The 70,454-nt window shown below is 33.2% G+C and overlaps 7 protein-coding genes and 1 pseudogene across 8 annotated transcripts; 4 read left to right on the top strand and 4 right to left on the bottom strand.

The window, feature by feature from the left end:
* Nucleotides 1-951: 951 nt before the first annotated feature.
* Nucleotides 952-2,330, bottom strand: LOC139884905 (dirigent protein 8-like; the record flags this gene model as incomplete). Its single annotated transcript, XM_071868871.1, has 4 exons — nt 2,078-2,330; nt 1,663-1,680; nt 1,189-1,324; nt 952-1,142 (listed from the first exon to the last, which is right to left on the bottom strand). Coding segments are annotated over exons 1-4 (598 nt in total), but the record flags the coding sequence as incomplete, so codon positions are not given.
* Nucleotides 2,331-10,741: 8,411 nt separating this feature from the next.
* LOC139884904 (damage-control phosphatase At2g17340-like) lies at nt 10,742-20,061 on the bottom strand. The gene is made up of 7 exons (XM_071868870.1): nt 19,888-20,061; nt 19,661-19,747; nt 19,318-19,390; nt 11,261-11,340; nt 11,057-11,134; nt 10,902-10,964; nt 10,742-10,816 (listed from the first exon to the last, which is right to left on the bottom strand). The coding sequence occupies exons 1-7, from the start codon at nt 20,059-20,061 to the stop codon at nt 10,742-10,744; spliced, it is 630 nt and encodes a 209-aa protein (XP_071724971.1).
* Nucleotides 20,062-25,839: 5,778 nt separating this feature from the next.
* On the top strand, nt 25,840-26,631 carry LOC139884903 (anthranilate synthase beta subunit 1, chloroplastic-like). Its single transcript, XM_071868869.1, is given in 4 exon segments — nt 25,840-25,852; nt 25,979-26,143; nt 26,146-26,558; nt 26,560-26,631. Coding segments are annotated over 4 exon segments (663 nt in total).
* A 12,935-nt stretch (nt 26,632-39,566) lies between these two features.
* Nucleotides 39,567-42,159, bottom strand: LOC139884902 (probable receptor-like protein kinase At1g80640). The gene is made up of 10 exons (XM_071868867.1): nt 41,958-42,159; nt 41,367-41,537; nt 41,022-41,272; nt 40,803-40,935; nt 40,639-40,702; nt 40,441-40,537; nt 40,245-40,344; nt 40,041-40,159; nt 39,855-39,944; nt 39,567-39,710 (listed from the first exon to the last, which is right to left on the bottom strand). The coding sequence occupies exons 1-10, from the start codon at nt 42,157-42,159 to the stop codon at nt 39,567-39,569; spliced, it is 1,371 nt and encodes a 456-aa protein (XP_071724968.1).
* A 12,116-nt stretch (nt 42,160-54,275) lies between these two features.
* On the top strand, nt 54,276-56,006 carry LOC139884901 (uncharacterized). The gene has a single exon (XM_071868866.1). The coding sequence runs from the start codon at nt 54,276-54,278 to the stop codon at nt 56,004-56,006; it is 1,731 nt and encodes a 576-aa protein (XP_071724967.1).
* Nucleotides 56,007-56,599: 593 nt separating this feature from the next.
* On the top strand, nt 56,600-57,535 carry LOC139884900 (polygalacturonase inhibitor-like). Its single transcript, XM_071868865.1, has one exon. It carries the CDS (start codon nt 56,600-56,602, stop codon nt 57,533-57,535), a length of 936 nt encoding a protein of 311 aa, XP_071724966.1.
* Nucleotides 57,536-57,578: 43 nt separating this feature from the next.
* Nucleotides 57,579-58,540, top strand: LOC139884898 (cytosolic sulfotransferase 5-like; annotated as a pseudogene).
* A 4,480-nt stretch (nt 58,541-63,020) lies between these two features.
* LOC139884894 (pectinesterase-like) lies at nt 63,021-65,710 on the bottom strand. 2 transcript variants are annotated; one of them, XM_071868860.1, is made up of 3 exons: nt 65,083-65,710; nt 64,188-64,532; nt 63,021-63,712 (listed from the first exon to the last, which is right to left on the bottom strand). In XM_071868860.1, exons 1-3 carry the CDS (start codon nt 65,708-65,710, stop codon nt 63,021-63,023), a joined length of 1,665 nt encoding a protein of 554 aa, XP_071724961.1. The 2 variants fall into 2 exon arrangements, with proteins under 2 accessions (XP_071724961.1, XP_071724962.1); XM_071868861.1 differs by having other exon boundaries at nt 64,188-64,526.
* Nucleotides 65,711-70,454: the final 4,744 nt, after the last annotated feature.

The following is a 70,454-nucleotide window of genomic DNA, read 5'->3' as shown; positions in this document are numbered from 1 at the left end:
CAAACAGATTTCATTAGAATTTCTATCTTGTTCCTTTGTGTACACTCCGAGAAGCAACAATCGACTAGCCCATTCGATAGCTAACCTTAGATCGAATGGGAGCGGTCGATTGCCACCTTCTCTGTTTTCTGTTGCCGCAATGGATTAATCAATGAAATCTCTTTTTAACATCAAAAAAAAATAGTACACATCTGGTCAACACTATAGTCTATGTAGCATCGAAACGGATACGAATACTGGTACCGGTATAGAAACGGGTATGAAAAACATCAAATCAAATTTTTTTTCGATACAAATACGTTTTATAAATATTATAAAAATTAATTTTTTTTTCTCTCATTGCGTTAATACCGTTGATGTAGCTTAAATTGAGACCTTAAATCGACTAGCTATAGCTCTTTCGCAAAGTAATTGAAATGATGATGGATTATCGTCATTTAATTATATTCTAAATAAACAAAAAGTTAACGAAAATCTTAAGAAGTGCTGAAGATTAAGAATAATCAATACCGTTTAATTAAGGTTAATGTGGAAAATCACCGTGAATAAACTGGAAACATGAGAAAGGAATCGTTTCAAAGAATTATCACTGGAAGCTAGAGCCAAATGGAGTCATGAAAAACTCTTTACAGAAGGGCAACAAGGGTCAAAAGAAAAGATAAAGGACGAATGTAGCAATTCTTCAAAAGTTAAGCAACATTAGTGATCTTCAAATAATTAACGACAACATTAATAATTTTTATTCATATGCTCGACAAACAGTACTGACCATCTTACAGTGACAAACAAATTTAAAATACTTAATACAACAACTCAATCTATATATATATATATATATAAAAGCTTAATTAAGAACTTGATGATTAATTAATTATTAATGATAAATATATAGATCGTAGTTAAGTATATAATAATATGAATCAGGGAATCGTGCGTGATAACTAGTCAAACAATATCCTCTTGCAAACCTGAAAATCCCAGTTCCTCCCACAATTGACAGCTCTCTAACTTTTAAAGATAAATTATTTTGCCCTAAAATAGACAAAGTACTACCGTTAAACTTGCCGTTAGTGAAGATGAAATTCATCGTCATCTTTACACTAATCTCAGTCTGTGAAGAAACGGCTAGAAACCCTTGTGCCCTACCAATTTGTTTCGAGGTAGATTCATTTGTTACGGTTAGAGGACAGTCGTAAACGGTTACCAACCCGAAATGAAACGGCAGGATTTACCGAATTGTTTCCGCCTGTTGCAACCACTGCATCGGTCGCATTGGCTCCTAAGACTTGTTCATGTAAGTAGAAATGTATGTGAGTCAACTTGTGATATTTTCCGTCGATAACGAGAAACGATGATGAGGTGAAAAAAATTATAATAAGAATTGGGAGGAATGTTGCAACTTGGGTTTTTGCCATTTAGATATGCTTGATGGTTTGCTATAGCTATTTGTGCTTGGACTGGATTTGTTTGATTGATGAGCTCTTATTTATAGAGTAAGGGTTAATATTTTAAAGTATTAACCGAAGAGTCCTTTTATTTTTTAAATTCCATTAGGAAATTGATCGAGACACTAAAAAACAAGGATATTTTTCCGATATATGGTGGTTGTTTGAATGCTAGAAATTGGAAAAGGCCAGCCGGTTCATCTTGGAAAATAGCTGGCCGGCCGGTCGGTTTGAAAAGGTTTATGGTTTATTTAGGTGGCCATTCATGACTACGAGAAGTTACTAGCCAAGAATTTTTCCATATGACTACTTGTAAATTTTTTTATAATAGATTATGATTTAAACAACAGAACAGTAGGGCATAACCTCCATCCATACAACACTTGAGAAAAGACAAGTAAAAAATAAATGATCTAAAGATTCATCATACAGACCATAGAACGAACAAACAACATCTTGACATATACCCCATTTAACTAACCTGGTCTTCACAGCCAATCTGTTGTTAATAGTTAGCCACAATATCATGCAATGACATGAAATCAAGTTTTTATTCTACACCAGCCTAGCCCAATTCACCTTCACACTATGAATTCTAATAGCATCATAGTCAGATTTAATAGAGTACTTACCTGATGGAAAAGCCAACCAACAGATAGAGTCCTCCACATTATCTGAGACACACACCTTTTTCACTACCTCCCAAACTTGCAAAACATCACTGGATATTGGAACAGGAAGCTGCCATCTTCCATCAAACCAAAGCTCGTAAATTTTTGTATCTTTTTTAACCTCAGCATCATTAAAATAAATATCAGGAAACAAGTCATGGAAAGCCTTATCATTAATCCAAGGATCAAACCAAAATGATGCTTGAGACCTCATTCCCAATTTATACAAGAAATACGATTTAAACTCAGCTCTCTACTTCAGAAGATTATTCCAAACAGTACTCGTATCAGGAGGTTTACGAGCACCCTAAAAACTCAACTTAGCCAATCTATTTTGAGAAATCCAGATAGCCCACAAAGACGACTTCTCACATAAAATCTTTCATATAAGCTTCCCTACAGCTGTTTTATTCCAACACTCTAATTCCAAGATTTCCAGTCCACCTTCATCTCTCGGTTTGCGTACATTCCTCCATGCCGCTAGACATTTTCTTGAACTTTCCATCCCTGACCAAAAAAATGACCTACATTTACTATCTCTCAGTTTGATAACACCTTTAGGAATTAAGAACGTTAAACACCAGAAAACCTGCATGTTACGAAACACAAATTGGATCAATTATAACCTACCAGCATAAGATATATTATCACTTTTATTTTGACATCTTTATAAAGTAATTTCTTTTATAGTGTTTGAGTGAAAAGTCGTATCTTATAATCGTCATATCTTTTAATTTAAATCAAAAAAATATAACTTGCAACTCTTCAAAATTGGCAAAATTCGAAATTTGTACGATTGGACAGAGGTATCTTGACTGCGGTCGAGCATTAGCTTCCTGCAACGAGCCTCTCTCTCGAAGTATCCTAATTTTTTGTTTGATGCCATTTATGAGTTTCCAAAATTTTATAATCTCATCAATATTTTTATTTATAAGATAAACTATTTAATTTAAAATCAAACTACAAATAAAAAATTCCAACATTATCCTCATTCGTCCATGAATTGCTGCTTCCTGCCATTTCTTCCTTGCTATACTATAGCTAGTTAATTAATTAATATTAAACTGATGGAAAATTGGAGCTCGAGCTCAGTTTTGAGCCGATCTCATGCCGAGCCCAAATTATCCACGAGCTTTTAGACAAAATAATAATATGAAGAGTTTGGGATCAATTGATCAAATTAATAATTTTGACACTACATATTTAGCCATTCATTTTAACCATATTTGATTTAACGGCCAGGATTAATTAGAGTCAAATTAAAGAGATATAAGATCACGTGACTTCCTTAGTCCAAACACCATCTCTCTGCCTTTCCACGTTCCCTCCCCTCTTCTGTCCACACATCTCCCTCTATCTCACGGCAGCCGCCACCGATAATATGTATAGTACCGCCTCCGTCGGTTCCGATTAACACCTTATTGATTCCACTTCAAGATACTGAAACACTCATTGTTTATTTATTTATTATTATTTTTCTCCGTGTTTGCGAGTCTCCAAGTACGAAATGAATACAAATGGGTTTCATTTTGCAGTTAACTCAATACTATTTAATCATGATCACGATGAATGAAAAGACTTCTGATGATAATACATATAAGATGGAGTGAAAACAATTTTACGAACCAATCTAATCTTCTTAGGGTTGAAGGGTTTTATACTGATTGAATTCATTTAGAATATTCCTGAAATCTTAGAGAGAGAGAGAGAGACCTTAAATAAATTTGGAGATGTGGAGGTGGTTTGCTGGGTCGGCGTTTCAGAGGTTGAGGATGGGAGACAGAAACACGATATGTAAAAGACGCAAGACCACGTGAGGTTTTTTATTTTTGAGGTAATTAATTTGATTTAATCATGACCGTTTATTTTACTCAATTTAACCGTGGCAGATGCGATGTCAATCAATTGATCCTAACTCTAATATGAATGACTGATCTCATAAAATTTTTTATTTTATTAATATATGAGGAGGAAAATGTCTTATTGATTAATATTTTATCAATTTTGATATTTATGGGTAAAAAGTTCAGCTCATCGATCCCGACCTAAATTTTCCTGGGATTGTCGTTCAATTGGTCAGAGCACCGCTCTGTCAAGACGAAAGCTCGCCTCATAAACGAGTTTTTTTAAATCTATTTTGACTACATTAATAGTTCTCCATAAATAGTTTAAATCAGATTTATAGGTAGCAAGGACGATCCATAAATAGACATAATTGTCGAAACGGCCGATCCATAAATAGACATAATTATCCATGCTTCCTAACGATCACTAAATCCAGAAAAACATGTAAATATATATGTTAGGAATAGAATTGAAGAAAGCTACACTTATAAGGAAATTCAAACTTAATTTTTTTATCTTATGCATAGAGAAATTTCATATTTATTATTGTCATTGGCTCAAGCGTACGTTATGTAAAAAAAAGGCCAGGTTCTTCATTGTATGCCATAATCCAACTTTGTATCTAATAGTATAGGATTGATGGAGACAAATTATGCCTAAAGGAAAATGAGCTTCTTATATACGCTTTGAAGATGATGCGTACTAATCATCAAATTTCTATATTTTCTAGTTTCAAAGATACATCCACCAAAATATTGCACCAATACTCTCGATTCTCGTGTTTGATAACCTCGAATAAAACCGATATATATTGAGGTGTACGACCCCTCTTACTATAGCAAACCGATATATTCACTAAAGTAGTAATAAGAAAACATGAGTCATTCTGGTGATATAAAAGAGATCGACCCTAATTAATATGAGATATATGTATATATATAATTTAATTTTCGAACTTTAGACCATAAAAAAAAAATTCGAACTTTAATAAGCATAAAACACAATTGACAAAGTGAATAATGTTATGTGAATAACATATATCATATATATATGCGTACATTTATTTTTTAATATAGAGCAAAAAACGTAAGGGTGCACATTCAGTTTCCACCTATCGATATGACAAGTTTCTGTAAGTTGAGACCTAATTATTACTGATCTTCATATCTATCTTATAGACAATAGAGAGACTTTTTTTAATTTGTTCCAATTGCAATTCAATTGCAAATTTTATTGTCAAATCAACATCCGACACATGGCGTTTTAATTAGGAATCAAGTTTGTGTTGAATTAGGATTTAAAAACACAATAAAATAATTAAACAAACTATTATGAATAGAAGACAAATCCAATTCTTAATTAATCTCCCTAATCAAATCCAATTCCTAACTATATTAGAATTTGAAAAACACAATAAAATAATTAAACAAACTATTATGAAACAATTTGGAATAATCCTATTAAATTTAATAATTAAGTAATCACAGTGTAGATAGACGACTATGATTACGTCTTTTTCAAGTATGTATGGTTGTCCAAATCTAATTCCAAATTTTAATTTAAATACAAGGTGGTGGGTGGATACATACAAATTGACTTTCCTACAGTTAATTTGGATAGAAATTTTTCATTCCAAAATAACATCTGCTCGAAACGAATATATATGATTGACCAATAGTTGTAGAAATCGAATCAATTAACAATCAATTAGTTTCATGATAAATATCTTTCATGATGATCCGTAAATTGAAAGTTTAATTTGATGACTAATTAAAACAGAAAGAGATTGGATTAAAAAAAATAGAACATATTTTTATAATAAAATAGGACTTCATTCATTATAATTAACCTTAATTTGTATGGTAGGATATACCAATACAATTAATCCATATCCCTACTACTTAATTAATTATCTCATAACTGTATTCAAATACAAGAATTGTATTGAATACGATCTATAATATTTATCTAGCTATAGTAGTGCAGCTAGCCTTACAATCCTATTCATTCCGATCAATATTAAACTTATTACATATGAATTGGTATTCTTAATCATATGAGATTTTTATGTTTTTGTTCTTTTTGTTTTAGGAGTATATATATATAGCTATATGCAACATACTAAATTCACACCCGTACGAACAAAAATTTTCGGTACGATTTTCTTTTGCTAAGCTAGATTTGTTTTATTTCAAAAAGAAGCTTCGGGTAAGGGTTTTTTTGCTCATCAATACAACTATCAATATAACATTCTATTGTTGTGTAATCAACGAAATTATATTGAATTAATTATCTTTTCAATCATTTGATTATAGATCGTTTTATTGTAGGATGGCGTCAAAATATTCTCAAATCGATGATGTTTGTCCCGGACGTATTGATTGGAAGATTAAGGCTCGCGTCTTAAATATTTGGACAATACCAAATTTCCGTAGCCGTATAGGAGATGGAAGTATAGAGATGATTTGCTTGATGATAATGTTTTTTTATCCTTAGAATATTTATGATGTTTAATTTTTAGAATTTTTGTTTTTTAATGTATCTAATAAATTTATCTTTTATAAAATATATTTTATTGTGTGTAGCATGGCCGTATTCAAGCAACAATAAAAAAAGATCTTCTTGCAACATATAGACAACAAATAAGTGAAGGAGAAGTATATAGCTTCCAAAATTTTTTCGTCTCTGAACCTACCAACAAACTTAAAGCTACTAGAAATCAATACAAATTGTTCTTCTTGAAAAATACCATAGTCAAAAAGATTTCGGATGAAGGGATTTCAAAATTTGCTTTTAATTTTGTGAGCTTTGATTCAATTTTAAATAAGGAGAATGAATCGTTTATGTTTGGTAAGTTTACTTTTAACTTTTATATTTAATTTTCTTTGTTTTTTTTGTTATAATCGTATAAATCTCTCAAAAATACAGATGTTATTGGGCATGTCGTGAAAAATGAAAAAATAAGGAAAATAGTCAAGCCAGACAAGACAATGAAATTGCTTACCTTTGTTCTAGAGGATTTGGAGTAAGTTTTTTTTTTAATCATTATTTATGATATAAATTTAATTATGTCATTGATCTAATTTTGTTTTATTCATTATGGTTTTTTATTTAAATGCTTATTTTTCCCCTATGCTCAAGGAAAAAGAGGATTAATTGCACTTTGTGGGATGCTTTTGCCGAGAAATTAAATGAAGCTATATTGGATGCTACAACTTTAAAGAAATCAATAGTTGTTATTTTACAATCGGCAGTTACGAATACTTTTAATAGTAAGTTCATCAATTTTCTATATTAATTTTTTTTTAAAGCTCATAATATAATGTATACCATAATAAATTTTAAATAATTTTAAATTGCAAAAATTCATGGAATAAGTAATAATTTTCAAGGAACAAAGATCTTCGTCAACCCGAATCTACCTGAAGATGTCGAATATAGCCAAAAGTAATTATTTTATACCATAGATTGATTTTAATTTATACTAGATATTTTTTTTACGATTTTACTTACTGATTTTATGGTGTATTGTAGACTTAATGATTTAAGCTCCTACGCACAAATTATAACTCAACTACCGGGACCAGTTTCAATGTCGGATGAATTCCTCCTTACGAAAAGAATCACACTTAAAGAACTTTCTATATCTCCAGAGGTAATAATAAGTTCATAGTCTTAATTAGTAGTTATTTATTTGGAGAATTTATTATAATCAAACCTATCAAGAAAAGTAAAATATTCAAAATTCTATTGCAGGTGGGACTTTTTACAATGCTTGCACGAATAATCGAAGTCGAGTCCATCGAGAACTGGTATTATGAAGGATGTACCATGTGTAATAAAAAAGTTGAAAAGAATGGGCCAAAATGGCGGTGTCCAAAGTGTCAAGACCTGGTGACCGCTGAGCCAAAGTAAGATATCGAAAATCCATATTCGTAAATTCATCCGTTTATGCTAATAGTAATGTTATTTTTTTAGCCTTATATTTTTTTATGCTTATTTATCCTTATATTATCATGGTTTTTTTTCAGATTTAAAATGCAAGTGAGAGTTCGTGATCGTACTGGAGCAACATCATTAATGCTATTTGATCGGATGGTGAAATTGTTGATCGGCAAATCTGCAACGGACCTTATAAATCCATCAAACAAGGTAGAAAATAAATTGAGTTTATGTCTATGTTTCTATTTAAACGTGTTTGTAAACCACCTTATCTATTTTCTGATCATCATTAGGAAAAATCAAATAAAAACCTCTTAGCTGAATTTGAGGCAATTGCCGACAAGGAGCTGTTGTTCAAATTTGGAATTACCGAGGAGGATCTATTCTCGGATTGGGACGTAACTTATACCGTTAAGCGAATGACATCAGACGAGGGTCTCATTAAACAGTTCAAGGATAAACACTTCACTCGAGTAAACTTTTTCACATTTACCTTACACATATATATAATATTATAGTTGGGGCTCCCTTATTTATCACCCGTATTTTTAACATAAAAGCTTGATTTTTTTTTCCTTCTAGACTTCTGAGAAAGAAGAAGAAGAAGAAGAAGACGTCGATGCGGATTTGGAGGTATAAACACTATCGATTGAATCTTTAGTTATAAGGCGCTTTTTCATTCCTAAAATATACACATATATAGTGAACTTAATTTTTTAAAATTGGTATGGTAGGATACCGATCGAGAAGATAGCGACATGACTCCGACAACTGACAAATCCAACAAAAGAAAAAGAGCAATGTATATTTCATCTGATGACGAGGATGATACGGGGGAAAACCAAGCAAAGTCCGCCCCAGATTGGTTAAAGTTAAAGTTGAGAAAGAAGATTAGCATCGATGAACCAAGCAAACAGTTCTAGATTTCGTTAGGAATTTTTTTTCTTCTAATTAATCTTAAACTTCTAGAAATATTCTCTTTGAATTCAAATTTTAGTTTTCCATTTTTCATTATATATACACAAATAATTCCCATGACAAAAAAATCCATATGAAATTTCAAAAAACTATTATATAAATTATCTTATTTAAGATTCAATTCAACAAATTATTACTCTAAGTGAAAATCATAAACTTTCAAACGAACTAATCTTATACTACATATATAAAACTGTTTAATTAATTAATGATGTGTATTGATAACTAAGCATCCACACATGAGGCGGTACCAAAAATATCTGGGAATATTTTGTGTTCATAAAATATCTAAGGGATAATTAAATTTTACTTATGATTAATAGAGGAATTAAAATAAGTTCTTTAAATTTTGGGGTTGACGACAATTTGTATTTTTCTGTACACTTTTTTGATTCAAGTTAAATCGGTATATTAAGGAATAATTTTTTTTAAAATAGTATTCTCCAATTCAAGTGTCTCATAATGAAAATTACGAAGTTTAAAAAACAATTAGTGATAGCAAATATTATTTGTTTGTCCATCATTTATTATTCATAAGTCCATAAATATTTATTCAAAATAGAATATTAATTGAAATAAATACTAGGGCAATACAGGAAAAAATAGCTCAAATATGCATGAATTTCATAAAACTGACACTTGAAGTGGATCAAACAAAATTTCATTACGAGATACTTGAAGTGGATCGGAAGGAGTATTATTAATGTTAGTTTGATATGTTTATCAAAATCAATTTGTACTGATAATCGAAATCGCTTTGCATTCATCGATAGCAAAAGCATTGAAAAAAGTAGATCCGACCATTAAAATATATATATGAATGCATAAGGGCTCATGCCTCAATCAAACGCCTTTAAATTTTTATTTTATTTTTTGTACAGAGATGGAACAAGGTTAGGCGGATGTGGAGGTCGTGGAAGCAACGACCACGAAGGGAAAGAGTGTTGCACGCAAAAGAAGTACATCCACCCAAGCAGATGTAGGTATGTATCAATCAGTAAGTTTAAGAACTCATGCCTTAATGAACGAATCGGTGTTTTCATTTCAAACACGTATAAATATATATTTTTTTTTTCATGTACAGAGATGGAACAAGATTTGGTGGATGTGGAGGTCGTGGAAGCAACGACTAGGAAGAGAAAGAGAGTTGCACACAAAAGAAGTACAACGACAAGAGCCGTTGAACCTGTTGAACCTGTCAATTTCTAACCAAATAATTTTTTTATTTTATCTTTCAACTAATACATAATTTTATATTAAAAAAAATTAAAAGATTAAAGGGACTCTTTCAACATAACTGATTGAGGCGAGCTTAAGCAAAACACATCGAACTAGATTATAAGCTGAAATCTCTTAAAAATACAGATGTTATTGGGCATGTCGTGGAGAATGAAAAAATAAGGGAAATAGTCAAGCCAGATAAAACAATGAAATTGCTTACCTTTGTTCTAGAGGATTTGGAGTAAGTTTTTTTTTTCATCATTATTTATGATATAAAATTAATTATGTCATTGATCTAATTTTGTTTTATTTATTATGGTTTTTTATTTAAATGCTTATTTTTCCCCAATGCTCAAGGAAAAAGAGGATTAATTGCATTTTGTGGGATGTTTTTGTCAAGAAATTAAATGAAGCTCATCTGGATAGTCTTACTCAAACATTCGTTTTCGTATTTATATTTTGATGATTATCGAACTTCTAAAATATAAGTTATGGTATGATGATTATATATAGCATCCGTTAAAATAGTTTTTGAAGGAAAATGCCCTCCCGTCCAACGGACGGGCCCACTGACTAGTTATATATAGAAGGGATACAAGATTTAGAGTAGGGTTGAGAAATCATTTTTAATGACCCAAATTAAACTTCGTTGTATTTCAAGACGAAATCGTAAAGCCTTCCTCCAAGAAACTGTGCAACTTCGGGATGTTTAACCTGCACAAGAAAGAAGTCCATGGAAGAAATCTGACAGGAAATAGGGAACCAAGAAATAAGGAAATGAAACAGATCGATACGTTACCATTCCAATCTTCATAGAATCACACTTGAATTGAGCATACAAGTTGGTTTCTATTCCAGGACCCTGCCAATGTGAATTACAAGTTAGCTACTGATCTGTGATTACCCAATACGATCAATATGGATTGCTTCTTAAGTTGTTAATGAAAACATTACCATCCCTTCCAAGACAACAAGGTCAGCATCATTTGCCAAGTAGGCAAGCTCCTCTGATACTCGAGTTAGATCGATAACCTATAATTAAGAAGTTCAAGAGCAAAATTAGAGACCAAAAAACACATATACAGCGACGGATCCAATCATATATATGGATCATCCTGTTAATTTTAAAACAGACCTAGATATATTTATCTAACGTACCGGTAAATCAATGCCAGAATTAGCAATTAAAAGATTCGAAGTATCAACACCCATGAGCTGCCCCTTCTCATCCTTCAACTGGAAAATCGGAACATCGTGTGAGTCAACCGATAGGAATATATATGTATATCCACAATTCAAGGTTTATTACTTTTAAATACCTTTGATATAAGGGTGGACTACAGTCATGTGGTTTGAAAACGGAAGGTAAACATAAAATAGGGATATCGAAAACATAGAATTCGATTTTCCTTTTTCATGGGACCCATATATTTTTTTTGTGTTTTGTTTTTATTTGTTAATATATCTTGATCCTTATAAATTGTTTAAATTTATAGTTTGGTCCTTACAAAGTTTTTTCTAGTTTAGATTCTATTGTTAGTAGATGATTATTTAATTTTGATAATTCATTTTGTATGTTATTATTTTTAGAAGACGATGGTTCATCTTCTGTTATGTAATTAATATTATCTCTAATTAATTTCATGCTTGGCCTTCGAAATATTTGTTCTTTTATTATCGTATTATCTATTCTAGGTACTAAACTAATTGGTGTTGTTTTTATTGTTCCTACTTTGGCTGTTATGCCAAATAGATCTTCTAAATATATTTTATCTTTATCTTTGAATTGTATACTATGGTGACTATTAGATAGTGCATATCCTATTTCATAAGTTATTGTAAATGGATAGTCTTCTTTTGCCATTAAATTATCTCTATAAAATTTATATGCTATTATTAATGACCTATCTAGATTTTCTGTGCATAAAGGTATTCCTAGTTGAAGTGATACATTAAATTTTAATTTTGTATATGCTAAATTGCCATTTACTATTCCTATTATTCTATCTCGTGGATCCTGAATTCTATCATCACAGATTGCTAATCTTATTGGTGAATCTATTCCTTCCATGAATGTTGATTTTATTAGGATTTGAATGGGTTGATATATGAATATAACCTATTTTATCTTTTCTGCTTGCTTTATTTTTAATTTATTAATTTTTTCTTTAATTTCACTACCACTTATAATAGGTATACTAGTTTCTCCAGTCGTAGTTGAAATTTCTATAGGATATTCTGCAGTAATTTTTCCAAAGTAAAGAATATTTTTCCTACTTAGAAGATTTCTTAATGAATTTTTTATATCTTGTCCTTCTTTTAGATTTAATTCTTCTTTTTTAATTCTTTTGATTATATTTTTGTTAACTAAAATGTCTCTTTTGAAGGTACCTTTTTCTTCTTGTAGATCTAAGTAGTCTATAGTATTAATTGATGACGATGTAGAAGCTATTTCTTTTTCCATTTTTACCTATTGTAAAGTCTAAGTTGTTCCATAATGATGCAATAAAGATCAATTTTATTAGATATTTCTAGACGCACATCATTTAGGATTCCAATATTTTCTGGATCTAAATTTCTGATAATTATAAGATCATTATGACATTCGGCTATTTTATCTTCGCAATGATTTATTAGACTAATTAGATCTGGACTATTTTTTCTTAAGTGCATAAGATATATTCCTTGTGTTATATTTTCAATATAATTCATTGTTTTCTTTGCTAGCTCTGATACCAGAATTTTATATCGCGGATTAGAATTTGAATAATTGGCTAATTGAAAGAAAATAAATAGATTTTTATTAATAAGATAGGAATACAGACGCTTAATATAATCTAAATAGATTGGTCTGACCAATTTGCTTCTAATTCTTCAGTATCGTAATACATATTAGTTTCGTATAGATATTCTAATTGTATTTCAATATGGGTTAATATATCCATATTTTCTTCTATCTTCTTATATGAGTTATCGATTAATGAAAATAGATATGTCTTATATCTAGTTGCTATTTCTTTTGCTAGATCAGAAGGTAATATTCTTCTGAATGATATTTCTATTTCTTTAACTTTTTCTATATCTACTTTCTGTTTGCAATCGGAAATTATTTCTTCTAGTTGAGTTATTTTTTGATTAATTTCATTTTGTAAAACAAATAATTGTGTAGTACTGGAACTTTCAATTAAAGATAAATCAAGTGTATCAGTTGGTGAATCTATTAAATGTAAATCAAGTGTATTCGTTGGTGAATCCATACCTGAATCCTTCTGCTTTGCTAATGTTTTTGCTGAAGATCTTTGGATTCCTTGATGATAGATTGCTTTGATGCTTGGGTGTTTGATTGTAGTATTTTTATATGATGTTTGAGTATTTGATAGTAAAACAGATTTCCTATAAACGGGAAATCAAAACGTTGGTTTGTTATCAAACAAACAAAGGAGAATTTTATTTCACTCAATAAACTCTGAGTTCTAAGTGAACCAGAGGGTACATATTTATACACATAATAAGTGGACTATATTCCACTTTATACCCTTAGATATTACATTATTGATACATTATTGATGCCCTTAAAGATTTACATCAGGGCTTACGTTTTATTACAAGAAGACACAGATGTCTACATCTTGCTTTAGCTAGTGGATGTAATTATTTCATCATCTTTATTGGATTCTCTTGGCTTTTCTTCTTTGTCTTTTTTTCTCTTTGTTGTCTTCCATTATTATTGAGATAGAATCTGTAGAGTTGTTGTCTTTATTGCTGTGTAGGAGAGTGCATATTATTTCTTTTGTCCTGTAAGGCAGGTATTGTAGTGGTCCAGAGAAATCCGAAAATGGTCCTTCGAAAATCTGAACTGCTCTTAATCCTTCAGCACTTATTTCTTGATTATATTTTGAGTATATCAGAATGTTCTCACTCCTGTAGTTAATAAAATACTTTCATGAGTATCAATTTTCCCGGTGTTTCTTAGTATTCCGGCGAAATACTTGGCATTGAGTTCTTCAACTTCGATCTCTGATAGTTTTCGTCCAGTCGATCCATCTCTTGGTGGATAATTTTTATTTGATATCCCAAGAACCATGACTGAATAACTTGGGACCATTATTTTTTCTTTGTTGAATACTGGAAGAGAACTATATATTTTTATAAATATTTCTCTATCTTTTCCTATTCGGGACATATAGTTTCTTATAGCATGGGCTGGTCCTATAGGGAATTCTGAAAGTAGGTTAGTGCCCCTTAGATAGATAGTATCTATTAAGCCATGAATAAGAAATTTATATAGTGTTAGAGGGTTTGCATCAGGGAGAAATATTGCTTTTGGACTGGAATCTAGTTTGACTGTTGGGTAGAAGTGTTGGCTCATTTCTTTTTCTGAATAGTGACTGAGCATTGAATAACACTCATTAAATGATGAAATTGATGGTTGTTTGGCTTTATATTTTTCTTCTCTAGTGGGGATGTTAAGAATACTAGAGTTGGGAATTTTACCTATTGGGGTCATTTTTCCTGAATGTCTGATCGAGGATGATGGTGTTGAGAGTAGTTTGGTTTTGTAGTAGGGAGTTTCTGTTTGGATTTGTTGAATTTGATATTCTTCATAGGCTTTTTGAACCTCTTCTCTGGTTGTAAATGACTTATGTTGAATATTGGATTGTCCAGTAACAAAGGCAGAAATTTTGTGCCAATGATCGTAGACTCCTTTCATGGGTCCATTAAATATTGCATAGAATTTCGTTTGGGATGACTTTGTAGTATCGTACTGTAATGTTGGGGGAATGTTGTTCGATGAGTTTGAATTAGATGAAGATCCAATTACTGTTGTTGATGTTGATAATGGTAATGGATCCACCACGTTTTTGCTGCATAGCTCTGATGGTTGGATCTTTCCTCCTAGTTGAATAATGGCTGCTTCGAGTTGAGATATTTTCTTCTGTCTTTCTATTATTTCTTTCTGTTTTTCTTCAATTTCTTTTCTATTGATAGCTATTTGTTCTGTCATTCCTTTGATTATTTCTTCCATTCTCTTGTTAGGGTGTCTGCGATGACGTTGTTTTCTGACTTTATGTATTTTATTATTGCTGGAAATTGTCGTAGCTCTAGCTGCCACCTGATTAGTCTTCCTTGATTGAAGTTGCTTCGAATTTTGTATTGAATAAATCCTGTAAGATATTTGCTATCAGTACGAAGTTCAAACTCTTTGGGAAGAAGTTCAATCCTCCATTTTCTCATTGTTTTAAGACAAGCAAGTGTCTCTTTTTCATGTATAGGATATCTTTGCTCAGTTTCTGAGAAAGTTCCTGATATGTATTTGCATAGTCTTTCGACTTGTATATTTTTTGACTTTTCAGTCTGTATATTGATTTTTGCTTTCATACAGCCAGCCCAAGTTTCTTGAGAGGCATCTGTCTCCACAATCAGATAATCATCACTTTGTGGATTGTATAGTTTCGGAAGATATTTACAAGCATTTTTCAGCTTGTCTATAAGTATTGAATCATTATTACTCCAAGTCCATAGGACCTTTGTACTTAATTTCTTTTGTAATAATCTTCTTTCTTTGGCTAAGGACTTAAAAAATCCTTGATCTGAAATGTAATTTAAGGATCCTAAAAACCTCTGTAGTTGTTTCCTATCTTCTATTTTTGAAGGAAAACTATTTAGTTTTTTAATAACGTTATCTTGTAATTTTAATTCTCCATTTCCTGATATAGTTAATCCTAAATAATCTATTTCATTTCTAGCGATTATTGCTTTCTTTTTACTCAGAATTAAACCTTTTTCTTTGACTCTTTCTAAGACTAGTTTTAATTTCTTATAGTGATCTTCTAACGAATTATTTGTATAAATTAATATATCATCTATATATACTAAGCAGAATTCTTCTAATCCTTTTAGATTTTTATCCATAAATCTTTGATAAATTCCTGGTGCTTATTTTAATCCAAATGGTAATACGGTCCATTGGTAATGTTTATGAGGAGGACATGTAAAAGCTGTTAATGGTTTGGTGTTATCATGTAACCTTAATTGCCAAAATCCTGATTTAGCGTCTAAAGTACTAAACCAATGACTTCCTCTAATCTTTTGAAGTATATAATCTTTTCTAGGTAATTTATAAGCATCTCCTATTGTTGCTTCATTCATTTTTGTATAATTAATTACCATTCTTCTTTTTCCTCGTTTTATTTCATTATGATTTTCTACATAAAATGCGGGTGCAGCATGCCTACTAGTTGATTCTTCTAATATTCCTTTTTCTAGAAGTTCAGCACATTCTTTTGTAAATTCTTCTACATCAATTTTTGAATATGGGATTTTATTTTCTACATTTACTTCTTGATTAGGATCTCTTAATTTTATTTCTATTAGTTCCTGATTATTATTTTTATTTTGATCTAGTGGATTATCACTACATACATCTTCTAATAGATTTTCGACTTCTTTTTGTAATTCTATAGGTATACCTAACCTTTCATTTATAACTTTAAGTTTTTGAGTAATTTGTAATTTATTTAACCTTACTAATATTGGTATTTTTATAACTGTACTTTTCTGATTTTTGTAAGATGGTGCAGTTAGCTCTATATGATGCAAGTATTGACAAAATGGCTGATATAATTTTAGAAAATTATTTCCTATTATTATAGGCAATCCTGATTCTTGTTGATATATCGATGGTATTATAAATATATAATTTCTTATTTTTATTTTGTTAAAAAATGATGCTTTCCATATAAGATGTTTACTACCGTCTGCTATCGATATAACTAATGGTTTTTGTAGTTTATTCCATTGAAATGGAATTTTTGCTGAAGCAAAACACAAAGTTGCTCATGTATCTATATATGCATCATAAGGCTTTTCTTTATATTTTATTTCTATGAATGTACAATTAGGATTAGGTTTATTCATTTGAAGATGAATAATCTTCTTCCGAATCATAAGATTGACTACTATCGGATACCAATTCATATATTTCTTCTATTTCAGAATCTGAATCTTCTATTGGTTCTAGATGATTTTCTATTGCTATATTTAATATTTTTAATTTTTCTTTATTTTCAATTTTCTTTTTATTAGGACATTTATTTGCATAATGACCTTCTTCATTACATAGCCAGCATCTACATGTTTTCTTGTTTTCAGGGCAATATTTTTCTTTTTTATATGGTAATCTTCTTTTGAAAAACTTTCTTTTTCGAAAGTTGTTTTTCTTATAGTTGTATTTTCTATATTTATTTCTCGGGAATTTCCTCCATCTATATTTCTTTATGATTTTTCTTTTTTCTTTATTACATCCATAATTACCGGGTACTCTAGGATTATTTTTACAACATAGTTGTCGGATAGGGTGTTTAAGTTGGTTTTTTATAGATCGTTGTAAACATTGTTCAGCTATATAATTTTGAGTTATTTCTATAGCTCCTCCTAATGTATGAGCTATTCTATTGTTTGATACTTCTGCCATATATATATCTTTTATAGTTTTACTTAATGGCCATGGTAATTTATTTAGATATGTTTCTTTATGTGCTTCTCTAGATTCTGTAGGTAATTTATAATAGTATTTTTGAAATTCACATGTATAAGATTCTAGATCACATATATTGCAAATTTGTATATTATTAAGATGCCATAAAGCTTTTTCTGCTTCAGCGGCTTCAGTCGCTTTTTTCTTATCTACATCATCTTTTCCTAGGAATTCTCTATTTATGGTATCTACTAATGTGAAGAAAATTTCTGAGTTTGTTGTTTTTTCTCTTAGTAAGATATCTATTTGTGCTTGTGATAAAGTTTGTAAATAGTTTTTCACGGATCCTGTTACTTTGTAAGTAACAAAAGTCCAAACTAGATTAGGATTAAAATCCTGAAATATTTTTTCTAGTTGAATTAATAATCCTGTATTATTCATCCAGAGAGTCAAAGCTTCTTCTTTATTTTGAACACAGTCTAAATTTAGGATATCTATATTAGTTTTAATTGATGGTGTATATTCATCAGGAAATTTTTTCCATCTGTCATTTTGTCTAGTATAACCTTTTTCATTCATATAATCATTATGATAAAATTCTCTTCTTCTTTTGTGACCTGAAGTTGATTCCGGAATTTCTTCTAGTTTCATTCTAAATGGTAAATCATCTTCTGATTCATATCCATATACTACTTCTTCTTTATCATCATCTATGTTATAATTTTTATGCTCATAAGTTTCTTTTTCTTCTTCGATAATTTTTAGTTGAGATAGAAGTTGCCTAACTTCTGATATTTGATCGGATATATTTTCTTGTTCCATCATACAATTCTACGAGGTAATTCTAAAGTAATTATTCTTTTAGGTTTTGTAATAATAATTTCTTGTTGGATATTTGGGTATTGAATTATAGATTTTCCTTTTTCTGAGTTTAGTTTTTCAAATTTGTATAATTCTTCGTTTAATTTTTCTATAATATCTCCCTCCTCCTGAAAAATTTTTTCATTCTGATTTTCTAATAGATCTTTAATATTCTTAAGACAATTTTTTGAGTCATTAATTTCTTGATATATGTCTTTTGATTTATGTTGATTTATATGTTCATTTATTATAGAAAACGATTCTTCAATAGTTTTCTTATTTTCTATAATCATATTTTCTAGATTATTTAGTTTTTCATTTAATCCATTTTTAATATCTTTTAAATCTTCTTTTATTTTTACTATATCAGATGTTATTGCCATCATGTAGTTTCTAATTGTACTTTTAAAGTTTCTAAAGTTCTCAAATATTTTTTCTCCTTTTTTAATTTTTGTCTAGTATGTTCATATTGATGTATAAGATAACTAGCGTAATGTATTGTTTTCATTTTATGATGTGCTCTTATTAATTCTTGAAAATATTGTATATTGTCTTCATAAATTTCTATCATGCCTTTGGTTATTAGTATTTTTTGTCTTAAATCGATAAGTTGGTCGCGTAAAACAGTATTCATAATAAAAGGACTATTTTATTATTTTGTCAAAACTTAAAAGTATTTTTGTAAATAGGTGAAACAATTAATTAATGAGTTTAATTAAAGAATTGCATAGTCGAGTATATTGTTCTCGACTTTGCTTCTTTCTTCCCGATGATCGAGTTCACTGAATTCGATCTTCATATTTTTGTTTACACTGTCCGCAGACATCAATAATTCCGTTTACGTTTTATGTTTTCTACTTATATTTGTAATTAATTCTTGATATAACCTCAATCAGTTCAGGATATGTAATATCATTAATAGAAGGCAAATCATTAGCTGCCAAAATGACCTGCAGAAAAGAGAGGGGGAGAAAAATTGACAACACAAACCATTAAGGACAAATATTTTTACGGGAAAAATGACAAATAATTAAGAATGGAGGGAGTAGTTGTTTAGTCGGCACGGAAGAGGGAGTTAAGAACAAAATTTAAAACTTGAATAGTACAAAAATAGAGCAAGTTTGTAGCTAGTATATACATGAAAAAATATATATGAAAATTTGAAAATTACCATTCATGATTTAGTTCTCATTGAAATTAATGTTGTTAAAGGCATATACCTTAGTTCCACGACGGAGAAGCTCCCTAGCAAAAGGTAATATACCCAATATCAAATCTGCACCAGAATTGTCAACGAAGATGATGACCTGTCATGACATACAAAGAATCTGGTTAAAATGTGTACGTATTCTAATGATAATAGTACTTATGTACTCTAACATAATAGAAAAGATCGGATATAAGCTAATTAATGTGCAAAAACAATTAAATTTAAAGTTATAGTTACTGACTTGAATGAAGGAATGGCGTTGTAGAAGAGATTAATCCAAGAAATCTCAGTTGGGGTAGCTTTTTTCGGGTTGTCAGATGGGATTCTGTAAGGAATGGTGCATGCTTTGTAGTTTGACTCGATTGGAGTCAATAACAATGGACAGGGAACCATATCTGAGTTGCTCTCCATCGTTTTATTAGTTAGATTGCTTAAAAGTGTTAGCTTATTTCAGAGGAGAGGGAAGAAGATAAGAAAATGTTCGTTGATAATTCGATATATATATATAATTATCCCATACACAACCCCGCGCGTGCTTATAATGAAATAGAATATGTTAGCACATTGACATGAAAAAGTTAGCTATAAAAGAAAAAACACAAAAGATTTTTACTTATTAATATTTTAGAATGATGTTTTGATTTTAAGAAATAAACGATATTGTTTAATTAATTAGATATAATAAAGGTATTTTTATCGAAAAAAATATTTCTTGAATTATACATGATTATTTGTTCAATTTGGAGAAGCTTAAGAATTTATTTTTTTTCACAAAAATATTCTCAATGTAATAATTTTAATCAAAACATCAAGTATTGTGAAACGGATGTAATACGGACATGTGTCTAATAAAAAGTGATATGAGCATATGAGCTTTCTGTATCGAAAAAAGCACATCGCTCTTTGTATCGAAAAAAAAAAAGATTTAGAGAAACTTGTGTCTACTTGATTTTTTGCTTACGTGTCGTCTACGCGGCAAATAAAAATTGAAAACATACGCCTATTCATCTCCACCTCAGATTTAATTTGTCACATGTCACGAACCGGAATTAAAATCAAAATGAATCAAGCAACTAAACCAAACTGATCTAATTTCTTCATTCACGAACATAATAAACAACAATCAAAGAACATAATAAACAACAATCAAAAAACTGTGGGTACAACTTAAAAGAAAGTTTCAGATAATCGATTATAAGATTGATTAAATCGTAACAAGACTTGTACTAACTAGATCGAGACAAAAGGAGATAGAGAGGTAATATTTTGATATCATTATTACAACAAACCAATTGTACTTCCGTGAAGTTTTGCATTCTAGGAGATTGCGACCACATAACACTATTCGTGACACTTTTTTCGTGGTCTGGTATTTTTTCGATTGCTTATGAATATTTATGGTTTCTTTGTAAAACTGTGTAGTTTTTAAATTATGCCCCTCGTGTTTGATGTGATAGTACTCAATGGCCCTTGAACTTTATTTAACTTCATGGGTCCCTACAGCTACTTGACATGCGTGTCACGTGGCTTCTATCTTTCTCTCTCCATCAAAATTATTCCAAAATTTTAAACCTCCATAACTCCCTATACAAGTCAAGTCGTGAAAAGTCTATAAGACCATAAAATGTGGATCTCGATTTTATTTTTCGATTGAGGGTCACCCGATATTTTTCCGATTACGTACAAACATTTTATGATTTTTTTTCCTGACAATTGTACAAATTTTAAATTATAGTCGTTCGTCCCTCTATTTTGTGTTATATTACTCAATAGTACTTACATTTTACTTTTAAATTTATACCTCATGGCTCCATAATTTCCAATAGAAACAAGTGAGAAGATTATTAGGACAAAAGATATTTCAATTTATATTTCGAAGAACCGCCCCATATTTTTCGATTATGTACAAATATTATATAACTTCTTATAACTGAGTCTTGAAAATGCTATTACGGTAAAATTGTATTTTTTTTTCTTTCGAATTGGGATTGTCCAATATTTTTCCTACTACGTACAAAAAATGGTAATTTTAAGTTAAAGTCAGAACGATCCTTATAATTTATGTTATATTATTCAATGATATTTGTATTTTATTTTAAATTAGTGGGTCAAAAATTGAGGCGATTACGGGCTGTTTCCTCTCTTTCGACCAAATAATTCTGAAATTTTATGGCGCCATAATAATATCTGATAGATGTGTAGGCTTGATAATAATAGATTAGTTTTTGCAAAAAATTCACAAATTTTAAATTAAAATCAAAATGATATCTATAGTTTTTTGTTATATTATTCAATGCCTTCACACTTTATTATGAGATAATTAATTAGGTCCAAAAATCGACCCATTACATGTGGCATTCCTTTCTCTATCTCTCTCTACTTCCCGTCAAGATTATTTTGGAACTTCACTGTTTCATAATTTCTGATACAAGCCGAAGCCGAGTAGTGAGAAGGTTTTGAAAAAAAATAAAAATAAATTGTAAAGGTAGTTTACTTTTGTTTCTTTGGTATGAATGGTAGTTTACTTTATTTAGCACGAGACAGAGAGATACTGGACTTTGTAATTATTTATTTATGTTACTATATATATTTTAATGTATGCCTCAATATTTATAATTTTTTTATTCTTCTGAAATACAAATGGAGTCGTGACAGACGAGTACTCTTGACTGAGATTGTTTCGGTTTGGTGAGCTGAAGTGGTAGAAGGATTAGTTTGAATCGAATTAATTAATCAGGCTACATTTGATATCTTACGTACTCTTGAGTTGACTTCCGGAAAACAATCAAGTTTTTTACCATCTCCGTCTTTAATTAATTGTCATATTTTTTATATAAATTGTATATAAAAAATTATAGACGGAGGGAGTAGTTTCTAGTCTATTTCCTACGCAATGAACGATAAATCAAGATTACTGATATCTCCAAAGAGAAAATTAACTTACATACACCGATCTCCATCCATATCTTATCTGTTGTGATCCCTAATGTATGTTTTGGCATGTGCCATTTTTATAAAGTGATGCTTAACACCGATGTTAACAGAGTTAGGGACGTTAAGTTGACGTTATATATCTCCTCTAACACACGTTAACAGTCAACTTGCTAACTCTTCAACTGTTGCTCTGCGTTACTTTTTTTTTTGATTGAAAAGTAAAAGAGTAACAGTTACGATGAAAAGAAGCAAAGATAAAAAGGAAAAACAATGGTAAATAAAGTTCTACCAATTATAATGATACCAATACAATGTATAATTAAGATTATAATTACTACATTCGTATCACAATACGTGATGTTTTGTATTTTTAAATACATCTTAATATATATGTATTTAGTGAAAGTTATTGACTACATATATATAACCGAATGAATCTAAAATTACAAAATATTATGAATTGTGATACGGAGCGAGTAAGATTTAACCATTACAACGCATTTTTAAATTAGAAACCCAAATAGAATACATAGCTCTTTAAAAATGGCAATTGCTATTCCGACTACAAAATTGCTGAATTCACTAAAAACAACCTTACGACGGAATTTTTCTGTCAATAAATATTTTCAATGATAAAAAATCTCATTATAAAATTTTATTTTTAGTGGATTTAACAATTTTTATAGTGGGAATAACATTACCCATCGGATAATAAAAACTTAGGTATTACACATTTTTTTGATAGTCGGTATTACACACATTTATATTTTTAAAAACTTTGATACGTATAAAACACATTGACGTCGCACAAATATAAAAATCAAAATAAATAAAAACATAGACAGAGACATATATTTTGTGAACCACTATACATTCTTCCATTTATTACTAGTAATTGCTTAAAATATGGTTGCAATACATTTGCTTTTATACGAGGCTTCGAGAGGCATCACATCTTTTTCATTCATCGGATTCCTCAAACGCCGCGCTACAAAATAAATAAATAAATACTACTTGTATAATTGAATAAATATCATTTAGCTTTTCATACATAATTTTAACACATAAATCATTTTTATTTTTTCTTTTTATTATTAAATTATTAATTTTATGGACTGACAATTAAAGCGAGTGATTAATTTTTGCTATCGAGTGAAAATATCAGAGACCTAAAAAAATTATTAGTTTTGTGGGGATAGATAGGAAGTGGAAAGCTGAGTGGAGGGAAAAAGGGAAAAACATATGCTGTTTTATGGTCATATTTTCATATTATCTATGTGTATATTGTGATTAAGCATTATTAGTTTTGATCGACGTTAAATTAACAGTGTAACATGAAAAAGTAATTTACTATTCAAAATTGAATTATATTTTAATTAATTAAATTATTTGTTCGCTATTCAGTTTCAGGTTGCTAAGCTAATAAGCCATATGACAGGAATGAAATAATTAATGAGTTCTTTTTGGATTATACCCTAAACATAAAAAGACATATATAATGTGCACGTTGATGAATGTTCTAAACTCAAATTTTTACCGCTCTCTACCCAGAAAAATTTTTTGATGGGAAATTCCGACCAAATTGTACTAAGGAGTTTTTTGTAAGCGAAATAATATTTATCACATTTTCATTATGCAACTCTACGTACAAGAAATTCAATGTTTACTTTCGACGAGATGTGAGAATTATATGCATGCTCAAGATTCAAGGAGTTAGAATAATTATAAATTTGGAGGAGTTTTAAGTCGCGTTATTGTTTGCCCGGTTAAAAAACACGAATGACAAGAAATAACAATATTATTTTTGTTTTCTCATGAAAACGTAAATTAGTTATTGTAAATTTGTAATCTATAATATAATATTTTTTTATGGTCAATGTCCGAAACGAGATTATTAGGAGCAATCTTAAAGTTGTACTTATAGATGAGAAGATAAAAGAGGGTAGACTTAGGTGGTTCGGGCATATGAGACGAAAGCCTATAGATGCTCCGATTAGGAAGTATGAGACAAAGATATAAGAACAGAGAGGAGAGGGAGGGGAGACATAGACTCACATGGGAGAGAATAATTATGAAGGATTTAGAGTTATTAAATATTTCAGAAGACTTAGTAGAGGAGAGAGGGGAGTGGAGACGTAGTATTCATATAGCAAATGCTTTATAGATAATTTAGTTAGGGATGATAGGTCTATTGTTAGGTTTATTTATAGAGTATATATTTTAATTATAAGTTAGTGCTAGTTATATATGTCTTTATGTTCATTAGATGATTTCCTATATATATATATATATCATATTACATGTATTATATATGTTTCGGAACACGGTATGTGAGCTACACATAATCCTTGTGTTTAAAAGTTGAGGATTCATATAGCCGACTCCACACGGTAAAAATTGAGGCTTGTTGTTGTTGGTCAATCTATGATATAATTATGTATCAAATAGTAATCTAATGTTATCGGTGCCGGTATAACGCATGGATAACCACATTAGTATTAATTAAACTAATACAAAATCTTCGCACCTTCTATTACATCGCGTGGATATATATAGATCGTGAAGTGTTAGTAATTGAGCATTACCGTATACAACATCATGTGAATATATCTGATTTAGTTATGATATTATGTGCAACATGTTGGCACTACGAGTGTTAAAATCTGAGGTTGTGGGCTTCCAATACGTTTGGCCCACTTGTATTCATGGCCCACTCGGGTCCTTTCCACCAACCTTTCTCCTTCCGTCAGCCAAAAGCCATGCCTTTCTCTGTTGATGCAAAACCGGTTCACGCCACCACCATCATCACCATGCTTCTTCTTCTCCAACACGCCATCTCCACCATGCCTCTGATTTTCTGGAATCTCAATCACCACCATGCTTGTAGGACGTGTCTTACACCACCATCACACTCAATTTTCAATATATAGTGTATGTTGTTGCGTTGTTTGAGTTAGAGAATTCAATTCTCTCTATTGTAATTCAATGTAGAATCAATTGAATTATTATTCTCTCAATTTTCGTTCTTCAATCCGTAAATTTCAACATGGTACCAGAGCCTTTAGGTTCAATTTTTTGATCCTAATTTATTTTTCAAATCATTTTTCATCTTCTTCGTCTCACACATCTGAAATTCATGGCTTCAGATGTTAATATTTAGTTGAGAGAGCCTCAATTTCGTTAGATTTCACTTTCATTTTTCGTTTTCATAGCTCAGCTCTCTCAAATCTCTCTGAGTGTGTGTGTGCGCGTAAAATGGCGGCTATTGGTACTCTGTCTCATTCAACCTCTCTTCTTCAACCAAAAAAAAAAAAACCTCAGTCTCTGTGAAAACCCAGAAACCCAGACAGCATCAACGGCGGCTGTGATTGAACCGATGAATTCATTTCATTAGATTCTCAAAGAAGCACCAAACCCATTATCGTCATTGATAATTATGACAATTTCACTTATAATCTTTGCCGGTATTTTGGAGAGCTTGGGTGCAACTTTGAGGTATACCAAAATGATGAGTTGAGCGTCGAGGAGCTGAGAAGGAAAAATCCAAGAGGCGTGCTTATATCCCAGGGCCTGGTGAACCTCAAAATTCAGGAATATCTCTGCAGACTGTATTGGAATTGGGGCCAGAGATACCTTTGTTTGGCGTATGTATGGGTTTGCAGTGTATTGGTGAGGCTTTTGGAGGAAAAATCGTGCGTTCTCCTTATGGTGTAATGCATGGTAAAAGTTCACTTGTATACTACGATGAGAAGGGTGAAGATGGCTTGTTTGCCGATTTACCAAACCCTTTTACAGCTGGGAGATATCACAACCTTGTGATCGAGAAAGACAGCTTCCCTAATGATCAGCTTGAAGTCACTGCATGGATCGAAGATGGCTTGATAATGGCTGCTCGTCACAAAAAGTATAAACACCTACAGGGCGTCCAATTCCATCCGAAAAGCATAATCACAACCGAAGGAAAGATGATCGTGCGCAAACTTTATCAGAATGGTAGAAAGAAGCGAGAATTCTCACAACAAAATGATGCCGAATTACATCTTCTAGTATTCAAAGCAACAATTTCGAAGGTCTAGAACCAAAGAATTCATGGAGGAGTTGGCTGTCGGTGCCGCTGTCAGCATGATTGGACAATTCGGTGTTGGTTTCTACTCGGCTTGCTCGAGCTCCAATTTCAATGAGTTCGGCCAGGTTTATTCTCTTCAATTTTGAGATTGTTGTTACTGTTTCTGCTTGGTTAGATCATCTTGTTATTAGTCTAGCCGAATTGCATAGCTTGTTTATTGTGGAGATTTGGCTGTTATTAGCTTGTTTGTTTACTGCTGCGTTCCCTCTGCCCATCTGTTTGGGTTCTCTTTGATGTCTTGTACGTTTGAAGTATGGAGAGTGTTTCCTGTGTTGGATTTTCTAACCAAGGGGCAAGAGATCCATTCTCACTTAACTGGTCAAAGGCAAAACGTGTGCTGAAGAATTTGAGGATCAGGGCTAAACCCACTAAATAGGAGTACAAGATTACAGGACTGAGTGACAAGCCATGCAAAGAGCAAACGTTTGAATTAAAGAAGAGAGGTTCCAATGGTGACGAGCGAGTATGTTTGAACTACAAACATGGAGAGGATCATGAGAGCCTAAGCTCTGAGAGATAGCAGCATTGCTGAATATATGTCTAGCAAGAAGACAATAGAGATCAACCCGGAAAATGCCATCATGGACGAGCTGAGAAAGAGGGCTGATGCCGACAAGAATGACAAATCTGTCAAGGATCTAGTGCTGCTTCTCTTCGAGACTGCTCTTCTCACTTCTGAATTCAGCCTCGATGAACCAAACACATTCGGTAATAGAATCCACAGGATGTTGAAAGCTTGGACTGAGCATTGATGACTATGATGATGCGGCAACAGAAAGCTCTCAGCAGATATGCACCATATTGGCAACTCTGGTAGCTCTCACGACTGTGTGGCTGCGAGATCTCAGCCTGCTTCTGTTGGCCTGTGAGCATGTATGCTGCTGATCCTCGTCACGGACGCTCGCTGACTGCTTCTGATTCTGATTGAGCAGGTTGTTTTGGCTATTTGGAGGTATGTTCTGTCTCTGTCAGCTTGGACACATAATAGTACTACTGCCTCATCTTCTCTGCTGGTTATCTATGCCTGAGACTTTGTGATTGTTTATCATATCCATACCGATTGAGATAGAGGTTTATGCAAAGTCTTGACTGATTGAGTGACTATCGACTACACTGGATTGTATCTTGCCGCCTCATGTGTAAGGTAATTATTTGATAGCAGTATGGTAAGCATCGAATGGATAGTTTAGTAAAACAAGATAATGTGATCATCAGAGAATGACACCCTTGTCGATTCAACTTCCTGATGCATGTCCGCTGCTACAATAATTGAAGCAAGTGCCCGAGTGTTTGTTTGAAGCCCTTTCACAAGCTTAGGTCAGCTTCTTCTTTCGGTTTCATCATGATCATATGCAAGCTCGGCTCTCCGATTTCTCTACGTACCAGCTTGAGGGGGATGTTAAAATTTGGGGTTGTGGGCTTCCAATACGTTTGGCCCACTTGTATTCATGGCCCACTCGGGTCCTTTCCACCAACCTTTCTCCTTCCGTCAGCCAAAAGCCATGCCTTTCTCTGTTGATGCAAAACCGGTTCACGCCACCACCATCATCACCATGCTTCTTCTTCTCCAACACGCCATCTCCACCATGCCTCTGATTTCCTAGAATTCTCAATCACCACCATGCTTGTAGGACGTGTCTTACACCACCATCACACTCAATTTTCAATATATAGTGTATGTTGTTGCGTTGTTTGAGTTAGAGAATTCAATTCTCTCTATTGTAATTCAATGTAGAATCAATTGAATTATTATTCTCTCAATTTTCGTTCTTCAATCCGTAAATTTCAACAACGAGGATGAAGAATAATTAATATTTTATGTAATTATTTTCATATTATACAGCAATTTTCCAAAATAAATAAGTAGCTGGAACTTGTATGTTTTCGTGCTTTGCAGTAGACATATATGTAAAGACGTGCTACGAACCTAACCAAAATATTTTGTTTTTATATTTAATTTGCACATGTCATTCACATACATAATGGGAAAAATTGGTTAAAGATAAATGCTTCATTAGTTCTCACAGGTACTTTACTTGTGGGCAACACGTAGACCGTAGCATTATGATAATAAGTAATTGAGAAAAAGTATACTTTCGTCCTTCACGTTTGCACTTTTAACATTTTCGGTTCTTTTATTTTTTTGTTAGTCTAAAAAGTTCTACGTTTTTTGTTAGCGACCATACATACTCTTCTATCGTTAACTTTGCATATGATGCATTAATATGGTATCTAATGGCGCCTAATCAGCTAACAGACCAATATATTTGTGACACGTATCATCTGACTCATTAAAGAAATTGACACATCACTTACTTTGCATCTGACATGTCGAAATTTTTTATGAGTCGGATGAGACATGTGACACATATAATAGTTCGTTAGCTGACTAAGCGTGAACGAGCACCACGGGATGCTACATAGGTGCCACGTAGGAGAAGTTAAAGGTGGATGGGTAATTTGGTCCCTAGCGAAAACCGTGAGGTTTTTAGGCTAACGAAAAAATATGAAAAACTAAAAAGGTGTTGCAAATAAAACGTAAGAGATGAAAGTATGCATTTTCTCATAAGTAATTGGCTCGCTACTTGCTTATGTTGTCTATCAAAAACCTAACCCTAGATCACTTGAAATTCTCCAACAAAAACATTAACTCTCTCTCACTCCCTCCCTCCCTCCCCGTTTCTGAGTGAGTATATTATTAATTGGCTAATTAGTTATTTACCCTTAATTTTAGGGTTTCGAGATGGGTTCAAAAACATCAGCATCTATTGCACTTTTCCTTACACTCAACATTATCTTCATGATTTCCACGGTCAGATCAGCATCTACACCAGGAGTTATATGCCCTATTGATGTCCGTAAGCTTATTAATTCTTGCCCTCAACCGGCCGACATGTCCCAATGCTGCTCAATCATTAAAGATCTCACTGACGACCAGGCTGCCGTTTGCTTCTGCCCTATCCTTCAAACAATACCTGAACTCGACCCTGAGAACCTCCAGGGTTCACTTAAGTCGATACTCAAAGACTGCTCAAAGAATCTCCCTGAGTGTAGCATCGGAAATTCATAAGTTTTTAAAGTCCAACTTTTATTAATGGCCTATATATGTGTGTGTGTCGTGAGTGATCTATAATAGAGAGTGAATGTTGGTTGCATTATTTCTTATGATCGAATATGATTGTTCTGATTTGTTTTGTGATATTGAATAATGTAAGTGTTGTGAAAAGAGGGTTTTTCTTTTTTTTCCTCTTTTGCATTCTCTTTTGAATTCTATATTTAATTTAATTTAATTTTGATTATCTACGCAAGCGATTTTACATTAAGTTGAATGATTAGCAGCATGCCAATTTATTATGGATTAATATTCACAAGTTAATCATAAGTCACTTATAACATCACCAAATAACTATACATGTTCCCCTAGTATTTCACTTGTAGATCAGAAAACTACCTTGGACGAAGTTAAAGAATCCAAATGAACTAGCTAGAAGGAAACCCGGGGCTAAAAAGAAACAGGTCGATACTTAAAATGACGGACTGACATCCAGATATTGGAACAAACGGACGTTTTGATGTTTGACTGTCGGACCTCATGTCAGCCATGGCTTTGATCTGAGACATCCCTCAGACGAACTTACTATTCATCAAACTCATTCGTTGAACTTATTAAAATATAAAGATAACTTTGTCATTTATTCATATATTTTGTCTGATGAATTTGATGTGTTTATGGAACAATGGGTTCCTTAATCATGCCTTGACATTACTATATCAAAAATGGAAGACTTGAGCATGAAACAAACTACATGTAACTTGAGCAATATGTGTTCCTAACTTTCAAGCACAAAAATATTACCTCGATCCCAAAAATACGTATCCTTTGGAAAGGAGATATAATATTATTAACACGTACGATAAGGGAAATCTAGCTCTATCATATATAATAGTAGCGCAAAAGGAAGCAACACCATGCATATGCTACTACAGAGTAGCCAATTTGTAAAAGATCTCATCGAGATTTTAAAGGTAGTGAGTGACAAATGCAGAGTTCCAAAGAACAAAGTGTTCGAAAATATAGAAGCAATGATACACACAAGCACAAACAATGTCAAAGTGGAATTTCTCACATTTCGAATTCTGATACGCAGGGACAAACACACAAGGCAAGCACATGCTAATATAGAGAGTAGCCATTTGTATTTCTCGTCTTTGACTAAAAAATCATCCCTCAATCAAGTAATAATTTGTCCAAATCTAATTAGTTCCTATCCATTTCTTGGGTGATTGAATCTCTTAAAAATATATACTAAATACTCTCTCCGTCTTTGAATAGATGTCGTTTTAACTTTTTATATTCATTCAAAAATTTATGTATCTAGTCATTATTATTATCTTGATACGAATGAATCTAAAAAAGTCAAAATACATCTATCTATTTATAGACAGAGGTAGTAATAATGATTAAATAAATCAATGGATAATTTTGATTACTTAAGTAATCTTAAGGTGTTAAAGTATGACTCATACAAAAAATTTCTCGAATTCTAATTTGAATACTTAAAATTAAGATGTTAAGTATGACTCATACGAAAATTTCTCTTAAAAAAGATGTTATACCCACCTTGTATGCTTTGAGAATCTTGTTCTCTGATATTCGTTTTATATATGGATGCGGCAACACTAATTTGTTGTGCCCTCCAAATTCCTATTTTTTTATTTTTTACTTCTTATATATAGAGGGAACACTTTATTAAGTTAAAATGGTCGAGTAAAATCATATCAGTTTATCGATAATCCCAAATGAAACTCACCTAGCCCTTCAAACTAGGACAAAACCGTCGGTATTATTGTAAGAAACTTTAGAAACTAAAATCCCCTAACAAGAGGAAGAAACAGATTTCGCAGCAAGATTTTCGAAATTTAACATTTGATCCCTGATTTTATGAAGAAGATGAAGTTCATGCCCGAAACTCTTAAAAGTTGCATTTAGGTCCCTATTTTATTGCCAAAAACATAGAGTTTTGGACACGAAATGATTTATGGGCTTTAGAAGCTTTTGAGAGATTGTGATGCTGTGATATGACTAAAAAAGATGAAAAGATGAGAGTTTAGATTAAAAAGCACTAAACATAACATAAACTAACTAAACTAATTTATTCATAACTACGACATAAAAAAAAACGTTTTTACTCAAAAAATCTACATTGTGTAGAATCTTTGAAACCTAGATTTTTCTATTGCAGCTGCCGATAACAATGGGAAGGTTTTTATAGCCAATTTCTACTCTTTTTCACTTTTTCATACCCAATCATATAATTCTAGCATTTTTATTATAATTAATAGATGTATATAAGTTCCTTGGACACCACTTCCTCAATCTCAGTCGTTAATCCCGATCTGTAGTAGTTTTTCTACATTTTTGACAATTTAGTCCCTGCAAAATTGTAGTTTTGCAGTTTGGTCCTTCTATTTTCTGCAATCTTCAAAACAGTCCCTCCTTCAGTCCGATTTTTTCTTCAATGACTTCAATCACGAAACGAACACCCAACAGCTCCCCCTTCGTTGATGGATTGAAGCTTCATGCTCCCCCTTAATTTAAAGGATCAATATTCCATTTAAACAAAAACAAACGAAATTTTTCAAAAATCAATCAAAGTCTAACCAGTCATTTTCGTTTCCTCTACACTAATTTTTGGCATCTTTGGCCCTTCACTATTATTTCTTCTTCAAAATAAACTAAACTGCCAAAGAAAAATAAATGTTCAATCTTTTTTTCAACATTTTTTCAAAAAGTCGAAATTTTTGAATTTTTGGAATATTGATCACTTTTTTCTTCGTTAATATGCTCCAAGATCGAAACCCAAGGCTCTGGATACCACTGTAAGAAACCTTAGAACCGGTCCCCTAACAAAGAGGAAGAACCAGTCATATTCTAATACAATCTGATACAGCAAGAAGCTAACACAAATCAACAAAAAATCACACAAAATCAAAAAATGCCTAAAGCAGGATTCAAAACCCTAAAACGGAATCATAACAATCACATTCATTCATTTCATTTAATGCTTAACAAACTGATTTAATAAAAGGGGTAAGCGTTTTTTATCCTAAAACTAATTTAGGTGATAGCAGAATTTTGATTTTATCAAGAAGAATGCTATTGATATGAAATAAAAACAAAAACAAGATAAAAGGGAGCTTCTTTGATTTTCATTGTGTATTTCGGCTCAATGTTTTCTGAGTTCATAAAGTGCTTATATAATGCACGATAAACCCTACTCACTTTCAAGAAAAAAATACAGATGGTATTTCTTATTTTTCTAAAAAAAAAATAGAAAAGCAAAAGCAAAAGCATGTAAGGGACATCTATGCTAGCTGCCAAATTTGCAAAACTGCCCATATTTTGCCTTGCCCACCACTTCTTTTTCACTTTTCAGATGAAATGGTAATTGGTAGAAAACTGCAGTAGAAACTTCCTCCAATTCAAAATTTGCAGATCAGATCAAAACAAGCCTTAACAGTTGACTTTTGATTTAGCCATGAAAATAGATAACCACCATTACAGAAATTTACTCTACTCTACTGAATAAAACTGCACTTTTACTTTTCTTTAACTTGAAATAAAACAGGAAAAAACTTCTTGACTTGTTTAAACTAGAACTGAAATGCTATAACTCTAATGGCCATTTTCATTTCCTTGAGTTCAAATCATGCATACACCTTCGTCACAACGTCATAAGACATATTTTGATTCATCTGAACCAAAACGGGCAAGAAATCTCCACTCTACAGAAAACCCCTAATTTTTTATAGTCACATATGAACAATCAACAACTTTAGTAGCCATTTTATTCTAGAGTAGATAAACGATAAAATTGACTTAACCAATGGATTTAGAGCACCAATTTCAAGCTAAATGGACCCTGGAATCGACCAGTTTCATCAAATATAGTGAAAATTAGAGAATACCCGAAATTTCTAAAAGTGAACAGTAGAACCCTAATCGATTGGAGCTTTTTGTTCTGATGAATTTCAGCAAAATTGAGCGTCATGGATGGATACAAGACCTTCTCACGATCATTTCCATATGTTGAACGAGCTCCGTTGAACGAGCTCAGTCGACTGTAGCTCCGGCGAGCTTGTTTTGCTTAAATCTGCCCGACTCCCTGACTTTTGAACCAATTACACCAAGGTTCCTCGCCTTTTTCTTGCGTGCAGTTTCATCCAACTCTGTAACTTTGCTGTAGAATCTTGAATCAATTATGCTTGATGCTGTGATGCATAGTTTTGCTTCCAAAACCTTGTTTAGCTCCATTAGAACCTTCATAGACCATTTCCCAACTTGAGTGGCTAAAACAGATAGTTTCCTTCCATTTTCTTTCTTCTTCAAATTAAACTTCATCTTTGATTTTCTTCCTAACTTCACTTCCAAGCAAATCATGTTTTCAAACAATTGTGACCAAGCGAGATTTCTGAAACAATCTATTCCAATAATTATAGATAGATATCATTCACGACTCTATTATCGGGACGAATTACAACAAAAATCATTAACATGGGACACGACTAAAATACATGCCGGAAAAAAATACAAAAAGATAGACAACAATGACTAACGAAATGATAAGCAGAATATATACTCATTACTATAAAACTTCAGCCCCAAATTCCTATTAATTAGAAGATGATCATAAATACGTATAGGGAAAAAAATTCTATCAATTCTTTTTACAAAAATTATGTTTGTTGATTTTTAAAAAATTATATTTGTTGATTATTTTCGCCGTTTGTTAATACAATTTTTTTTAGTTTTTTTTCATAAATATATACCTTATATTAATATATCTAGATTTGTTGAATCCTAAAAATAGAAAAAGAAAGAAAAAAAATAATTGCAAACAACCACATAGTTTTTCGTAAATTACTTTTCTTTAATACCACGTGCTATTTTTTTAATCTGGGTACAGAAAATTGTGAGTTTGTGACTCCTTTTTTTCCTTTATATATGGCACCATTCATCACTAATAAGATTAAGCTACCTATTTAGAGCAAAACCTAAGTAGCCAACACATCCATCCACTTGCAACTTTGCTAACTATAAAGTGTGATGATAAGATTACTATTACTGGCTTTTGAAACAGATAGAGCTAATTGGCTTTATTGATGACCTTTCTATCTTTGTTCTTGATCCGAAAATATCCATCATGTTTCAGGTACCAGATTGCTCCTTCAGCGGCGTCTTGCGCGGCCAAATTCTTCTTCGTTCGAGGATTACCGACGCTTTCCAACACCTTACCAGAGCCAGCCACCGCCATCTCGACTATAACCTTGAACGTGTACCTAGATATTCAACAGTATAACAAAATGAGGCTTCATGAAGATATCTAAATGGGAGGAATAAATCTGTTTGATGAGTTTGTTGGTAGTTTGTACTTACAATCTCAAGTGACAAGGCCCTTCCTCTTTGAAAACATGGAAGATAGGGAGTTTCCACTTGTTTGCGACACAGACATCATGTAATAATGATTTCGCTGTTTCCCTTGGATTACCTAACATACCAAAATTGTTAGGCCATTGTTGATGAGATCTTCTAAACACGATTGTGAGGGACAACTTGTCTAGACATAAATAAAGCTTCTAAACACAATTCATTCGTTTTATTATCTTTCTCAAAACTCTGATGACAATCCCCATCACGGGCATCACCCAAACTTCTTCTAAAGCATATATAGATTAGACATGATATATACTGTTTGAACATTATCCCAAACGTGGAATTATTTGGGACTCATTATTTTTCTCAAAACTCTGATGACAATCCCCATCACAGGCATCACCCACACTTCTTCTAAAGCATATATAGATTAGACATAATATATACTGTTTGAACATTTTCCAAACGTGTGGGATTCATATATAAAGGATTCCTCTTCTGTGTTAAAACCAAATACCACGGAAACTTGAATTGCAAGATGTACACTTCACTACACATTTCTAGGCAGTGCTATAACAAAGAGAATTTCTCTCGTATGTTGTAACTGTTGCGGCAAATTGATTCGTTGGTTACTGGAGTTCCAGAGAGAAACTGTGAAAAGGTTTTAAGGAGAGTGAGAGGGGGAAGGGGGAAGAAGAATGAAAAAGGGTTTTACTTCATGTTTTTTTTTTGATAACGAAAAGTCCACAAAGACAACACCGATATGACAATGTTAAAAACACCGAGCCAACAATGACTCTATGAAAACAAGCCCGATACAATGCAATATAACAGAAAACAAACTCTACGCTGGCTTGAAAAAAATTTCTCAACCATAGCCAAAGATCAATGCATTAGCGAAAAAGCTTATGAGGACATAAACTTGAACCGAGCTCGAACCATCAAAACCCGGAAAGAACAGCAGCTCAACCAGTTGAAGACAAAAATTTAACTTGATTGAAAGATACGAAATCGACATTTTTGTGGTTCTGTCAATAAAAATCAGCTCAATAAACAGAGTTTGCCCGTAAAATCAGCTCAATACACTACTATTAAGCTCAAATGCAATATCAGGGGTAGTAAAATTACTTCCAGGCAGCTCACAATTTACCATTACAAGCCAAACATCAGCTCAGAATGGATTCATTTCATCTTAAAAAACACAACTTTCAGTAAAATCAAACAGAAAAACTTATAATTTCGTAGGTACCTTCCTTTTCTTTAGCCTTGTTGTCAATGTCAGACTCTAATGGTAATAATGGCTTCTTCTGATTAGGGTCAACATATTTGGTTTTGCAAACATCAATCTGCTTCACTTCTTCTTCTTTCACCTTCCAGATTCTTTCTTTAACGCTTGGTGGTTGTGTTGCCAACATTGGCGAAAACCCAGTCTGGAAAACAAACAACACAAGCTCAGCTCAGAAATTACAAAATACCCATTTGGGGGTTTGATTAGTATTACCTTGTGGCGGTCGGTGGCGGTGGTTATGGTGGTCGGATTGACGAATTTGCAGGCCATTCACTACCACTCTCACTCTCTCTCTAGCTGATTGCTTAGTGTAAGATTTTTGTTTGTTTCTTTAATGAGTATTTACTAACAGACTAAACAGAAACGGCTACAAAAACTTTGGGTGTACGTTATTTCTGTGCTACCACTTACGTGGAAGTAACACGTGGACTTAAAATCCACCGCTCAAATATCAATGGACAATTGATGACATGGTTCACACGTGTCATTGTGTCAATACAAAGGAATATGCATTCTGTCACCATGTCAAGTAAGATTAGCGGTGAAACCAGACTTGTTGGCATGTTGGTTATCGAAAAGAGGTATCATTCTGGACTATTTTCTTCGTGTAATTTAAAACCGATAAAAAATAAGATAGTGTTGAAAAATACTATCTCAATGTATCAGAATAGATATCGTTTTTTATGTTTTTACTCGTACCATTATCACTAATGTAGTGATATAATTCTTACTTTACAATTAACCTTCTGTTTTTTTCTAGTTAAACAATGATTCATGAGAAAGTATTATCGAAAGAGATTTAATGGAGGAATAAATATGAAAAATGTGTATTAAAAGTATTAAAAACAACAACTATTTAAAAATAAAAAGTACCATAAAAAACGACATCTAATCTAATACGGAGAAAGTACTTAGTAACACTTTTTTTCTGTTTTCGTTTTCTTTCCATATGGAAGCACACGATTCTAACATGATGGTAAGCTATAGGTAAACCAGCACACGATTCTAACATGATGGTAAGCTATAGGTAAACCAGCACACGATTCTAACATGATGGTAAGCTATAGGTAAACCAGCACAAGCTCATGAGAAATTGTAAGAAAGAAACGTGCCAAAAATATCAACCAGATTCTAAACAGACTGAAACTCACCAACCCAAATTGAATCGAGTCGATTCAATTAATCAATCGGTCTATTTTAATTTTCAGTTTTTTAAATCAATCGGTGCCAAGAATTTGTCTTCATTTATATTTCTTCCAATTCATTTCAAGTGTTGCATAAGGATAGAAAGTCATTAGGAAATAATTCTAAAGAGTTATTTTTCAGCCAGTCTAGCTATATTCTTCTCTAATGCTTGCTAGACTTGGTTTCCAATTTTGATCTACGGATTTCCTTGGAGACCCCATGTATAGTAGTAGTAAAATCATTAGGAACTTCAGATTCTGTTAGGAATGTGTCAGGCAAATTTGACTCTAGGAAATTTTCACGTCCGTCCATCGGAGGATACAGACTACTTCCGTTTCCAATAGAACCTGAAAGTTTGATGGATAGATTGCCAAACATAATTTTTTAAATTAACATTTGCTATATTGAGGTAGCTAGTTCCAATTTCTGGTTTCTTCTGTGTAGTCCTATTGTAAACTTATACATTTATAGTTCAATATTGGTCCCTCTTTTTTCAGAAACTCAATGTTAACGGCTATCTACTTTCTGCCGTTCGATTTTGGTCCATACAAGGAATTAGGAGGCTCCATGATCCCGACTTTCCAGCTACTCTCATCCCGATCTATCGAATTATCAATACTAATATCTAACCTACTGATCTCTAAGCAATTTCTCTCTATCCTCCTCCCTTTAACATTTTCACTCAATCCTTCCTCCAAAGTTGTGGGCTAGGGCTTAGGACTTCGGAGCTAGACATAGAAGTTAATATACTACCGCCGTCCTTAATCACTTGTTATTTTTCCTATATAAATTGTATAGGAAAAATGGCAAGTAATCAATGACGGAGAGTATATAAAAACAACCCGTGTATGCAAAAGATATTTGTGAAGATCATATTGAAAAGTGGTACATGCACACGCACAAACCAATAAGGGTTGAGAAAGGAAGGAACTAATCAATCAAGGACCGCACTAATAAAATATAACTGGGAGGCAAATGGTCCCCAAGTGCCCCAAATCTATAGGTTTGGCTTATTTTTCTTTTAATTCACACGTTATTATATAAAAAAAAGCTTCATATAGAGACCTTTCATCCCAATATGGGTCTCTATTTAAAGCACCCCCTTCCTCACCTTTTCTTTCTTAACTCTATAATTGGACAATCTTGTCATCTTGTGTATACACACATACGTTAAGAGCGTGTAACCGGTTAAGGTTGCTACTTTGTGGCTAATAGGTCACGTTCGAGTCACGAAAATAGCCTCTTTACAATTGCTAGGGAAATGCTGCATACTACGACACCCCAAGGGGCACTTAGCATACCGGTGGTTTTCCCTTTTCTAGCGGCTACTTCTACAATGATGAATGATGTGCAAATATATAAGTGGTGATTTCTCTCCTATGAACGCTGAAATTACTCTTTTAAGTCAAAAATTGCCATGTGAAAAGCTATGTGGATTGAGACTCACAACATGTGATGATTACAAAATCACAAATAAAGGAGGAAACTTTCTAGTTTCAAACATGTGAACTATATATAATATTGCAGACTATTTCAAACAGATTCAATTTAGAACATTAAATTACACGGATGAGAGGATGGTAATATACTCAAACTTAAGAGGGACAGATAAAGTGATCAGTGTCTCGTGTTACTCATAACTTATGATCTATATGAAGTCTCTTTCATATCTGTGGACTGTGCTTATGAGTGATACAGGATCCTTATTTTTATCCTTGACTGAAAAGTAACTTACAGGATCAGCAATAAGAAACTAAGCCCTAGATCGACGAAGCAGAACAATTAAACGCTGAAATATAGACAAGGACATAAATTTTTACTTTACAACAACTGTAGAAGCTGAAAATTTTGTCAAGTGATTTTTTTTTTCATGCATCAAGGACAGAGAAGTCACCTGAGAAAGAATGATCGATCAGGAAATGTTTATACTATCATACGGTACATAAACCCTAATTTCTGCGAACGGGCTCGGTAAGCCTCAGCGACCCTCCGAGCTCAACAGGTAGTAAAGGAATGAGAGAATGAAGGACATCTGTTATCAATGGCCGATAACTTGGTTCAGGTTGTATGCATAGTACTGCTACTGCAGCAACCTGCACGGCATTCAAATTAGCATTTGGAATTGATCCCTTTTCTAAAAGTAAAAAAACTCAAGGACCATTTTCAGTTTTTCGGTAACATATAGGGACTAAATACTGCATCAGCCCTTTAACAATAGTTGTTGTTCCACCACAAACCTGATATAGATGCTTTAAATCCATTGTATCTTTGATCATGGGATCCATGATATTTGGAAGCTTTGTTCTGTCTGTGAGTTGAGGCATAGCCTGTTTAGCAAAATTTTAATTTCGACATTGATTAGTTCCGTATATAGTTGTGTTTATATTTCACAGATAGCTTAAGGATGGTTAGAAGAGTGTTACCCAAGTTACTATAGACTGCAATTGTGCAGGTGACATCTTTTCTACCGGCTTTCTTCCTATTAGGAGCTCCAAAAGTACTACTCCAAATGCATACACGTCACTTTTATCTGTCAACTTACCTGGAAAGATATAAATATATTTAAAAAAGGAAATAATAATAATAATATAGAGTATTTTAGTTATGGTGAAGAAGTATAAGCATACCATCTAGAAGATACTCGGGAGCTACATAACCTAATGATCCCAAAAGCTTCACATTCTTATTTTGAGTACCAGAAGTTACAGCAAGGCTAAAGTCTGATAGCTGATTCAATAGAAAAAACTAATTAAAAATCCACTTTTGTTTCAGTTTAAAAAGTTGCAATTTTCAGGGGAGGGCGGGAATCATATCTTAATTTACCTTAGCATTGAAGTTTGAATCCAATAGAATGTTTGACGATTTAATGTCTCTGTGGACGACAGGCGGGTTGCAGTTTTCATGAAGAAACTCTAGTCCTCTAGTTCATCAATAAGTGCAACCACATCCACATTAGCATTTTTGGATCACTTACACAAAAAAACCTAAAACTTGAATTGGAAAACGAGACAAATGGATTACCTTGCGACATCAACAGCGATTTTCATCCGAATATGCCAAGTTAAAGCTGATCCATGACTAGGCCCTGAAATATCCATTGGCAAAGATTGAAACACTTCGACCAATGACCATTTGCAATTTTATTTTATTTTTCAAATTATAAGAAAGAGAGGAAATTTTTGTACCGTGTAGTTGTGTCTCCAAAGACCCATTTTGCATTAACTCATATACAAGAAACCTCGATTCTCCATGAATGCAACAACCGAAAAGAGAGATTATGTTCTGGTGCCGGATTTTCCCCAACCAGTTCACCTCATTCTGTATTTATACAGATAACATCAAGGACAGAAACACAAGTAAAAAAGTCAACTTTGTTGGAGTTAATTCCAAGTCCATTTATTTACCTCAAATTCCCTTTCAGCATCAGGTCCCCTCCAATTCAGTCTCTTCACAGTTCCAACTGAATTATCACTAAAACGAGCTCTGTAGACAACTCCACGCCCACCTTCCCCCAAACAATTACTTTCGTGGAACTTGTTCGTTGCATCCTCTAATACATGATATTCAATAACAGTGATTGGATCCTTCTTTGCCACCATTTTCACTGAACTAAATCTACCTAGAATTGGACTAAACGTTTGTCCTGTCGCAGCACCTTCAAACCAAATTAATCAAAAACGTCAGTAGACAAGAAGTGCATTCATTAACCAAATTCTTAAAAAGAGTATTTTATTGGAAAAAGAAGATACCGAAGTCCTGCTTGGTTATTCCTTGGCATTTATTCGAGCGTCTGAGTCTACAGATCCAGAAAATGAAGAGAAACAACAATATTCCGGCGAGGAGAGTAGCAGCAACAATAAGTGCTACTAAGATTTTCACGTTCAAATCCTGATGATGCACCACTCTAACAGCAGCCAATCCTAGTTTACACAGAAACTCCCATCATCAGCATAATCCAAATTGCTTTCAATGGAATTAACAACAAAAGCATGAAACAAGGCTCAAACTATAAACTACTCCCACCGTCTTTGCATAGGAAAAACGACAATTAATTAGGGACGGAGGGATTAGCTTTTCATCGGCAATTGACTATCAGACATACAGAAATACCATTAAAATTAAAGATCCCAAATTTTTATCATGAATTTGCCAACAATCAACAAAAAAGGTTCAAACTTTAAGCTACCCTTTTGTTTTGGTACACAATGTATAGACTATGAACTGGGATAACAGTACACAAACCAGTTCAAACATTGTGAATCAGCCAAAACCCATATCACAAATAAGCAAAACAATGAAATAAAGTTTGATAATTTCAGAGTGCAATGTTGTGGTGATACCTGGAGATTGAGCTGCCATATCTTCTTCAGAACTCTGAAAAACATGCTCAAGCTCGGAAGAGAAATGAACATTGGAGTCTAGTCTAGCATAGACAAGTATGTAATTAGCAAACAACACCATTAACAAGTAGGAAAATCTCAATCTACTAGAACTACTACTACAAAAAGGCCACATGGATAATGATTGAGCTAGAAGGTTCATTGGTTTAGTTAGTGATTTCCTTCTTTTGAAGAGAGAGAGAGAGAATTCAAAAATTGAAGAGTGTGTGTGGGGTATAAAAGAGAGTTTTGTTTTGGTAATATAACTAAATGCAGATGGTGACAAAAGAGACCGTTCGGTTTGCTGTAAGTAAAGAAAAGCAAAGCACTTTCCTTTTTGGCTTTTTTATTTTGTGTATAATGGAAGATAAAGGAGTAAATATAGAGAGGGTTTGTATGTTTCTTTTTGTGTCCCGATTATATTCCGTCTTATTTTAAATATTTTAAATACGTATTTTTATTTAAAAAAATGATTAAAAACATTATTTGGAATAGAACAGAGCATGTTCTAGATATAATGCACCCTTAGATTTTGATTCAGCTTCAGACATTTTATGACACTGTTTTGTTTATCATTTTTGTTTAGGGACAATCTAAAGGTTCGTGTGTCATGTGGTAGTTAAAGTAAAGTCCAAACTTTTTTTTTCTTTCCTTTTTGTAGGGATTCGAATAGAAGTGGTTTCGTGGACGAGAGAAAAAAAGACGACGTTTTTATCTAACTACTCGTTTGTCCTTAACACTCTCACTTACCTCAAAATCAGCGCCTTCTTTCTAAGGCTACTTTCCGCCTTCCGATGTGGAATGTCTATATTCGATCTTAATTTACGTTCTAAATTTATTTTGATAGTTGAATCATGAACAATATTATTTAGTTTGAAATGAAGATGTAACCGATAATATCAACGATTTTACTTAATTTAAAAGATTATATGAGTTTTATGATTCTATCCAAATCAACGATTTACATAATTCAACTCGATTATTATGATTAAACAATAAAAAAAAACTCTAATTCAACTCGATTATTATGATTAAATAAATAAAAAAACTATTATAACACCATCAGAAGATTACAAATTACTTTAATAAATACTATAATGTTAATAAATTAAACAAAATAGTTCTTCTCGATCCATAGTCCCATACCCTAATTAAAAGGAAAGAGTATAGGAATAAGAGCCATTAGAATTTTACAAGTTCATAAATGTCACGCCATCAAAAGTAAAGTCAGGTCCCATTTATTTGGAGAAGGGCTTTTGTCCCGTTTGGGTCGAAAATTTAATGGCATAATGTCCCCAGTTTCTTGTTACACCATTGTCATCGATCATTTAATCATCAACTTTTTTATATTTTTAGGTTTTTTCGGATATATTACAGTTGACAATCATGAGACTAATAATTTTTCGTTCTAACTGTTAGCACACAACGCAGTAGGAGCCGGTTTTTGTATACGATCCCGAATAAATAGCTGTATAGCAAAGTACAGCTAATCTATCATCTTTTCATTTCACATTTGGAGTATATTTTGTCTCCTTGAAGATATTTATGCTAAACTTTACTATACTATAACTAAGAAAAATAACTTAATTACGAGTATTAATACTACCAATTATTAACATAGGTATCTTCTTATCCTCAACTATATACTATACGTTAATTGCACATGCTTGATGTGTATAAAGTCAGCATTTGCTCCTTTTTATGTTTATATTTTGCGGGTCCAAAGAAATGAACACAAATCAATTACTGCTTCTACTCAATGTCAACTGACTAATCAAATTTATCATAAGAAAAAAAATAGACTAATCAAATCTTTTTCTAGATTTCTTAAACTTCCCTTTAACATAATGTATGTATTTCATTAGAGGAAAAATAAAATGGAGCAAATTCCGATACGTTAAGGTTCTCTACTTTAAAGGGTATGGAAAGAATGTCGTATTTTTAATTAAAAGAAAGTGATTAAACATAATAATAGTCTAAATGTATTTTAACTTGGTAACCCATGTAATATTTATTGATCGGATTAAGTCTAGAAAGTGATTAAACATAATAATAGTCTAAATGTATTTTAACTTGGTAACCCATGTAATATTTATTGATCGGATTAAGTCTACTAGCTATTTCTTGTTTTCAATTTTGTTCTTTATCTTTTGTTAAAAGTGGTGACAATAAACTAGTAGTCTATTGTTTGCCTAAATAAAACACATTCGCTCGCCTTAATTTAGTTTGTTATATTTTGCGAGAGCTATCTTTTAATATGGTTAAATTTGTTCATTTGAACGTTGATCATTAATAAGTGGGTTAACGTGACTATATATATTATATTAAGATTGTCTTTATATTAAAACTCTTATCTATAAAAGCATTGATCACGATTTTATTTAATAATCATGTTTTGAATTAGCAACGATTTTTTAAAGAAATCGACTCTAAATGATAATGACTTATTTTAACTTATCGAAAATAAACATCAAATATTATTTGGGATCAATTCTGAATGCGTAAATTACTCGATCGGGTCCAAAATTGACCCACCTTAATTATAGCCATAAAATTCCTTATTATGTCACCAAAGTATATAAATAAATGTAACTATGTAACCTAATCGAGAACGTGTGGGCGTAATGAATAAAATGAAATATATCTTAGTCAAATATTGAAATCTTGTTAGGTTTTTTTCTTTATCATGCATGACAAACGACCAAATATAATGGTCTAACATGCAACTATGCAAGTGGTCTATAGTTTTTCTAACCAGTGCAATATTGCATTCAATAAATATTAAATATTCTTAATTGTTATCAAAAGATTGTAAATATTTATGAAAAATAATACCATTTTTGGAAAGATTATATATCATGTGTATTTATATATGGATAAATTTTACAATCTTTCTATAATATTATGTTTTATTAAATGCTTATCATGTGCAATATTGCACTGGTTAGAAAAACCGATAAAATCTAATTACATTATACCCCTTTGGCTTTCCGTATCAAAATATATGAAATTTTTAAATACATCCAAATAAACATAAATTTAGTAAAGAATATTAACTAAATACGTATCTATTTGAATGAACTTACAGATCTAAAATATACTCCCACCGTATTTAATAGATGACGTTTTTACTTTTTAGGTTCATTGAAAAAATAATATATCCAGCCATTATTATTGTCTAGGTACATTAAATTTTCAAAGAACCAAAAAAGTGAAAGTGTCAACTATTTCTGTGCAGAGATAGTAATATATTTTGAGACGGAAATAGTAATCGAGGATTAACCATGTAAATGTGTAATTACAAATTATTCCGCATTTTTTACTCGTATAATTAAGTTATTTCTAGCTTCTAAACATAACTATCATTCTAGCAGGTTCAAATGTGCTAGTAATCTATTATAATTTAATTTATCATTATCTAATTCAACTCTATAAATGTGACATCAATTATATATAAATTAGATTTTTATATCAAATGAATTGATGTATGAAGAGACATCAATTATATATTCTGGTAGAGAAAATGACGTCTATTAATCAAAATGTAGATATATAATTAATTATTAATAACTTTATTTAAAATAAATCATGAATGGTTTGCTCAATTTATTGTTATGCAGGATTTGACACGCATATCTCTTGATCGAGGCTTGCTTGCATTCTATGTGTAACCTAACCTAATGGCATTACGCATTGTCATTCCGTCGGTGAAAGATTAATTGCCTTAAAAAAGAAAAGTTCCTGAAAATTGAAAATCAAGAATGGAAAATTAGAACCTTAAGATAAAATCTACAATTACAATCCTTTTTCATAATATTTTGTGGGTATTTTATAACGTTAATCATAATTAATATTTCGATCTCCATACGTAATTTGTCTTTCAGATATTTTTGGATATTTTTATAGCCGACGGTCCGACTGTAAGACTAATCTCTCGTTTTAACTATCAGCTCATCAAATTGGCAACAAAATATTGTTCAATTTGCAGAAGTCGAGATCGAACCCTCTGCCTATCTTGATATATAATCTGTAATACAATATTTTCGAGCATATTCGATATTTTGATTGGGAATAGCTATATTGCTTTGCATTAATTTGTACGGGGCCTTATATTATATACAATAGTTCATGAATATGAATCCAGGCTTAGATTTGGGCTAACCAAAGTCCACATAGTGATAGCCATTACTTTCCAATTCTTCGACAGTAACATGAAAATGAATTACTGAAAGCCCATTAAAACCTTTCAGCTAATCTGTTCGATCAAAAATTTCTTGATGACTATATGCTTGCTTGGTTCCTAATGCTTTACTTTAAAGCCCATTTCGTTTTTCATGTTCCATTTCGAGCACTTAATTCCTAAACTTCCTATCTTTGACAAACGTTAAATTAATCGATCCATTTTCCGTTAAAAGTCGCTGATGTGAACAAGTTAAACGAATAAGATGGTGGCGTATGTTATTTACGTGTATATAATTTCCACATCACTTATTATGATCGATTAGATTATATTTAAACCTATGGCCAAACAAAAACTACATGACAAACATATATATGGTTTTAAAGTTAAAGGATGTGAACTTCAAAAAAAAAAAAAGTTAAAAGATGTGGAGAAATCTCCGAACTGAATGTCGATTCAATTTCGATTTGGTGTCGGTTCGATATCCATTATTGAAATTAAGGAGAAAGGTTGAGTGGCAAATTTTATCAATTCGGTGGAAAAACCGACACTAACATCAACCACACAAAATCATGAATTTATCATCGATCGTTGTCGTATAAATATTTTAATAATATGCTTGATATATATCTGATTCCCATAAGTAAGAACAGATCGTATAACAGAACGGCGATGAAGGATACACTAGCCAAGGTTTGGAGGCCAGGCAAAGGAATATCATTCATGGATATGGAAGATGAGAAACTTTGTTTCAAGTTCTATCACATGACGGATCTGAACAGAGTTTGTAATGGCAGTCCATGGACATTCAACAACAATCTTCTGCTCATTAAGAGGATTGACGGGACTGACAATTTCTCCAATATTCTATTCAATACTGCAGATTTTTTAGTACAAGCGCATGAAATCCCAAGTGGCTTCTTCAGTGAAAGGGTGGCACAATAATTAGGAAATTCAATGGGTACTTTTCTGAAGATGGACAATGACAACAGAGCACCCATGGCGAAGAAATTTCTTCGATTCAGAGTTTCACTGGATATTCGAAAACCCTTAATAAGGTAGAAGAAACTGAGTCATGGTGTGACAGGAGAAACTTTCTTTGTCAAATTTAAATATGATAGACTGCCAATTTTCTGTTTTGTTTGTGGTAAATTGGGATTCTCTGATGCTTTTTGCTTAAATCTCTTCACTACAGATGATGGTTTGATGAACAAGGGATGGGGAAATTGGTTGAGGGCAGAAATTCGCACTCCTATGCAGGAAATACAAAACCCATGGATCAAGGCGTAGAACTCGTCTTCTAACCCGATAAAGGAAGTCAGTGGTTGTGTCAATACTGCTTCGAAGGATGTTGTTCAGGAAGATGATGTGTTGATGCTGGAAAAGGATAAAAAAACGCCCACGAGGTAACAGTTCTACTAAGGAGACAGAAACTCTTTTAAGTACTGGAAAATCGGAAGCGATACTGAATCGGCGAATCTTGCAAGGCAGGATCGTCGGGCGCCATGAATATCCTAAGTTGGACCTGTCGAGGATTAGGCCGGCCTCGGGCAGTATTGGCTTTAAAAGAGTTAAGTAATAGATATAGGCCATATGTGATTTTCTTGATTGAAACCTTGGTTCATGCACAAAGAATCGAGGAAATTAGAATTGAAATAGGTTTTCAAGGGTGTTTTACGGTAGATAGAATTGGAAGAGGAGGAGGTCTTGCTTGTTTATGGAGGAATACTGATTTGATTGAAGTGCGCACGTTTTCTTCTAACCATATAGATATGAGTGTCAATGTAAATGGTGGGATCTCTTGGCGCTTAACAGGATTCTATGGTTATCCAGAGAGACACAGAAGAAAAAATTCTTGGGATATGATAAATACTTTGGCATCACAAGGAAACGAGCCATGGATTATTCTGGGAGATTTTACTGACATGCTGTCGGTTACTGAGAAAATGGAAGGACGACCACACCCGGATACTTTACTTGCAGGTTTTCGTGATTGTGTGGGGAGGGCACCGTTAAGTGATATTACTCTTAGTGGAGATCAATTTACTTGGGCAAGAAGTCGGGTACATCCGCCGCAATGTATGAAAAATTAGATAGAGCCTTTGCAAATGGTGGCTGGCTTCGCTTATTCCCAAACCATACTCCGTTGAACCTTATTGTAGGAGTGTCAGATCACAATCCCATACTTCTTAAAATACTGATCCTTGGATACCCGATGATGGAAATTATTATGTGCACACGCCTATGATGGAGAGAATGGAGGACTTGCAGGTTAAAGATCTCATAAACGAAGATGCCACAACTTGGGATGCCACAATGATAAGAGGAATTTTTATGATATTGATGTCGACAGAATACTAAGAATACCTCTCCCAAGAGTTAATTGCCAGGATCGGTTAGTGTGGACATCTAATTGGGTATCAATTAGATGTCCAACATATAGGCCTGTCACTAGCTATGGAAGAAAGTATGATGTGGAGAAAAATATGGAGGATGCATATACCTCCAAAATACAGAAAATTCTTGTAGAGACCTTGTAAGGAAATTTGCCAACACGAGATTCATTGTTGCAACGAGGAATGGTAGTATCAGAAAATTGTGTATCTCGTACAGAAAGGGAGACGATTTTGAATGCTTTGTTGTTTTGCAGGAACACGTCACAATGCTGGGAGACATATGGCCATGTACTAGAAGGAGACGAGTTGCCAGACATCTTAAAGAATTTACTACAGAGACCTCGATCAAAATTGGAGGAAGCTTGATCGATCATGTGACACATCTGGAAAGCACGAAACCTTTGGTATTGGGACCAGAAAAGATTGCCACCTACAGTTGTGGTAGATAACGCGTTGAGAGACCTACAAGATTGGCAGAGAGCTCAGGCTAAACTTCGACAAGATGACCAGAGAAGCATACTGGTGAACAGAGATCAGGAAAGTAGATGGCGCAAACCACCAAAATCCTTAAATGTAACTTTGATGGGGCAATACATGAAAACAGTGAATGATCAAGCTACGGGGCAGTTGTTAGAGATGACCAAGGACGATTGCAAGGAACAATTTATGGATACCTTGATGTGCTTCTTTCTCCAATACTCACAGAAGTTTATGCTTTCAAAGAGACTATGAGATGGCTTCTTCTAGAAGGATACACTTCAGTCATACTGGAAACGGACTGCCAGAACCTTGTTAATATATTCCATAAGACTGATAGTGGAATTAATGAAATAGGCATGTTGATATCAGAATGCAAGATGATGGCTTTGCAATTTGCATCTTTCTCGTTAAGATGGATCCGAAGACAAGCAAATATGGTAGCTCATAATTTGACACAAGTTGTAGTATTATATTATATAATAATAACAATAGCTGGAACGACTTACCAGCAACAATTGTAACAATAGCTTTATCTGATGTACAAGTTTCTGATTTGGAATAAATAATACATCAACTTTCAAAAAAAAAGTATAGAAATATATAGGTATTGGGAAATTTTTTCTATTTTAGACACATTTCCATGTTCCTCCCACTCTTCATTAATGTCAACCGTCGGATCTTCTTCAAATCAAATCAAAACATCCATTTCATGACCAAAAAAACAAAAAAAAAAAATCGAAATAATCTTTTTGCTCTCATTTGGTGACCAAGAAAGCAAAAAAAAATTAGAAATAACCTTTTTGCCCTTAAAAATTTACCGTTTGAAAAATAGATTTGAGGATAAAAATGTAGTTTTGCATCATTTCTCCCACTTTCACGCCAGCCAAGGCCAAACAGGTGACTCATGTGACGAATCACACGCTGACATGTGACTTTCACACCTCTTAAAAAAAATTGAAACTTTAAAGTCCCGTAACTACAAATAGAAGCCGAGTCGTGATATTGATATTAGATACAAAAATACATATTTCTATTTTTTTAATCGAATGAAAGTCATTTCATAATTTTTCAGACTTCATATGAATATTTTATGAATTTAACAAAAAAACTGAGCAAATTTAGACTTAAAATCAATTTTTCCCACAACTTTCTCCTAAAGTATCGAACAGTCCTCAAAGTTTATTTTCTGATGAGTACGTCCAAACGTCTTTGTCACGAATATGTTGTCATTATCTCACTATTTTAAAATAATTGTATATAGAGCTAGATTTGTAAGAAAATGAAAGTCGTTTTAAAATTTTTCAATTCCATGTAAATATTCTATTTCTTTCTTAATAAAATTTGTAGATATAAATATATATATATATATATATTCGGAATAGTTCGAACACCTATAATCTATGATGCACTTAAATGTGGTGGATATGCCGAACCTGTTTTCAAAACGTTTTCGGTATGCGTTCGGGTACGATACGCCTCCGAAACGTTCTGAAAGCATAGTAAACGTATTGGAAACAGTCAAGATGTAGGAAAACGATCTTGACTTCAACTGAAACGTCAACTGAAACGTTTCCCGATCCCAAAAACGAAATTTCTAAAATAAATCAATTCAATTGTAGTCCAACCCATTAATTTCGGTTTATTTAACATCCAATTTGAGTCAAACCTAAGAAGAGAAATTGAATCGGGTCGATTGAACTCAAAAACAAATGAATTTTTTTTGAAAGAAACCGTGACGTCTCTTCTCTTCGCCTTTCCTCTGCCATGGCCAGATTTGGTTCTACACTTGAACGTCTCTGAAGAAGATGATGGCGTTTTTCTATGACGACAATTTGTGTGCTCTTTATTGAAATTAATTAGATCAAATCAGAATTCTATTTTCAAAGGGAGGGATGCAAAAAAGAAACGAGGTGAGAGGTAGAACAAGATCAAATTAATCAAATGAGATTAAGGAGAGACGGTTCATCCTTTAATTCGAATTGGATTTATCATCTATATGATTCTAAATTGAAAATTTGTATGTGTTATTCAGAGATTATGGATTATAATAATTTAAATTTCTTTCTATTTTTAGATAATAGATTCTTATTTTATTGATAAATAATATTTTATATGATAATAAAAAACGTATTTTTATCGGTTAATTTTTAGATTTGTCGTATCTCGTACCCGTTTCCGTATCGATACCGAAACTCGTATCCATTTTCTTGCTATATAGTCTATAATTTTTTTAATCCATAAACCTGTAATAATTATTGATAATTCGAATCGCGACATATTACCCACGTTCGCGACTTCTCCCGAGCCTTCGTCTAATATATTGAGAAAGGAGTAACGTGTAACAATATAAAAAAACTCATTCTTTTAATCATTTTATCTACAATTTTTTTTTTTTAAAGTTAAAATAGTCTACCGAATGAAATTCAGCACTCGATCAGTTGGCATCAAATATCCTCGTGAAAGACTTTGGCAATGGGCACATATAAGTAGGCAAATTCACTTCTGGCCAACCAACAACAACCCAACCTCTTATTATTTTCATGAAATTATTTCTCCGTGTATTGAAACTCGATTTCTCTTATAATTATAGCTGGCTCTGCTAGCTAACTCTCATACTATATATTTACTGCTCGTAATTAATGTATGCGTTAAAAATGGCAGCTTTACCAAAGTCAAATAGTTCATCTCAAGAATGTTGACTCGACGATCTTTATGGTTATCTATCTACATGATTAAGGAACCACTGTTTCAATCTTTATTTAAATTCGTTAGACAGTGAACTCGTTTATCATTCTTAACATGTTATTAAGATTATTTTGATTTTTGACTCAAAAATTTGTATTGGAATCATTTTAAGTTGGTTCAAAACTGAACAAATTAATTTTGTTCTTGCTTGGATATATATATTTTGATTAATTTTTGTGCTAAATTCTCCAAAAGAATTATCTGAATTCTATAATCGACATCTTTACATAAAGTAATGATATCATCATAGCGTTTCAATTAAGAAATGTGTGTGTGAGAAACATGCAAGTTCGATCGATCATTCGTCGAAATTTGGATCGGAGAGGTCGGATTTGAGAGTAGAAATAATATGTCATCAATGATTTTTATTTGATAGTGGGTCGTGCCAATATGGCCTATTGACCTAGTTGTCCCGTAGCATTCCTAATTGGAATAAGTTTCGTAGCTAATCCGAGTGAGACGGTTTATGATGAACTGGTCGAGCCTCATCGAGTTGTCTTCCCATCGGATGACTGGCCGATAAGAGGCCGATTGGGATGTGTATGTTCCTTAGCCTATTTCTCTATGTGCGTATAACATAATAATTCTTTTAGATATTTTTAAATATTTTCATCGCCAACAACCGTAATACTAAACATCGTTCCGACTGTCACTAAAATATATGTATAGCATAATTAAGATGGCTACATATATGGTAGAATTATCGTCAAAGGGATATTAAATACTCATCATGTCTCGTTCGTTCAAGTCCTATATATATACAAACGTACAAACAGAGATGAGTGAGTGTAGACATAAGTAAAAATAGCAAAATGAAAGTTGTGATTTTAATTCTTGCAACTCTACTATTGACAAATCACCAAACACTACTAATTGAAGCCAAACACCAACATGATCAAGGCGACCAAGGGAAAGAGGACACCATGAAGAGGCGGAGCAGCCCAAATAGAAGTGGCCGGGGATCATCAACGTCAAGAAATTCATCCTCATGTGATCCTTTTTTCAAGTCCTTGTTTGGAGCTTGTATCCATTGGCCATTTCCGAATCCATTTCAGCCATCACGGCCGCCGCCACGTCCTCGTCCACATCCACGTCCTAGTCCACTTGTGCCTTCACCTCCCCCTCCGATGTTGCCTCAACCACGTCCACGACCTTCACCCCTCGTGCCTTCTCCACCACCTCATCCTCGCCCACAGCCACGACCACGGCCACGACCTTCACCACTTGTGCCATCTCCTCCACCACCTCGTCCACGTCCTACTCCACGCCCACGGCCACGACCATCACCACTCGTGCCTTCTCCACCACCACCTCGTCCACGTCCTACTCCACGGCCACAGCCACGACCACCACTCGTGTCGTCTCCTCCACCACCACGTCCCCATCCACTTCCACACCCACCACCACTTGTACCTTCGCCACCGCCGGTTATCCCATCTTTCCCACCATTAGTTCCATCCCCACCACCACCATCGTTTCTTCCACCGCAAGTACCATCTCCGTTACCGCGACCTTTGGTTCCTTCTCCACCACCGTCAACTTTACCGTCCGTATTTCCGCCGCTTGTGCCATCGCCACCTCCAACGGATAGATCACAAACTCAACAATTTAAAAGGCCAGCATCTCATGATACTGACATTTTCCTACCACCACCTCCGACCAAAGGTGGTCGTGCCGGCGCCACCATAAGTCCCTAGCTATATCAAATCATTCATTTCGCCGGCACCTAAACCTTTCCTTAATTAATTGCTTAATTGAGTTCCACACACATGGCATATCTACTAGATAGTGTTATGATATAGATCTTGGTTGTTAACCCTATAAATTAATGGTATGATGAATTATACGTACTAATTAAGGTTGTACTCATTTAAGCATTGTTATGGAATTTTTGTTTTTCTTCTAGAACAATATGCAATTCAAATCACTCTCTAGTAAACCCAAAACTAATTAGCATTGTTCAATTTCTATACTAAGCTTTCGCAACAATTAAGCTATCGATTTCAATCTCCCATGATTCTCTATTTAAATTTATAGAATCGAACCAAAAGCTTAAATTTTATAGAATCGAACCGAAATCGTAAATTTATGAGTTCTAGACTATTTCGATTCAATTCCGTATAATATTTTAAAAATAAAAATCAAAATAAAATTAAAAAAATTTCTGTTTCGATTCAGAACCAGAACTGCATCGTCTGATTTGATTCGATTCCCATTTCGAACCGGACCGTGTGTCGATGTCTAATTTATAATTGCAGACTCCTGAATCCTGATCGATTTGTTTGAATATTTTGTCAAGATAAATGGAAGAAATCGAATTTTCATCATATTTAAAAAAATTAAAATTTAAAAATTGTTTTTATCTGTGGGCCCCACGCCTAGTTTTGAAAAGTCAAACCAAACCTTTCCTATCCAATCTCTCTGTACCATCTTTCCCACAATCGTCTCTGTCAGGCAGTCTCAGGATCAGGATCCAAAATGAACTCCGATCCCGATGATCATCACGACGGCGATCAACCCTGCCCGGATCTACCAGAAGAATGCTGGGAAATGATCCTAACCTCCCTGAACGATCATCATCATCGCCAATTCGAATCTCTCTCTCTAATATCCCATCGCTTTCTCTCTCAAACCAATCACCTCCGCCAGAATTTCACCATCACTCCACAAGCCCATCTCCAGCTGCTCTCCACTTTCCCTAAATTCTCAATCAGATTCCCAAACATCAAAACCCTAATCTTCCCTCCATCTTGTCACGATCTCGATTCCGTCCTTACCCAGATCGCAAATTCCAATCTGAGCATAACCCATCTCGATATCTCCAAACAAACCAATTTTCCCGTCATGGGTATTCAACAACTCGGCCGGAAAAAGGGAAATTTGAAATCTTTGCGTTGTTCGAATGTCAATTCCTTGCAGGATTGTGATTTGGTTTCAATTGGGTATGCGTTTCCAGGTCTTGAAGAGGTGGACATCAGCTATTCGGATTCGGGTCGGGTGACGGATTCTGGGGTTATGGAGTTGGGGTCGAAGCTTGCTAATTCGCGGCAAATTAATCTCTCTGGTAATCATTTTATTAGTGATAAGTCAATTTTAGCTTTGGCATCGAGTTGTTTGCACTTGAGTGAAATTTCCATTTTTGATTGTGATTTCATAACTGAAGATGGGATTGGTTTGTTTATCCGACAATGTCGAAACTTGAAGTCCATTAGGATCAACGATATTTTGTTTCCAGGCATAGTTCAGTCCTTGTCTTTTGCAAATGCCAGGAAGTTGAGTGAAATACATCTATCCGAATCGTATATATCCAATGAATTGCTTGGTTTGATAGGAGATGCTTGTCTTCCTCTAAAGAAGCTGAGTTTGTCGAATTCGTGTGGTTTCACATTTGAAGGGATTTCTGTGTTGTTGTCTAAGAATCAGTCCATTGATTCTTTAGATCTTGAAGGAGCAAACTTTTTAAGCGACGAGTCTATAGTCGATCTCTGCAAGTACCTTCTTAGTTTAAGATCTGTAAATCTTAATTCATGTTCGAAATTGACAACCTATGGGTTTTGCACGCTTACGAATGAGTGTCCATTGCTTCAAGAGAGCCAAATGGAGAAAACAAATCTCGGTGTGGAATTCTGTGATACAGAGTTTGTACAGAATCGTCATGTTAAACATCTATACTTGGCGAATAACAACAATTTGAATGACGAGACTCTTAAGAAGATTATGACCAGTTATCCCAATTTAGAAACACTTGATCTAAGCTGCTGTGTGAGACTTACAGGGGAAGTTATCACAGAATCTTTACGAAATTTGCCAAAGATAAGAGTTTTGAAGGTAAATTGGATTAGGAATTTCGACAGCTTTAAGATAGACATTGACCTTCCAAACTTGGAGATGGTGCAAGCTAAAGGTACTCGGCTGGATGATGAAGCCGTTGCTGAAATTTCTAGAAAATGTTCAAGACTGTTGAATCTAGACTTGCAGGCCTGCTCGAGAGTGACGACTGATGGAGTGAAAGAAGCCGTTGTAAACTGCAAGCTACTGAGGGAGATAAATTTGAAGGGGTGTGATTCGGTGATGACTAATATTGTTGCTTGGATGGTGTTTTCGAGGCCATCTCTAAGGAAAATAATTCTATCATGTAGTTCTATACCTAAAACGGAGCAGAAGAATTTCTTTCTACGCCATGGATGTTTAGTTTGTGATGGCTCCTAGCCCGCTCAAGGAACTCGAAGCACTCTATACGCTTGATTTTTGATAGTTGGTGTTGTTTTTACTCGTCTTTGTAATTTTTATAGAGCTCGTAGATACATTGGATATCTGCTCACTATAGTCTATAATGCTGACTATAAGAGATTGTGTAAATGAGATTATTTGGGCAGGGATGATGTAATTAAAAAATATTGTTTGATAAATTTAAAGGAAAAAAATAAGAAAGTTCATTGACGTTTTTTTGCTCCGTAGTCAAACTATGATCTCGTAAGAGAAAATATCTTAACCATCGAGAGATGACTGGGGCGTTGGCGATTTACGTTTCCTTTTAGTATTATCATTATCTTCCTCACTTATTCATAAAGATGATCAAATGACCCACACCTCGACAACCGTGTGATTTGATTTCATTCTGAAAATACACATGCTTTTATGTTAAAAAAATTCAACAAATTTGGATTTATTATTTTTTTATTGAATTATTACTAGTATATTAAAACGTGTTCTTAGTTTCAACATTATTTAATCAATAATGCTCTGAAAATAGGATTATAAATATATGTAGATAGATCCTCTGATCTCCTACAGGGAAAATGATGAGTAACAACACTTACACAAGTCCTAATTTGGTCTTACTGAGTTTTATACTTATCTTCTCACCAGCCCTTCTCCCTATCACATACTGCCATGAGAGATGTCACCCATCAGACAAAAGAGCTCTCCTGGAAATCAAGAAAAGTGCCAATGTTCCTAATTGGAACCCCAGGACCGACTGCTGCGAGTCTTGGCCGGGCGTCGTCTGCGACGATGCCACTAATCGTGTCACAACTCTCAGTTCTGTTGTCGTGGACGATCTCGATGGCCAAATCTCCCTTTCCATCGGAAACCTTTTGTATTTAAAAAGGTTGAGTTATGTCACACTTCCTAGGCTGATAGGACCTCTTCCTCCTACGATCGCAAAGCTCGAAAACCTCGAGGTACTCGAAATCCGGGCCACTGGCTTATCTGGGCCTTTGCCTGACATCTTTGGGTCAATGAAGATGCTAACCATTCTAGATTTATCAGACAACAAGTTCTCAGGATCCATCCCAAGTTCGACACCACACGCGCCTAATATTGGATTCGTCGATTTGAGATCTAACAAACTCCACGGTCAAATTCCTAAGCAGTTTGGTGAATTCAAGAGTAAAGGAGTTATACATTTGTACTTGTCCAGCAACAATCTCTCCGGAAACCTCCCAGCAACTCTAGCCAATAGTAATTTTGATACTATTATTCTATCGAGGAACATGCTTGAAGGAGACGCTTCCATGCTGTTTGGAACGAACAAGTCAATTGGATTTGTGGATCTATCATGGAACAAGTTTGAGTTTAATCTGCCCAATGTAAGAATTCCTAGGAATTTGTCGTTTCTAGATTTGAGTCATAACATGATTACAGGAGAAATCCCACATGTTTGGATACAAAGTAATTTGAGTTACTTAGACGTGAGTTACAACAAGCTATGTATATTTATATGTAATATCGCATAAGTTTTTAGTATCGCCTTGTGAAGCACCAAAATTACTCTCTTCTATGGATCATTCAAATCCGTTCCCTAATCCTTCCATCTCATTTGAGGAACTTCCTAGAGAAAAATGGTGGGGAGGATCATTTGATGATCTCTACCAATTTGAAGGATACTGGTTTAGAATTCCTGTCCTTTCATCAGCAATAGCTGCAAAGTCCCACTTCATTTCGTGTGACGATGACGTCATCCTGGCTTCCTCTATGAAGACAGGAACCACCTGGCTTAAGGCTCTCATTCCAACAATAATGAGTTTTAATGGTTCCGATGGCGGCGAAGATGATCCATTGCTCAAGAACCATCCTAACATGCTCATGCCTTCTTCAGAATACCAAATTTACAGAGAAAACGAAAACCCGGATGTTTATTTATCAGGTATGTCTCATCCTAGACTTATTAGGACACATATACCATATTGCATGATTCCTGATTCTATCAGGAATTCAGATTGCAAATCGTTTACGTTACAAGGAATCCTAAGGACACGTTTGTGTCACTATGGCATTTTCTAAACAAAATTGTTGCACACGAACGAAGGCCTCAATTCCCTTTTAATGAAGCATTTGATAGCTTTATTAAAGGTTTGCATTCTTATGGACCATTACTTGATCATGTTTTGGAATATTACAATGAGAGCTTAAAGAGGCCTGAAAAGATACTGTTCCTGAAATACAAAGAGATGAAAGCAGATCCTAGAGGGAAAATTAGAAAGCTTGCTTCTTTTCTAGGAAAAGATTTGGCTAGAGATGAAGATATTGATAAAATGCTGTGGAGGTGTAGCTTGCAGAGGCTTAAAAACTTGGAAATTAACAAAAATGAGACAGACCAGTTTACTGGTGCCCCACATGAATCTTATTTTAGGCAAGGTCTCGTCGGAGATTGGAAGAATCACTTCTCTTCCGAAATGGAAGAAAAACTTAACAAAATCACAAAAGAGAAGTTACAAGGATCTGGGTTAGAATTTTGTTGACTTTTCTGAGTTGGAACTTGGCGCAGAGAAGATTAGTTTTCTTCTGCATAATTTCATTTTGTTGCAATCTCTGTCAACATAATGTTATCTAATCAAGTAAATAGATCTTTGTAATAGAATATAAGTTTCTTCTTGATACATGGTTTCGTCTGCACAATTTATTTTGCTTGCTTAAAAAAAAAAAAAGAAAAAGAAAACAATGTTATATAATCAACCTAGGCATTTTTCTATTTATTAGTATGTCAAATATTCGATTTATTAGGATCATTTTGCTTGAAAAACACTGGAATTAAAAATCACTCAGTTTTTAACAAGTGAAGCTAATTAGGACACTGCTTTATTGGAAAACGTAAAACCAAATGTAAAGAACTAAATCTCATACTCAAAGCCAGAACCATGGAATTTCTCTCTTGTAATTTTGTCAATAGAATTAATCATTTCCTGGTTCAAGAAATTCTTGCGATCTCCAACTTCACCTTGCCTGTATAATGAAGAAAAAGAAGAGTGGATTTTGTATTCGTACACATAAGAATTATATAGGAACAAGAACAAGAACACTCTCTAATTACTCTTTGAAAAATTGGAACTAGAATTTTTTGAATTAATTAATAAGCCCATTCCGCTTAGAATACTCGTGGAGAAAGAGCCGTACTAAATGCAAAGAAGGGGCATCTTTCGCTCCCTAGCGAAGAATTTGAACCAAAATTTCTTGATAAGGCAATTTCTGGTCTGTTGCCATTGTGGTCACTCTATTAAGTGTGATTAACCTCCATGACCCTTTCAGCCATTCAATGGAGATCAATTTAAGAGCACAATGTCAATTTCTTGAATTGATTAATTTTAATTTGCAACTTTTTAGTGGACTGTTTTTGAAATTAAAGGAAAAATATTAATTTCTTTATTTGATTAATGCGACTTTGCAACTTTTTTATTGCATTCTCTTTTATTTTAAAGGAAAACGACAATAATTTCTTGATTTGATTAATACCAATTTGCAACTTTTTTATTGAAACGTTTTTGAATTCATAGAGGAAAAACATTTATCCATGATAGATGTACTGTATTTAATCATGATAGTCCAAAACTAAACATGTGATATTCATCATGCATGCACCTCTTTTCTTTTCATTTGTTTAAGTTTAAATCCCCTAGGGTTGCAAAGATTCTTCTGATCACTAACTAATATATATGTATACTCATATTTTCAGATTAGGTTCGCTTTTCTTTTTCTTTTTCCGGCAAGTTGGGATATTTTTTTATTATTAATTTTTTTTATGTGGTCTAGAGCAAATGTGTCAACCATCCTCCATCTTTCGGATAAAACTCTTAGATGTTTAGGTTATAAAGAATCATAAGTGATAATGGATAAGAGTTTCTCTCCGCTACATTGATACTTTCTCATTTGTAATTGAGGATATTCTCCTCCGATCGATAGCACACTCGCCTAATATCAGATAGGTTAATATGAGATATAACAAACTCAACGGTCATATTCCTAAACAGTTATGGTGAATTCAAGAGTAAGGAGTTATAAATTTGTACTTGTCCAACAACAATCTCTCTGAAAACTCCCTGCATCTCTAGCCAATAGTAATTTTGAGACGATTATTCTATCGAGGAACATCCTTGACGGGGACGCTTCCATGTTGATTGGAAGGAACAAGTCGATCGGATTTGTGGATCTGTCATGGAACAAGTTTGAGTTTAGTTTGTCAAGGTAAGAATTTCTAGGAATTTGTCGTTTCTAGATTTGAGTCATAACAAGATTAAAGGAGAGATCCTTGGATGCAAAGTAATTGAGTTACTTAGACGTGAGCTACAACAAGCTATGTGGGAAGATTCCGACATTTTTTTTAATAACGGGCGAAACCGAGTACACATAGTTTAGAAGTGTTTTACATAGGAAAAAATAAAATAAAATTATAAGACGAATTGAAAGCTTAAAATTAAAACATAGGAGGTCACTACACCAACACCAAAGAACAAATTCAAACAATGAGTCAAAACAATAAAGCTGGAGAATCATCACCACTCGAAATTCTCAACATAGAACCTCAAAACCTAAAGAAGCTTTGTTTATGAGCAGAGAATATTCTCCTTCCATGGACAAATCTCCCTTCCATCGGCGACCATTTGTATTTAGAAGAATTGAGTTTTTTCAGACTTCCAAGGCTGTCCGGACCTCTACCTGCAACTATAGCAAAGCTTGAAAACCTGGAAGTACTTGAAATCCATACGGCTAATCAATTAGGGCAAGTGCCTGACATTTTCGGCTCGATGAAGAAGCTAACCATGCTAGATTTATCATCAAACAACTTCACAGGATCTGTCCCAAGTTCAGTGTCACAGCAGCCGAATATTGCAAAAGTTGATTTTAGATTCAAACAATTCAGCGGTGGTATTTTATTTTATTTTTGTTTTATTTTTTGATAATAGGCTATGTCGATAAATTCATTAAATAGGAACGTCGAATCGGACAAGTTCAATAACCTCAAATGAAAGCTCACATAGAGAAAAATTAGTTGTTATTAGAGATTGAGTAATCTAATTTAATCAAACCATCGAGCTACTTTATTACCATCTCGTTTAACAAAAAAAAAATGAACAAAAACCAAAAATAGATGACAAAGGTTTAATTTGATCAACGAGAAGACCAACGCTTGACTGACTCGAAAGTGGAGTGGTATTTTAAATCCTTTTATAATGATCATTATATTTTTTAATCTGATCCAAATTTCAATTTGCGACACTTAGGATCGTTCACTCTAAAAGATTCTAAAAGTCTCTTGCAAGCAAGAGGCGTTGACAATAACTGATTGGTCCTCAATATTTAAAACTATTTGCAATGTTGCCCTCAATGTATTAAACATGGATACCTCGTCCTCATGTGTTTTAAAAATCGTGCTAATTGCACCACTTACCGCCAGAAAGTAGTGATGTCACTCTGAGAGTTGACATATACTTATTGACACGTCAGCTAATTGCTGACACATCAGAATCCTTAAAGACGTCGAATTGGTCCTCAATTCTTAAAATACTATAACATTGTCCCCTTTGTATTGCAAACCCACAATTAATCCTCATATGTTTTTTAAATTGGGCTAATTGCTCCAATTTAACAATTACCGCCGCCAACAGAAATGATGACGTTAGATTGACTCTCGTTGACTGACTGAAATTTTTTTTGTTTTGTTTTTTCTGCCTTTATATATATATGCTATCAGACTTTTGAGTATCTGACAGAATTCAAATCAATAATCTCTCAAGTCTCAATCATAACGAGAGAGAGAGAGAGAAAAGCAAGACTTCGATTCAAGAAGAAGAATATCACCATGGCAGAAAAACAGAGCTTATCGTCAGGATTGAGTTTGCAATGGGGAAGTCGCAAAAGAAGAACACCCAGGTTCGAAGTTCATGGCCATGATGACGCCAATGTCATCAAATTCTTATTGTTTTCGATCAAATTCTTATTCTTTTCTACATAATAAATTAAGATCGATTCATTCTATAATAAAGTTATTTTCTTTATCTATCTCCATTGTCTTTGTTTTGGTAAAAAGATGGCTTTTTTAATTTAAATGTTTTGGATTCTCTGAGTATTTTGCCAATGGAAATTACCAAAATGCCTTTTCTCATCTTGGGTAACTTTTTTTTTCGAAGTTTCATCTTGGGTAACTTAAAAAGTATGATTGCAGAATACGATTGAATAGCATCCATTAATGATTTTGGTACCGGCTTTGTTTCCTTATATAAATCAATTTTCAGGAGAGGAAACTATCTAATATTATTTCTCACAAATACTTGTTCAAAGTTTGATGAAGTATTCGTCCATGGCGAAAAACAGATTCACTAAACGATTGGATTCGGAGAATTTGTTTGCCGTAAGTGAACCCTAAATTAAACTACTAAATTAAGAGAGATTTACGATTTAAATGCGAGATTTGCAACAATAAAACTAATAAAATAGATAGAGATGCAAAGTATGAAACAATACTTATATGATCAAAGTTTAATGAAGGATTCGTCCATGGCGAAAAACAGATTCACTGATTGGACTCGGAGAATTTGTTTTTCTGCCATGGTTGAACTCTTCATAAAACTAATAAATTCGGCAAGAATTACAATTTTATATGCAAGATTTGCAACAAGAAATTTCAGAAGGATGAACTTGCAGGACACCACGTTCACGTTGCTAAAACCATTCATAGTAATTAATGGAGCAGTTCAAGCCAATTGATCTAAATCAAGAAAGTACGTAAACGTCCAGTTTATGATTCTTTTAACGAACCAGGTTCCAGCCGATCAAAGACGAGATTAATTTGATTAATTTCTATGTATAATGGTCGATACAAATCTCAAACCTCTTGTTGAAGATAATTATAACGTTGATAAACTAGTTAATTAAAATTACAAACAGAACAAGAAACCATAAACAAAGAAAAAGAAACAAATTAAGGATTATTTATTATTGGATCGATGATCACAACCCTTCAGTGTAAGCGACTCCAGTAGATTGCAGCCACGCCCCGCCTTGAATCAACTCAGCTACAGTAAATTTCTTAGCCTCAGCTACATCAGTAATTACTTTAAACCCAGGCCAATTCACCCTTTTACTAGTTCCAGCTCCAACACCCTTATTCATATACTCTCCATAATACAATGTCTTCAATGCAAAATCCCCTTCCCAAATTGACCACCCTGTAGGGTCCACGTGGTCCCCGATGTTAGACTGCATCACCACGGTCCTGGAATACGCCTTCCAGGGCCGGCCCAAGTATGTCTTGATTGACGTCTTGACGGGCCCAAGATCCGAACTTGCGATCACATCGCAGTTCTGGATTGAGGTCCCGGTGATTTGGTTTGGATCCTCTCGGCCTTGGGCCGTGACCATGTTGTTTTGGTTGCTCATGGGCTTTCGCGCCACGATCTTGCAGTTTTGGAATACGACGGCTGCATTGCCGAAGATGAAGTCCACTGTGCCGGTGATGTAACAATCTCGGTAGAATTGTCGGTTGGTGTGGGTGTAGAGAGTGTCTTGGTAAGCGTCGATCTTGCAACGGTAGAAGACAGATTGATCAGCTCCGACTCGGAGGGCTACGGCTTGGTGCTTCTGTGGGCCAGCTGTGTTTTGGAACCAAATGTCTTGGGCCATGAATCCATCTCCAACGGCAGCTGTGAATTGTGATTATATAAATTTAGAATTTAATCGATAAATTAACAAGTGATTGTACAAAGTGATTATAGAGATGCATTTGGGTGGTGTTAGAAAAGAATATAAATAGTATGAATCAAAACTTATTGCAACACAAAGTAAGAAAACCAAAATAATATAATATATATCCGATATTTATACTTAAAGTATTTATAAAATGATTCTAGTATAAGCTACGGCCGGATCCGTAAACGGTTTATCTATTACTATTTCCATAATTATAGTGCTAGATTTCAATCCAAACTTCTTCTTGCCTCACTCGTAGAATATACTCTAAATCAAAATCAGATTACTAATTCCAAGTCTTAAGTAATTGACTTCAAGATCGAACTAGCACTGGCTAAATGTCCAATTAAATGTTAGATATATATTGAACAATTGATAAGTATATTTAGATCTTATAATATTATAGCTAGCTCGGAAACGTATACGCACCAACGGTTGCAGATTTGAAGGTTGTAGATCCGTCAACGACATTCAAGCTTCCGGTGATAATGGTCAAGTCCATGCCATCACCAACGAGCATCAAATTCTTCTTGGACTTGGCAATTTCGAAATTCTCATTATAGACACCCTTCTTCACATAGATCACATACCTAGTCTTGCTATTGACTGGAGCTGCATCAACAGCTTCTTTTACAGTCTTGTACTTTCCACTCCCATCCTTAGCGACGACAACATTTGCCTGAATTCCTCCTTCTAGAAGCTTCCGGTCTCTGCTCGTCACCCATGATGGAAATTCCCTTACAAGCTTCACTAGATCATTGCTCGATCCTGACTCTGCGGAACCACGAAAAGAAAAAGAAGTGGGTATTTAGTACCGAAACTGTTACGACCTCCATATCAAAATAAATGATGATGTTTTATTATTTTTAGTTCACTTAAATTGACATGTATTTAATAAAAATTATTAATTAAATACATGTCCTTATGAATGAATTTAAAAATGCAAAAATCGTCTATTGTTATACAAAGCGAGGGTAAGTTATTTCTATGTCAGTGAAATGATTATATAATATGGAACATTATTTGCTTTTCATATACAATTAAAATAAGGCAGTGACTACTATTATTTTACTTATTTCTATGTGAGTAAACATTATTTACAACCAAGATGTGCTAGGAGTACTCACATCTTAATTTGAAGTATTCATGATATCCATTTAACAGTATGCAATTAACAATTTATAATCTATCACTTTCTCTAACTTGACTATATATTAATGTATAGTTTTTTGAAGATATATATATATATAGTTAGCATATAATTAAGGTTTAATTATTTTAAATATTGTATAATGTGTATAGTCTCTCAGAAAAATATATGGACCTGAAGATGCTCCAACTAGAATGGCCAATGAGGTTCGAGATTTGGATATCAAATCATCGAGCCATGGTTGCATCAGGGTCCTAGTCGGCTCACTGAGTCCATCATAACACGTAAAATGGTTAGTGAGCACGCTACTGAGCCATGAGTGTGCATTGGCACGCGATTCAGCAGTTTTTTCAGCAAGTGCCTCCGAGGCGTACATTATCCTGTCAATTGACAATTCCAACAACTCAACACAATCAGCCATAGCCATATTTTCCTGATCATTGATTCGGCTACGGACTAATTTAGCAACCTTGACAGTTTTTTGTATATCAAGAATTGATTTCTCCAAGAGGATTTGGAGTAAACCAACATGATCATTGCTCAAAGTTTTGTTAGAGCTGACTGCCAAGTCGTTGACCGTGTCTAAGCACGATTTTTGGTCGTGTGCTGTGTCGCAGAGGTGTTTGGGGCTAGTCGCCGACGAAGAGGAGACGTCGTCATTGTTGTTGTTGATCAGATATTGGATAGTAAAGAGTGTTGTTGTGCCAATGAGTGTTGCAAGAAAGAGAAATAGAAAGAGATATGATTTCTTGGAAGAGGATTTGGGAATATTATTTCCTAGTAAAGGCTGGTGTGTTGCCATTGTGGTCACTCTATTTAGTGTGATTAACCTCCATGGCCCTTCATCCATTAAATAGAGATCAATTTAAGAGCACAATGTCAATTTCTTGAATTGATTAATGCCAAATTGCAATGTTTTAGTGGACTGATTTTGAATTTAAAGGAAAATGATTAATTTCTTTATTTGATTAATGCAACTTTGCAACTTTTTTATTGCACTCTCTTTTATTTTGAAGGAAAAAGACAATAATTTCTTGATTAGATTAATACCGGTTTGCAGCTTTTTTATTGAAATGTTTTTGAATTCATAGAGCAAAAACATTTATCCATGGTAGATGTACTGTATTAATCATGATAGTCCAAAACTAAACATGTGATATTGATCATGCATGCACCTCGTTTCTTTTAATTTGTTTAAAAGTTTAATCATCTTGGGTTGCAAAGATTCTTTTTATTATTATTATTTTTATTATTATTATTTCTCTTTCCGTCTATTAATATATATTTTTTAGATTTTTTATTTTATCTTAAAATAGATGATTTTTTGTACAATTTAGATTAAAATATGTTAAATTTTCTCATCCACATAATTCTTTATGCCAATGACTTAAAAAACATGTTTTGACCGACATAATTCTCGCTCCTCCCATATTCCAACACATGTTTTTTCGATGGAGAAAATATATAACCAATTATGCCATATTGACATCGGAAAGATTCTTCTGATTACTAACTAATTAATAAGTATATTCATATTTTCAGATTAAGACCTCTTATTTATTTGTTTTTCTGTTTTCTTTATTGCAAGTTGGGATTGTGGATCAGTGGATCAATAATTACTCTTTCGGATCATAATTTCTTAATTACTTATCGTTTTTATTATACATTTTGCATAAAAAAGATAATAAGTAAAAAGGGACGGAAGTAAATCTATGTGCTATTACAGTTACTGTGTCTCCGTCGGTCCAGCTATTTTACTTTGGAATAGTCTAGCAAGTTCATATTTTTAGTGGATAGATTTTCCTTCGCTATTGAGATGATTTTATTTCTTATGGTAAACTCTCGATTCCATTCAAGAATATTCAATTTCATTCCTATATAACATAACAAAATTTTAATTGTATAAAACTAATTTTGTCATGTGTTTTCTTCCTCATAATTATTAGTTGTACGAACCATCATATCTTTCAAACTATCTATTCCGTAAGAAAATATTGTGAACCCTGCCCTAAATCATCAAATTGTCACAATTAGACAGTGACCTAACATTTCGATATTTACTGAAGGAGGTTGAGGGTTTGACTTTTGGAGAGTCGACGATGGAAGTTATTGGGTATAATTTAACGGAATATAAAAAAAAAAGTCAGTTTCCGACATGTTCGTCGTCCTAAATCTCAATGATTGATTTGGATGCGGCTTTGATCGAAGCCGATTCAGGATACGAACCAATCTGGCCACCTCTATTCTGTAGTATTCTTTATCAATATTGAGCACGGGCTATTTGAGGAAGCATATGGCTTTCTGATTTCCCCCCCTTTTTTCTTTAAACTACCTCTAATATATACTGTTGTATTCTTCATCAATTGAGCAAAGTGGGCTTTCTTTTTCTAGCAATAGCATGTGCCTTTCTTATTTATACTAAGTAGCTTGTTTGTATATATATAAACAAGGCTTAGATATATATTCGAGGGAAAAAGATTTGATTTTGTTACTAGGGGTAAACTGAGGATGAGCTTCAAACTTCATATATTCCCGATCTCTCCGGAGTTATAGTTTGCCCCCCTTATTCTATGATCATGATCAGTTGACTTTTTCTTCATTTTGTCATCCTCTTTAGATTTATCAAAGAAATCTAAAATCCCTTCAAGGGTTCGGTCCACCACACTTGTAGGCACACCATTCACTAGCTGCAATTGAAAAGCCAAACCATATATTAAAAATAATAATTATATACATATTTATACAATATAGCGTATCGATCTAGCTAGGGTAGCCTAGGGAAATGTAATTGTCATGTATACTACTACCTCTGTATTTGCGATATATATCGGTTATTTAGATTCATTTAAAAGGGATCTATCTAATTAATATTATTATCTATATATATATTTATTTTTGAATGAATTATCTAAAAAGACAAAACAACATCTATCTGAAAATGGAAGAGTTTCCAGAAAAACTTAAAAACAAGTTAATCAATGTATATATATATAAAGTATACATTGAAGAAGCCAAAGTCTTGGCATGCTGTAGCGAGTTGGTTAAGTGCCTCAGACCGTTGATTAGGGTTTTCAGAAATGAGCATGGAGTAATTAATGGTGGGTATCTCATCATCATAATCATCAACTGCTAAGTTCATTGGGTTTAGAATTATTAAAAGAGATAAATATATATATATATATAGATTATAATAATAGACAGAGAGTTATAACAATATAATGTTCCCAAATGAAGATTTAGACGAGAAGATTTACATGGAACAATCCATCAATTATTGCATAGAGTGGAGCACGACGAGAGCCTGTTTATATAGTATTTTTGTGATGGGCAATGGTGGTGTACATTGAATATTTAATAACTCAATTAGCAGTAAACAATCGATAAGAACACAAATATAACGCCTCAGAAAGAAGATACGAAACTTCTTCAGTTTTATTTTATTACCCATTATTAGAGGATCGAAATATTAAGCATGTGTATATGCCCCTTATTTTATTTATTTTTTTGATAATATATGCTCGTTATTAGGTGTAGGGTACTCAACTATACATATGTTATTAATAAATGAATTGTATTTTATTTTATTCCTCAAATTTTAATTTATCAAGTGATACTTATTATTACTCACAATTGTCTAAAATTGTACACCCATACATGCATGCCATAATATCAATAATACTATTGATGACAAAACGAGAAACTTATTATAACAATGCTACGCAATTATTGAGAGCGAAATAATTAAATGTTTCTAGAAGCTACTCTCTCCGTAGATAAATAGATGATGTTTTTGAAGATTTTTTTCATAGATAAATAGATGATTTTTTTGAAGATTTTTTTTTTTTTTGTCTATAAAACGAGAAACTTATTATAAAGGTCGGAGCTGGAATATAATTTCAATGCTACGCAATTATTGAGTGGGAAATAATAAAATGTTTCTATAAGCTATTTCTCCGTAAATAAATAGATGATATTTTTGGAGATTTTTTTTGTCTATAAATAATTGGCGTTTTAAAATATCAATATATTACTCTCCCACTAATTTTATTACTCTCCCACTAATTTTACATCCACATATAATTAATAATTTAATAAAAAAACGATAAAATTATAAAAAGAAGAATAATTTATGTATTAAAATTAATGATATTAATATGTGTTAATTTTTTTAAAATTAACATCTATTTAAATATATAAAGGTACTATTAATTTAGTCATGGCACCAAGCTAGCGGACATCAAGCTAGCTGGTGTAAATTGTACGTTGGCTTCATTAATCATATACACTAGATCCAATTTAACAAAAATTAATCATATGCACAAAAATAATATCAAGTTGGCGCTTTACCCTTAAAAAAAAAAAAGTTGGCGCTTTAGCTTTTTTTATTTTTGACAAAAGGGGCTGAAATGTTAGTTTTAGAAGATTAAAGTTGTCGATATGGAGATAAAACTCATAATCCTCTAAATTAAATAAGATCCTAAGTATTTTAAAGCATCATCATTCACAATTGGCTATATCGGAGCAAATTGCAATCAAGAGTTGCGAGCATAGCTCAGTACAAAGCATAACAATTCCTAGCATAAAGTCTCCGAAACAAAGACTAGAAAGTTAACTGCTGGAAGCAAATTACAACATCTTGAAAAACCAGCATTCCTCAGACGCCCCTTAATCGAACAAGTCATCAACCACAAGATATTACTCCACGCACCGACTTGAGTAGTGCAATGCCCGAATTAGGTCCTAACCTTTTAATGTCCACCGTCTTTTATCCTAAAATCATTTTTTTATATACCTAATATAATACTTTTATAAAAATCCGTCCTCCAAAAATCGAATCAACATTCTCACGTGAGAAGAAATGTCTTAATTCTTAACCATAAGATCATGTCTTAATTGACACTTTAAAATCATTTGTTTGTAATCAATAATCACATGTGCATCTGGCTTAATTATAAAAAAGTCAAGTCACATTTGACTTAGATGAAGAAATTCACGATGCAACTAAATAAGACTTGATTTCGAATTACTGTAGCTCGAGTTTCTTTCAATAAATACCTTCGATCACATGCGGTAGTTTTCAATATTTTCGAAGTAATACCTTTCTAATTATCCTCAATTATTATTTCCTTCCTTTAGCCCACTTCAAATGTCTCGTTATGAAAGTTACGTATATTAAGAAAACACTTAATGATAGAAACAATTATTTGTCGGCCCATCATTTATAATTTAAAAGTCATAAATAAATTTTAAAATAGAATATTAATTGAAATAAATACAAGAATAATACATGAAAAAATAGCTCAAATATGCATTTGATTTCATAAAGTGACACTTGAAATTGATCAAGTCAAATTTCATTACGAAACACTTGAAGTAGACTGAAAGAGTATATAAGATAGATTTTAATTATATTTATATAAAAATAATTCCTTTCTAATCATCCCCATCCACAGTAAATAAAATAGTTTAGTGTACATGGTGACTTTCATTTTTAAATTCATCCAAATACATTTAATCAATAATCTTTATTAAATATATGTAAATTT

This window comes from Rutidosis leptorrhynchoides, unplaced genomic scaffold, assembly GCF_046630445.1.
Source record: "Rutidosis leptorrhynchoides isolate AG116_Rl617_1_P2 unplaced genomic scaffold, CSIRO_AGI_Rlap_v1 contig62, whole genome shotgun sequence".
NCBI classification, from domain to species: domain Eukaryota; kingdom Viridiplantae; phylum Streptophyta; class Magnoliopsida; order Asterales; family Asteraceae; genus Rutidosis; species Rutidosis leptorrhynchoides.
Note: the sequence above shows the minus strand (reverse complement) of the source record. Positions and strands in the feature narration are given on the sequence as shown.

Coding starts and splice junctions, on each gene's coding strand:
- LOC139884904 (XM_071868870.1), bottom strand. CDS start 20,061: ATGGAGAGCAACTCAGATATGGTTCCCTGTCCATTGTTATTGACTCCA. Junction 19,391..19,660: donor TTCTCCGTCGTGGAACTAAG/GTATATGCCTTT, acceptor TCTTTTCTGCAG/GTCATTTTGGCAGCTAATGA. Junction 11,135..11,260: donor ATTCTGGCATTGATTTACCG/GTACGTTAGATA, acceptor TCTTAATTATAG/GTTATCGATCTAACTCGAGT.
- LOC139884902 (XM_071868867.1), bottom strand. CDS start 42,159: ATGAACCTTCTAGCTCAATCATTATCCATGTGGCCTTTTTGTAGTAGT. Junction 40,703..40,802: donor TTTGGAGACACAACTACACG/GTACAAAAATTT, acceptor TGGATATTTCAG/GGCCTAGTCATGGATCAGCT. Junction 39,711..39,854: donor ATTTAAAGCATCTATATCAG/GTTTGTGGTGGA, acceptor AATGCCGTGCAG/GTTGCTGCAGTAGCAGTACT.
- LOC139884901 (XM_071868866.1), top strand. CDS start 54,276: ATGAACTCCGATCCCGATGATCATCACGACGGCGATCAACCCTGCCCG.
- LOC139884900 (XM_071868865.1), top strand. CDS start 56,600: ATGAGTAACAACACTTACACAAGTCCTAATTTGGTCTTACTGAGTTTT.
- LOC139884894 (XM_071868860.1), bottom strand. CDS start 65,710: ATGGCAACACACCAGCCTTTACTAGGAAATAATATTCCCAAATCCTCT. Junction 64,533..65,082: donor TCTAGTTGGAGCATCTTCAG/GTCCATATATTT, acceptor GTGGTTCCGCAG/AGTCAGGATCGAGCAATGAT. Junction 63,713..64,187: donor CTTCAAATCTGCAACCGTTG/GTGCGTATACGT, acceptor CACAATTCACAG/CTGCCGTTGGAGATGGATTC.